The sequence below is a fragment of the Gymnogyps californianus genome, chromosome 3 (genome assembly GCF_018139145.2).
Source record: "Gymnogyps californianus isolate 813 chromosome 3, ASM1813914v2, whole genome shotgun sequence".
In the NCBI taxonomy this organism is placed as follows: domain Eukaryota; kingdom Metazoa; phylum Chordata; class Aves; order Accipitriformes; family Cathartidae; genus Gymnogyps; species Gymnogyps californianus.
In genome coordinates this window covers 82,253,876-82,314,823 of record NC_059473.1, presented here as the reverse complement: position 1 = coordinate 82,314,823, position 60,948 = coordinate 82,253,876, and the positions used below count along the sequence as shown (strand labels likewise).

Here is a 60,948-nt window from a genome sequence, read left to right as displayed (position 1 = left end):
CTCCTAGCATGATTGTGTTACAGAAGTGAAGTTTAGTTGGTATTTGCTGTGACTCTTGCCCAGAACTAATTTTGAGTTTTGATCAGCTATATACAAAGAGGGGGAAGGTATGTGTAGGTGGATGAAGGGTATGGGAAGATAAGGAGGTAAAAGAGAATTAACATATTTTAACCAACTCTAGTCTAAACATGATTTTTTTTTTCTTTCTTAGTGTAGACTCAGGTTAAGATGTGTTTAGTTGGAGTATAGATAGCTAAAGTTGACTGGTTTCTCTGAGTTTTACTACTTTTGGGTAGACTGAGACAATTTTAATCTGTGGAGGGAAAAAATGATTACATTGGCCAAAATGCATAGCCTAATTTTGACCTAAACAGAGGAGTTTTCCTTTGGGGAAAAAAAAAAAAATCCTGTGCAACCAGGAGCTCACTCTGTTATGACAATCAGTTGTATGGCCTAACAATCCTTAGTGCCTGCACCAGTATGTACAAGTAATGTGGCTATAAAATATACCTCAGCAGTTTGAGCAAATGCAACTGTGGCAGGTTTTGGTATTTTCTTATGCAAAAGAGTGAATGCAGGTGGGATGAAGCTCTGAAACAGAACTAGAGAATAGGAAAGTCGTGCAAGTAGGTATGACAACACGTGGTAGAGATGGTAATAGGGACAGCATGTTTTTTCACCAAAAAACATTTCCATAAATGAAAATAGTAAGCAGAAACAAACATAGTCTTTTCTCTACCAAAGAGCAAGTTGGACAGCATGGAACTGTTACAGAAGTAATTTGTATTTAAGTAACTGCTTATTAAATAAATGAATTACCACATAGCTTCAAAGTAGTCATTTGACCTTAAAATGTATCTATTACTCCCTGGGATGGAAATGAGAAATTACCAAAAGAAGTAACAACTCAGAACAGGGCAGTCAAACAGGATACAGAAACAAGTTCTGCCACTAGGACGCCTGCTGTCCTCCACTGATGACAAAGGGAAGTCCAGACATGTATCAGAGGGCAAAAGTCATCATTTACTGTCCAACTCACACACACAGTGCAAAAATAATTTATAGTTTATTACTCCTGTGAGAAAAGTATTCAGGAACAGATAAACAAATTCATGTTTAGGACGAAAAGTGACAGAATTACCCAGTTACACTTAAACCCCATACATATTCATACACAAGCTTATATGCTGTACATTGTCATAATTATGAAGTTGAAAATTTACTAAATACAGGAGTATTTGCAATTCTCTTTCCTAGTAGGTAAAATAACAATATATATTGATGGATTTATGGTGTGCATATATATATACACATGTATATATTTATCAGAGGATATATTTATATTAAAACAGGAGTACATTGCTCTACCAGTGCCAGCTGGAGACAGCTGAAAGGGTACTGGGTATCTGAGGATTCACTATCACTTTGTAGAAGCCATGTTTTCCCAATCTATTCCCAGCTCTGTCAGGAAAGTGCTCTACAGCAATACCCAGAGACAGCTGTTGTTACTCCATTCTGGAAGCACTGCGCTTTCCAATTACTACATGTGGAAGCGGCACGATTTGAGAGGTTCTTGTTTGCAGAAATCTTAACAGCTGACATCCAACCCAGTGATGGGACGGATCTGGACTACATCACAAAAAGTTGAAATACTTTATATTGTTACTGTACACCAGCAAATCCAGGCACTTAACGCTATCAGTATTTTTATTCTCAACTGTTCTAGAACTATGGGTGAAAGCTTATCTTTATTAAAATCAAAAACAAACTTTCCATAGACCTCAGTAGGATAGGACATCATCTTACATTCTAACGGTACTGTATTTTAATGAATCCAGAAATTTTAAATGTTTGGCAAAGTGCGTACTTTAAGAGAACCATTCAGATATTTATAATAGCTTGACTGAACTTCAGAGTCAACATATGATAAATTCTCTACAAGATAAAGGCACAATATTTACAGGTACTCTTACCACTGCAGCTTTAAATAAGATAAACTAAATAACCACTACCATCTTTTAAATTAAACTGTTGAGAATTATAGTAATAATCTTTCATAAAAAAGTAGATATGCTTGTGCATTTAGTACTCTTGATTCTGGAACCATCTGAACATGGGCATCACTAACATATACCCACTGTCCTCCTGATGCTCCCATGGCTTCTTTTAAACCTGAAATGCAAAAGCAAAATAAGTTGTTTCTTGTCTTTCACGTCATCATCAAACAAATACAGTAGATATTTCAAAAAGCAAGAGAAGCTTCTAACCCACAAGAATAACTGATGACTTAGATGCAGTCCAGTATTTGTAGTTTGAAATTTACATGTAAAGAGTACTGTAAGAGAAATTGGTGGAAGACAATGCTTACAAATGTACACTGCCATTGCTTTTTGCATATTTATTCAAAAAGCCTAAGACGTTTCACGTACAGCTTGCTGAGTTCTAACAGTAAGTTATAGTAGCACACAACCACTTCTGACACAGAAAAAAAAAAATCATATTTCAAAAGCTGACCACTGTGAGATTAAGAACAAAAAAGGATCTAATCTGTTCTAATAATCATTGCAAGGGAAGCATAAGACTGAGGGAGACTTCTGTTTCAAAAATCATACAAAAAATTGTCCTTCTGGGAAATGAGCTTCAAGTGCAAAGTGACACTATACAGGATAGACAGGACAGTGCTTGGTTCTGACTGCCCCCCATGAAGGGAAACAGTAAATATATTTACTTTACTCTGACAGCTCAACATTCTTGCCTCCACAAATCATTCACTAACAGATTCTATCCTAGATTCTTATTTCATGCTGTATATCCAAAACATATTAGTAAGAACTAGTGTGCTGTTCTCAAAATACCAACAGAAACCCTACAACAAACCTCGTCTCCTCCATGAAAAAGTTTCTTGCTGTTCACATTAAACCAGAGTATTCCAGATTTTTAAGCATTAAAAAATTTCCAATCCTACCATATGTAAAATGCTCAAATATATGGAAAATTTTAAATTGTCATGGATTCGGCTCTTGTACTAGAACATTTTCAAATACCAAATATGCCAAATAATTACATCTTGCCGGGCACAACTATTCATCTGGACATATTATTTTGACTAGGAAAGAGAGGAGAGTTTTCCATCAATTCTCTGTTTAATAACTGAACCAAAATTCCACTATTCACTCAGCTCTATGTGGGGTTAATACAGGAGTAGGTCATGTACTGGGTGTAACAGGAAAAAAAAATTATTTATGTGGCCCTGAAAATAACAGAATATTCTGAGCTAAAACAATTATTTGCTATAAATCCCCTTAAGGATAAGGAGCTGTAGCCAGTGGTTGCTTTTGGTTTTACTCACAGAGAAAGGAGGCTCTGTTTGTACATACCCAAAACATTTTTAGTGGTAGAAATATGCTCTAGTAATTTCTTGGAGGGTGTCCTGACTTTCACATACGCCGCATAATGACCACCTCTCATTGACCCACTGTGCTCCACTATTCCGTAAAGACTATATAGCACTCTTGCACCATCCGTAACATTCTGCATTCCCAGAAACACAGAAAACAAAGATAAATTATTTCACGATGAATTTAACTAGCTATCAACAGTATTACTTTAAAAGAAGCAAACAGACATCTACAGCATTTCCAATGGTGAAATACATCTATTAATATACTCTATAGTCTATTAATTGAATTTAGTTACCATGGAAGCAGCAATACTTGTCCTTAATGCTATTAGATACATTAACACCATCAGGGCACCAGAGCTTAACTAATACTAGTTAACATCTGTGATATTCTTGATACGAATGGAATTTCAATTAATTACAATTCTGATCTGAGGACACTATTTGAAAACATTCACTCTATAATTTGTCTAGGAAAGGAAGGAATAATAAACATCATCATCATCATCATCAATCCAGTTTAACTTGTGCTCAGGACAACAACTGTTGAAGTACAATAAAAATAAAGATTTGAAATGGGTACCTTGCAAGATGCAGCACAAAATGGTGCTAAGTCTAAAATCAGTGGGAAATCCACATGCCTATTTACTTTTCGTAGACTCAAACCAGCCTTCAAAAGAAAAGGAAAAAAAAGACTGTAAAATAAATATTTTTACTCGGAAGCTTTTTAAAGCTGAGGTGTATTACTATACTATTAAAATAAACCAAAACCAAGAATAAGATTGTAACTGATTTAAACATTCTTTGTTGCATTTTCAATATAGTGCCTGCTACACATAAGCATGATGGACACGTAAGAGGTTTCCCTGGCTACATCTGAATAGCTAAATGCACTCTGAAGGTATTAGACAGTCAAAAAAACATAAGCATGTTTCAAATAGTGGTTCTACCAGTTCTCCATATAAAAAGCAAATATCGGTATGCACGACGACACTTAAAGAATTGCTGTCCACCAGTGAGGCAGAGGAATATACAAGAGGGTTTTGGCCTTTTACCTGGTGGAATCTTTTCAGATGGAGAATAAGAATAGCAGGAACTGAAGAAATCAGCAGCTGTTTCCGAGCATTTGTGTAGACACCTTCCATTTTCTTTTCTGTATTTATGAATATCAAAATAATTTGTAAAGTGAAGGCAGTCACACAGAATTTAAGTATTTTTTAAACATCTGACAGAATAGATCTGTTGCAATGATTTCGTACATGTTATATAAAATGCAAGGGAAATTTTGTGGAGTAACAGAAAAATATTTTCTCATTTTTCTAGTTTTTAATAAACATAATCTGCCAAATCTGAGCATTATTTTAGCCTGTCCTGTGCAAATCAGATCAAAAGTTGGAAGCATGTACACTATCTAGGTCAGCTTGCACACTGAGATACCTACATTGTCTGTTACTATAGAACCCAACTTCCCTGTTAAAACGATTTCACCTGAAATAAATGGATGATCACTGGAACAAGAAATGGAAGGCACAGGTCTCTCTATCTATGCTAATGTCCTAACCACTAAGATACTGATTTTCCATTCTTCAGTTCTTTCTGAATGACTACATACTTTGTGCTTATTTAAGAGAAGGGTCTGAGGAGGGGTGTGTACTTCAGGATGCCTCATAACCTGCTGGCTTGAGCACACAGGATTGGGATATGTGGACTCCAATCCCCCTGTGGTGCAGAGGGAATTGAACCCGGGGCTGTTACCAAAAGTAGCTCAGTGGTTAGCTATATGGTAAAAGGGAACGTGCCACCAGCAATTTTTTTGCTGAAAAAAATAATTAATTTACTGGTTTTACACATGTCCAAAGGAAAGTATTTCATTTGAGGTAGAATGGAGTATTTCATGTAAAAGTAGGTGACTTCTAACATCTTTTGGTTTAGAAGAAAAAAAAATTAGTAACGACTAGTTGTGAACTGATTTTCCTTTTCCATTTTTCACTGTGCCCATGGAACCAAATATTATTTATACAGCACTTACTCTCAGTCCAATAATGATAAATGAATGATTATAAAATACTATTTTTAGATAATTTTTCAGAATTTTCTCATGCTTAATTTGTATCTCTCCAGATATCTATAAATGCAGAGCAAACGGGAAATTTTTTGTTACTGTAAGACCTCCCTTTATATTTTGTTTACAAATAATCAGAAGAGCTTAATTTTTTTATCCTTCTGAATTACTATACATCAAAAAAAATCCTCCAGTTCTTTTTAAAAGTTTATTTTTCATTACATTTAAGTTGCTTTTCTTACTCAATGAACCTAATGGCTGCTTGGGCTATACAAACATGGAGGAAAAAATTGTCACAAGAAGGTAGTTCTCTCTCCATTCTTATAAATCTTCGTAAGTTTTTTTTCCCTCTTCATTACAAGTGTCGTTTTTTGCCCCTCTTACATACTTAATTACATTACTTCCCTGAGTATGTAAGTTGCTAGAGCTCAATATTACAGCATTTATTTCAAAGCTTCTAGGACTGTAAAGAACAGAAACAGCAGCAAAGATTAATATCAAACAATGCGCCTATTCAGTTTATGGTCATCTTTAAATTACTTATCTTGGATAAAATAAAGAAAAGATGCAAAATAAATTCTAAGTTACATCTACGATTATGTTCCAATACAAAATTTAGTCATGTTGCCTTCGCAGGATGAAGTTTTAAGTTGTTACAAGCAAGTTTAGGCTGAGAGAGTTGAGGTTGTTTAGCCTGGAGAAGAGAAGGCTCCGGGGAGACCTTATAGCAGCCTTCCAGTACCTAAAGGGGGCCTACAGGAAAGCTGGGGAGGCACTCTTTATCAGGGAGTGTAGTGACAGGACGAGGGGTAATGGTTTTAAACTGAAAGAGAGTAGATTTAGATTGGATATTAGGAAGAAATTCTTTACTGTGAGGATGGTGAGGCACTGGAACAGGTTGCCCAGAGAAGCTGTGGATGCCCCATCCCTGGAAGTGTTCAAGGCCAGGTTGGATGGGGCTTTGAGCAACCTGATCTAGTGGAAGGTGTCCCTGCCCATGGCAGGGGGGTTGGAACTAGATAATCTTTAAGGTCCCTTCCAACCCTAACCATTCTATGATTACATGATTCCAAGTTCTGCTTGGGGAGACATTTTCTATTTAGCCACAAGGGGGAGGCCCATGCTGGAGCATTGAAACAGCAGCGAGTGCACAGGTTTTGAGAGGTGATTTTGTAAAGTGTCCAGACAGATACAAGCACTTTACCTGTGGAGTTGGTTTTCTTCTGATACTTCTGTTTCCTTTCTGTGCAGCTCTCACATAAAAGCTTGTTGTTCCCCATTAGGAGCTCTACAGAGGTGAACTGGTAAAGGCAGGACTGAACAGAACATTCCTTTGAGCTAGTTATGTAGCTTTGGGAAAGCGTCTGGAAAGCATTTTGAGGGTTTTGGGATAGCGGGGATTTGTCTACTGAGAACATGGAATTATTTGATAAACCTAATGCTGGATCTCCACGGCTCGATTTTTTATCTTCATTTATAGTATCACAGAAGTTGAGTTTGGATATGGCACTGGAAATCATCTCTTCATTACTGTCACTTGGTTTGTTGTGCGGCATTTTAACATTTATGTGGTTGACGTGCAAACCAGACATGTTGCTGGATGGGCTGAACGCTGTTTGCTTAGAAGCACTTTCGCTTTCTGAGGCTTCACTGTCTGCATCAAAGCTGCTTTCAGAGCGGCTGGCTTCTTTCTCACTGCCGTCCGTCTGACTTCCATTTACAGCGGAGTCAGCAGTTGTGTCTTTGGAGTACAGGACGCCAGAGCTACCTTCCAGCTCAAGCTTTTTGGTTTTTTCCTGCATGATAACAGGACTTCTTTCTTCTTCATTCGAGGAAGCTTTTCTGGCAAGCCGTCTCTCCTGGTTCAATTGATTCTGTAAATTATGGCATTATTATTTCAGTAATATAGGGGACAAACAGAAAACAGATCTGTGATCTAACATAGCTTTTGAAACATGACAAATTCAAAGCAAATTAAACCTACTATTTTATATTCTCCATCTCTCACATGTTTAAGCTAGTTGATTTCCTTAAGATCTTTTTAAACCAATTTAGGATTAGAAACCTACACCCCAGGCAGCTAAGAGCATTATACTGACTGTGAGATCAATACTTCCCACAACTAATTACATTCACTTTGTGACAGCTGTGGATGGCACATTTGAAGTGGTATTCACTTAATCTAACTTAAGCTTCTAAAGGGTTCTCAAGTTTAAGCTACTCCCCTAGCCTCCCATCAGAGGCCTTAGCTGATCAGCAGCTCCTGAAGAAAATTCAACTCACCTTGTAGGCACTTGTCTAAGAATTAAATAAAGCATCCCTAGTAGTATGTTTGCTAATTTGTGTATTATCTGAAGTTGTTTTTTTTTATTTTATCAAGATTGCAATATGAAAAAAAAAACTTTGCTGCCACAGAAAACTACTACTATAGATTAAAAAAACCCAAAGCTGCCATAATTTTAGGTGATTTATAAACGTTCATGATTCTTTTCTTTCTTTCTTTTGTTTGGCTGCTTTCCAAAAGAAATGAGCAACTTTCCTTCCCCTTTGCTATTTCCTTTATCTGAGCTGGATCGAAATTCCAGTGATACCAGTGGGAATCCTTCCATTCACCTCAACAGTTTGAGGTTTAGGCCTTTTCTCCTATAACAATCAGTGTCTGCACCTTCTTCTTTTCATCCTTTCTTTTGTTTCTACCACATGTCCTTTTTCTACTTCTGTCTCATTCTCTTCTCCTACCAGGCTTTTATATGGTTATTCTGTTATATTTTGTCTTCACATGTATTTAATGTGTTAGAACCTGATTCAGGAGAGTTTTTATGGTCCCCAACAGGGCACAGACCCTTTCAGTAGGACTCACTCAGATACCAGGTACAACAATCTAAAACTGCTATGACCTTATAACCTGTAGTCTAGGCACGTTCCTAAAATAAGGCTCATAGTTTCCTCTGAGCGTCAGGAGCCCTGCACTTGCATCTTCCACTTCCTGGCATTGATAAAGTACCTTTAAACAAACAAAGTGACACACAGCATGAGTTAAGCTCACATCAGTGCTTTCACAGAACAAACTACAGAAACTTATCTTTCACGGGTTGCTTCCATAACAGAGAACCTAAGTGGAGGGAAATACCCTTCTGCATACCTGATCATGTGCCTAAGCTGCAGCAAGGGTGTAACTTTAGACATGGCTTTCAGTTTAGTATTTCCTACTGACTATCTTTAGATAGCTTCTCATTTGGTAGAGAGTGTTTCTGGACTGTTTTTGTTCTGGATCCCACTCCAGGTCATGGGTACCAAAATGCTAGGCACTACAGGTAACTGCCTAACTTGCAGGCACAGAACTTTGTTCAGTCTATCCCTTAAATATATACCATAGACTCAATTAATGAAGAATCCTCAAGCACATACTGTTTTAAACTTTAAGCTAGAACTTAAGTCCAAATGAAGTCCATGTGAAAGACAAAAAATATTCCTGAATATTTTCTTAAACAGGGTTTAAACTTACACTAAATGTATGACTTCATAATTCAAATCCTTAAACTTATAAGCAAGTGAACAGTTTAGCAAAAAAAGAATAAAATCCCAATAAAAATCATTAGAAACCCCAAACACTATTTTCCATTAGGACCATTTCTTGTCTCAGTTAAGCTTGTTTGCCTTATAAATAGAGAAGAGGGAGAGGAACTTGCCTGAAATTACTGCTAGTGTTCAGGGGTATTATGCAAACAGCAGTCAAAAAATTCTTAAAATTGTGAAGCTCCCCATTTCAGGAGAAAAGCCTAACAAGGGGTGTTCAGGTACTCCATTACCTACAAAAACACCCACGGGACACCCCCCATTTTCCCAAGCAAACTTACAAACTGATGAACTGAAGTCACAGAATATCAACAAACACCAACTGAATTCAACAATTGTTTGTTTTGGATTAGAAGTTTTACTGCAGAACAGATATATTACACTGAAAATAATTTTTAAAAAAAAGACTAAAATAATGATAAATACATGTCTGAAAAGATGGAGGCGGAGCGGAGAATCACAAAGCCTCACCAATTAGACAGACATACTTCATAGGTCACTTTATCCATTCTTACTGAAAGCAGAGTTGTTGCTTCTTTTGTATTAGTCTGTCTGGTCTGGTTTATTGAATCCATACTATATTTTATTTTCTTATTTTTGAAAACATTTCAGTAATTGTGTTTGGATGTATCAGTATTAAGACTATTATTCACACTATTTTGGACTTGTTCCATGTCTCTTCTAGTATAGATTCTAACTGGCCACATAACCCTATATGGACGGTAAGGCTTATTAAAAAAAAGAATGTTAATAATGACAATAAGAGCCTTTGTCACGTTTCATTAACAATAATATATGTGCACAATAGTTATTACATATTTCTTTTAATCTGTAAACACTAATACATACAAATAATCAATTCTGTTAGGCTGGCGTATTTGCAGAACCCTTTTGCTACCATCAGAAAGAACTGTATTAGGAGGCTGCGCTGGAGACAGGCTGAACCGAGCTCCTCAGCCCTCAGGCTGCTGAAGGCCAAGTGGATCACAGAAACCGTGCTCTCAGTCTCCAAGAGTCTCTGCTGGTTGTACTATTTTTGTTGTACCCACTGCCAACTAATCCCTCAGATGGCACTAATGCAGGCTTGCCCGCTCTCTTAGCCAGCATTACAGTTCTCGTGATTGCAACCAGAAACAAACTACGAGGACACCAAAAGAAAAGCAGTCAACAAAACCAAAAGCAACATCAATTGAAACTAACTTGCAGATTATCTTTTTTCCTTACAAACGAAACCCTGTAACTGAAAACTAAATTGTTCCCAATGACTGTCATTTCTCACACTTCTAGTAACGACCTAAATATTTTAAAACAAGTCTATATCAGCTATACGTATACAAAAAAAACCCCATTGATAGGTGTCAAAATTCCCACCCCTGTAGCCCTAGAAAGTTCAGAATAAACTCAAGATGATTGGTTAGTGCGAGTATTTAAGTTCTTACCTTATCTTTTGTTAAAGTGTGTTTCTTGACAATTTTGGGTTGATTATTCAATGTAGTGACAGAAGAACAGTTACACTGACCAAGATCCGCCTCTTGTACACTTTTACCTTTACCTGTTCTTCCCAAAGGCACAGGTTTTGCAACCTAAGAAATTAGACAGGAAATTAGGAAAAGAAATATGCCAATTTTGTATTCCTTTGCAACCAACAGAAAAGATGAATGTAGGTGGGTTTTTTTCCTTTATTTTAGAAAATAGTGACCTACATAAATCCCATTAACTGGTCCCTGAATTGTGGTATAAGACTACTTTCTAATTTTATTTATCATAAACTCACTGTCAACATCTTTGAAGGATCAACTGAGAGCCACAACAAATAGGAACGACACAAAATTCCTGTACAGAATACATACCAAATAATCTATTCTAGTATTGTATAAGCACATGCGTAGCTGTATGAGATGTGAACTTATCAAAGGGGACATAGCTCCCCCATAAGTCAGCCTCTGGTGCAGCCCACCACCTTATGACGTGATGAAGGAGCTGCTGCACATCCCCCATCATGTTAATGGCAGCAGCGTATCTAGACTATAAAGGAAAGAGACGACCATAAAGTAATGCACGTCCTCAAGTAAGTGCAGCGATTGCTAAAAGCCAGCAGATCTCTCTCTCAAGCAGAACCCATGAAGTTCCCATGTTACACATGTGAGCCAGGAAGCACAGGGGCCCAGATACTCAAAATGCTCTTAAAGCTTTAACTCCCACAGACATCTGCACTCTATGCAGCAACAAAGATGAAGAATTTATTATGAACAAAACTGGTGTTTGGAGAAGAGTACATTTTATACAGGATTAAATATTACATTAAATACTCTCCCTTAAATATACATGAATATATGCAGGATGGGGGAAGACCCACTCCCAACCCGCCCCTCCTACTCTCACATGAAAACCCCAAGTCCCGCAAAACCACAGTATATGCCTTCAAAGGAACACAGTTCCTCTGCAGCTAATGGAGGCATTCTCTGAAATGCCGAAAACACCAGAATAAATATATTCAAAGTCTATCCATTTTTACACTGTCTCATCCCATAGATACACTTTAGCCCAAGGGACTCGGGTTCTCTAGATGCAAACCAATAGGCTACAATCTAACTTTCTGGACCTTAAAAAAAAAAAAAAAAAAAAAAAAATCACTCCATTCATATAAGTATATATTAAAAATACTACTAAATTAAGCTAATCTCAGACCTACATATACTGTAAATTACAATGGTAATTTGTTCCAAGTTTGGACTAATTTAAAAATATATGCACTTATGACATTGAATGTCTATATATATATATAAATAAAATCATATAATGAACAGACGTATGACAGTACATGTATTTATGGACAAGCATACATTTTTAGGCTTGAAATCAAAACTGTGTGTATATCCATAAACATCTTCATAACGGTATGTAAAAAACAATCCACTGGAAGCAATAATTTTTTATTACATATTCTGTTTCTTACCCTCTCCTCTATTATAGGAAGTGAAAGATCAATGAAAGGTTCTTTTACTGTTGAAATCTTGAAGAAAAAGAGAAAATGCATATTAAATGCAAAGAACAATATATGGGTGTAGCATATAGCTCCCTTTTTAAAATCAAATTATTATCAGAAACTGTACAAAAAGCTAGTTACAAGATGTAGCAAACTACAATGAAGAACTTCCCACAAACTTTTTTTTTTTTTTTTAATTTTAAGTTAGCTCTGATTTTCTAACACTGCACAAAATTTCAGCATACAGACACAAAGGGCAAGGTCATTCATCTGGGCATGAACTGGACCTAGAAGCAGTGTGGTGCTCAGTTTCTCTGAGCTCCAGACAGATTTTCAAGTCATGTGGGCCTTCTAGATGGTACAATTCTGCAGAAAGCTAACTTTTAGAGTTTCCTGACCCTGGGCACTTCTGCGCAGGCGTCTGACCTTGTACACTGTTAAGCAGCAAGGACTGGTTAATGACAGTTAGATGACAGGTTCTAACCTGACGCTCTCAGAAAAGATTGTCAGGCTTACTGGTTACAGCCAAAAGCTTTATTAGAAATTGTCACACCATAACATACACTAGTAATTGTTAAAATAAATCCAATTACTGGGGAAAAGGGGACTGAAAAAAACCCAACCTTCTTCTCTGTACTGAAGTTTTATTTTGCCATCTATAAGCCATACAAAATCTAAGCTGAAACTGGAAATATCTGGCAAATCATAGCTAAAGACATTCTCTCTCAGCACTTTCCATCTGCCTTTATGGCTAGAACATCCCATCCAAGCCTGTTCCTTAAGCTCTCTCCCTTGCCACTCTCAAATTCCTTCCAAAACTGACTTATCTTACCTCTGGAAAGACTGTGAAAAACAAGGCCTTAAAAAAAATTTAAAAAATCATCTTGTACATGTAAGTTACTGAACATAGTCATGCCCTCAATTACTGTCATTGTTGCCCTTCTCTTGTATTTGTGACCCTATCTTCCACCTGCAACATTTGATATGGACTGTAGGCTTCTTTTTACCTGTTGTGCGAGGGACTCAGCATGGTTTAGGTTCCAGTAAAGCAATAAATGAGACCAAAACTATTGTAACTATGATGACTGACTGACTGATGAGCGACGTTCAAACAGGGGTTCCTCTAAAGAGTGATTTTGCATGAACAAACATTAGTCAAAAATATCTTTGCCAATGCAGGCAAAGCAAAGTGAATGCTAAACTCTTCCTCAGACGGCTACAGCTAGCAAATTCCCAAGTCCTGTGCAGGCAGAATATAAAAATCCAGCAAAAATAAATGAGACACGCAAAATACATACAACCTCTATTTTGTGTATAGTCAAAGTTCTTCATTGATACTAGCAGCACATTGAAGTGTAATCTGCACATCGCACACAGGGAAGTTTACCTGGCACTGCAGGACTGTGCTTAATTATTCAGACCAGTGGATTTACTTAATCTCTATAATATGAAATATAATGTTTGAAACCAAACACAAATGTAACATTCAATTAGAAAAGTCATGCAAATAAGATTTTTCTCTTCCAAAGTTAAAGAAAATTATAAGGGTCATGGAAAGCATTTACGATGAAATGTCAGTAATATTAATTATGAAAGGAATATGCTGTTCATTAGGGTTATTACGTTAATTATCAAAAATACTTCAAAGGAAAAAAAAAGTAATTTTAGCATTTCCCCACTCATACTAATTCAAAGTAAGTAATTCCCAATTTTCAGGTATATCCCAGAAGAGCAGGCAGGAGGATTTATGTTTTAAAATAGGTAGGTGTTTTAAAAATACCAAATAGAATTGGGGTGTAACACGGATGATTATAGAATTTGGAACCTCCAGCCTTAAGTTAGATGTAAAATCAAGCCCAGTACTTGAATCCTTTTTGAATTCAAAGGACCCCTCTTCTTAGGTTTGGGAGGATAATGCTTTAAAGAAGGAATAAATCATTTTAAATGAGAAACTTTCAATAGAGTCTTGTTTTTACAAACAAACAAACAAGTATAAAATTGGCAATACAATTTTATACTTTCAAGACAACGTACTCAAACCAGTATATGATCTATTCCACATCAAACCAAATTCCAGAATACCTACATTTTCACATTCCTCACACATGACAGTGCTAGTCAATTCACCAACAAAGATCCTATCTATGAAGTTCATCTTCACACCCTCTCTTCCATATGCTGAAAAAACATTGCCTTTTTTAAATGTGAAAAGTAACAGATCCAATGCCACACTATAAGTACAACAAAATTCTTTCTAAGATATATTATGAAAGCACAATTTTAAACATACTCAAAACGTTTTGAACACAATACAATAAATAATACATCATATACTGTATTATCTTGACATTTAAAAATATTTTAATGAGATGGTTCCCTTTTATCCTTCCCTTCCCCACCTACTGTAACAGAATAATAATACTGTATCGCTCAAGAAGCCGCCTTTTAAATAAAATCTCAGTTTTCTTTTGAATACATAATATTGTATTGCCTTGATGCAGACACTGGGGTAGCAGACAGGTTATCACCCTTTCTAAATGGTTTTTGAAATGATAAAACTCTAAAAAATGAGACAAAAGCCTGTTCTAATACATCTTTATGCCTTAACTGTTGCAGATTTGGGAAGGGTGACTTTCAGAACAGCTTAATCATTATGAAGACTTTAATGAAAACAAAATCCCCCAAATGAGAATTTTTGCATAAACACACACACAAATAAATTAATTTAAAAACTCTTGTTTTGAAAAAACATGCCTTCTTTTGAAACAGCTTCCTATCTTGGGTTTGTAATCATATTTAAAGTGCTCGCAGTATCAGTCAACTGACAGAAATCAGTTTTATTTATGGAAAGTGGCCTCTCTGAGTGATACGATAATTGTGGCTATATAACAAACCTCAAGATGCAGCAGGCTATTTTAGAAAAGAAAATTAATTTCTATCTATCAGTAAAAGAGGCATTATTAATACAGCGGAAGCCTTTATCCTGGATACAAAGATGCAAGTCAGCACATACTAAGCTCTCTATACTTAAATACGCACTAGGTGGCACTAGAATAATACATAATAAAAGTCTTCTAACTACAATACTTCCGGACTGCTATTTGCAATAGTCAGTTTTGAAGAAAATGGTATTGAAAAACTTGTGCATTTTTAAAAGTTTTCAATAAAGAGTTGCATACCTTTGACTTTTCTTCTAGTTTCTTCGTCTGCCGTCTTAGTAGTTGGATTATTAAATGCTTTTAAGATGCCAGTTTGTATACGCTATAATTTAAAAAAATAATAATTAGCAAGTATTTTGTGTAAAAGTTCTAAAAACTATTAATATATGATTAGATTTTATCTACTCTTATTTCCATAAAATAAGCATAATTTAATATTTTAAAACTACTGTTGTTATTCACTAACAGTGTCAAAACTACATAAGCTTAACTTTAGTAGGTAACCATCCAAAAATTTCCTCCCCTTAAAAAGGGAGCCGTTGATAGAGCACTTGATAGGTTATCAAGAAACTATGAGATTTTCAGTCAACAAATACTATCCATTTCTTCCACTGTTGGGGGGGAAAAATACACTGAAGAATGGACTATTCCTGACTGACTAGGATACAAAATACTTGAAGGCAGCTAAGTATCTTTTAATAGCCAGACTTCAGTGACTGTGTTTGGGCAGTATTTTTGTTACTTCTGTTTATTTTCTAACACTGCACATTTCAGAGTTGTGTTAGAGAAACCTTAGGAGAGATACAAAACTTCTTATGAATCCATATAAATGTCATCAACATTTGCTCAAAAAATCCTAAAAACTACATTTTTGAAAGAAGAATCGGAAAGAAGCAAATTCATACAGGTGAGCTGTAGCCACACCTCAAGACAGCAGGTGCCTCCCCCCCCCCCCATTTCTCAGTTGCCCTGGGGTAAGGAGATGCTGTATTCCTGAGCGGTGCACCCCGGCAGCAGAACTGCACAGGCTGGTACAAAAGGCGGCTCAGCCCAACCTCCAACGTGCTGCGGAGAGGGAAGCAGGAGGATGAAGCAGGTCCCCTGACAGGGAACACTGTAGCGTACGTGACCCATGCTTCCCTTTTTCCTGGCACATGTACTTGTTCTCTAATCCGCAAACTCTAGTAACGTGTACGAGTCTCCCGTCGGTGTGCAAATGACATTTATAATTAAACGTGTCACTGAAGTCACACTTAGAGCAAAGCACCATTCTAGAGACAAATGGCGATACCAAATCTTCTGCAAATAACTCAAACCCTATGTCCTAACGGGAAAAGAATAATAAATAGCCGTTGTTTGCAGGCAGCAAAGTACACTTTCAAGCCATATATTACAAAAGCGTTAGGATGACAGACAGCATCGGAGGTTCAGTTTCCAGTTCAGGCACTCATCAGACCAAGTCATACTCCTACCTTATGAGTATGTGACCTGGCTTGTGAATTAACTCCCACTGCCCCGAGCTCAGCTTTGTTCATCTTAAAGCCAACAATATACTAAAAGGACTAATCAATAGGTAATTCATGAAGTTGAGCACCATAAATGGGTTTAGGGCCATAAGCAACCCTTTTGTTGGGATTAGCGCGTTGAACCATTTATTTAGGTCAAAGAAAGACACAGTCTTTGAATGGGCAGGGTGCTGCGGACAACGGCAGCAGACATTAATCAATTAGCAGCAGGGTTCAGCCACTTCAGGCCCTGGTGTGAAACCATCTCCGGCCCACATTGCTGGAAATGGCAGACGCTATGTCATCTTTATTGTAGTATCGACAACCTTTTATCTTAAAAAATCCACTTGTGTACATACGCACTTTCTAGCTTTTTTTAATAGGGATAGGAAAAAGTTCAATGCTGGTGTCGGATCGAAGATACAAAACCACAGAGAAGAGGCAAAAGTGTAATGTGATTTTTTTGTTAGTTCCTATAACTAGTGCCATGTTATGTATCATATGTATTTCTCATCAAAACTCTTAGGGTTTAAAAACAATTAATCCTGGTAGGGATAGGGAAGCAGGGACGGCTGCGTTCAGCTCTCTCACAGGTGGATGGCAAAGCAGCAGGCTGCCCTTTCAGCAGGGCTGTTCCCTCTTCTGAGAGTAAAGTTTAAAAGCAGCGTGAAAGAGAAAGGTTAGTGGCTGTAACCCCTGCTACAGGATTCTGGTGGCAGACATGTTGCTGCAGGCTGTCCCCAGCCGGAGCTCGCATGGTGGGGAGGCCACGGGGGCAGCTGCCAGGCTCCTGCAGCAGCAGAGCTGCTCCTGCCTGTGTCCGGCCAGCACGGCGGCTGGCGCTCACCACGAGCCTGATGTTTGCTGTTTGTCATGCAATCTACAGACCTGAAACATGGGATAATTTAAAAAAAAAAGAGAGAGAGAGAGAGCGCGCTTTTACTAGTACCGTCCGTGGCGGAGCAGCCCGAGCTGATGAAGACGTGTTTGCAGTAATGCACCATTAGGGCAGCAGAGAGGTGTAATTGCAGGGCAGGGTGGGACCAACCTCTCCCTGCCTAGTGATGGGGCGGCAGACACACTCTACTGCCCGAAAGGTCACTTAAAATTCTCACCGTCTTCCATTACTCTTTTGTGGTAGCTACTGTAGCTGTCACCGCGCTCTAATAATAAACAATTCAAAAGGCAAATACAAACACAGGTTATCATAATGATAGCACATTCACTGGTGAAACAGGAGATGGACTTGAGGGGAAAGCACAATCACCCACTGGAGAAGCTGCTTAGTTGTTGTAATAATCCTGCTTTTGGTGAATCCTTATTTGTGAAGCAAATACAGTTTCCATGTTTTATTAAATGAAAATGAACAAACAAAATAAAGTTTCCCTCTACTGCAAAAACATGACAACTGTTTTTTAACTAAGGTCAGTTGCTTTTGTTGCGTGCTCTATTCAACACCTTATTTTGTAAGCGTGACAAAGTCAAGGTTTAGCTGTTTCTCCCTATAGTTCAGTTCTATTTATGATCAAGTATATTGCTGACAAGACCAATATATATTAATGTTCTGGTAGGATGGGGATTCGTTCAGCACTACCCCAGTGCCAGGAACTGGGCTCAGACACAGCTTTGTATCTCATCTCCAAGATAACTCAGCTCAGGATCGTGACACTCATCGCATTACTGAATGAGAGGGAAGAGGAAGTACCCTGGTCAGTATGAGATTTAAGGCCCGCCATTTGACGAGACTTAGAAAAGGCTGTTTACCAAAATATCATCTGAAAGGAAGGTTCCAAGACTAAGTCAGGCAGATGAAATCAGATATGGTCACAATAGTTCGAGCAAGGAAACACTACTTTCTTCTATTCAACAATGCAGGAGGCAGAAATAACAAAGGAAAAGAAATATGGGAAAAACCACACGGGGACATTTCTAATATAACATAACTGGTTATATACTTAGCATACTTAGATGTAGATTTTAAATAATGAAAAGCAGCACATTATTTATAGAACAAGTAGTTCTTCACACTTTCAAAAGATACAAGAAACTTTGCAAGATTTTATTTTTGTCCTATTTTTTTTCACTGAACTAGATTTCAATGAAAATTATGGGCAGGCCCACAGCTAGGAGCTGCTAATTTCTGTCCCAAAGCTCTAAAATGCACTTTGCCAGCTAGATCAGAGGTTCTACTTCTACTTTCTTGACTCCTCAGAAGTCCTTTTTTTGACCTTTTATTTTTTTTAATAAAGGCAAACAATTCAGATTCCTAAAGTTATCATGATCTACTTACCATACTCTCTCTACTGCTGACTGAAACTTTTATTCCAATCAGCAATTTTAACATATCAACATGAACATAATTAAATCCTCTTTCAAAAAAGTCATTATTTTTCTCAAGATAACAAAAATAGCCACTCCTACTCCATTCAGTACATTTTTAAAACAGTGGAAACGTGAAGAACGTTGAAGCAATGACTAGTAGGTTACCATACAGTCAAATAAGTTCTTTAAAAACACACACAAAGATGTTACCTTTGTTTCTTCAATCCTCATCGCATCTAACAGATAGTGCAGAAGCTCCTGGCTGTCCTGCTGCTGGAACCCCTTAAATCGAGGAGCCCTAAGAAAGAAGCGGTAAGGAATTTAAATTTACATTGGGAGGTTCTTAATGAGACAAAGTCTGCATCAGACTCCTGTTGGATGCCAGGGGTACGAATAGGTGCAATCCCTGCTGGACCTAATGGGGCTTGAGGAAGCTCCTGGTGGGGCTGCAATTACACCAACAAGGCTGCACTTTCATCTGGGTAGCATTTTGACCCTATTGGGGATGGCTTGACTAAAATACAGCTTTGCCAGTGGAGTTTCATCCATGCTAGCAGCACTTCCCTGACAGACTACCATGTCCAAACATTCCCAGTGTCATGGAGGAGAGAGAAAGAATATTTTCAAAGTCCTTAACCTCCCTTGCTATCTCACCCTTCTCTCTATCAAGGAGAAATCTCAAATATGCATAAAACAGTCCATATATAGTAAACCAGAAACAGCACTATGATCTGAACTGGAAAAAGATGATCTTGAAATGGAAGAGAAGCCACAAGGCTATGCATCAAACAAACAAAAACTGTCGGTCAGAATCCAAATGAGAATTTCTTAACTTCTTAAACAAAAGTATGTATAACCATCTCTTCCGAATGGCTCCACAGTCAATCAATCCAGTAATCTGCAGCTTACTCAACTGAGTGAACAGTCAATGAGTAAGATGGTAAACATCACATAGCATATGAATTTCAAACGCTATTAAGAAAAGTTAAGAGAAACTTACAAGAGTATGATATCCTGATATATGTGTCCTGATATATGTAATTTACACGGTATTCAGTTACTCTTTTATTTATGCTAAATTTCTTCAACTAATGTTACATATATTGGCGATAAATGCTCTAAACATAGCATCTCCATTCTAAGATCATTTCTAATCAGAAAAGCCAGGGTTTGGAGTTGGGTTTTTTTGGGTAGGAAGAGTTAATCACTCCTATGTTATCAGATAAGAGTTACTCTTACACTTGCTTCACAGAAGTTTTAAAAGGACCTTTTAGCATCATGAGTTATCAACTCACACAATATCCACATCCAAACTCCTGTTCTACAGTCTAACAAACTGCAACACTTCACACATCTGAAATTCATATTAAAACATGTAGTACTACTAGAAGCAAACAAAACACACCTTCATACCTAAAATGGAAAGAGCCCAAAACAGATGAGACAATCTCTTCACAGTTGTTTTGATTGAGACAATACATTTGAATTCAGATTCCAAAAACTATCAGGTTTGCAAAGGCAGGTAATAAATTGGCTACACATTGTCCGATTCCACCCCCGCCCCTCGCCAAAGCTGCTTACGGGAACTGTATACCCAACTGGTTCTGAAAGCAAAAAAACCTAAGATGACAGAGGTTCAAATTTCCCAAGTCTTCTGCACTAATTCAAAGGAACCTTCCTTACTCACCCATCAAAACAACCAAGTATGTCAAGTATTTTGCTCCCACTGCATATTGAATATAAAAACATTACAAATTTTAGCTTTTTTGCAATTTCTGAGTGCACCAAAACCAAGTTATCTGGACAACCCATGGAAGATCATAAACGATCCACGCTGTTACTGTGATTTAATATCGCTACATTTCCTATCACCATTCATTTACTTTACTAATCTGAATAGCCAGCATTAAAAGGAAAATCCTGATACAATGCTCTTTTCTCACGCTAAACAGGTTTAGAAGATGGGGGATAGCGTGGTCCAGCCCATCCGAACTTTGTAACACTTGGTAAAATCTTTTAAAGTCTCATTCCCATGCTGCATCTGTAAGCATGGGTGGCAGATACGGCAGCCCCAAGCCCACCAGAATGGGTTCCTGCATGGCAGCCCGCCGCGAGGATTTCCCTGGCCCTCCCCAAAACGGCGGCGAGCAGCATCTCAGGCTGAGCACATGAAGTGGCCTGCAGGAGAAATCCATGAAGCTGCAGCTCTCCAGCTGTGATTTTGTTTCTGAGGTAAGTGATAAGCACTTCTTGTATAACCGTGTGCCGCAGCCCTCCTTTTTACAATCAAGTTGAATGAAGGAGGGGTTTTTTGTTTTGTTTTTGAGATCCACATGAGCTAAAAAGCATTAGAGCTGCAACTGAAAAAGATACTGCTTCTGCATAAATAATAACATCGTTACCTTTTGGACGTGCGATACTGAATGACTGTCTGAAATTCCCAGACTACAAGCCCACCTTCTAGAATAATATATACTGGCTACTCAGGTTAAACAGAGATCTAAATCGCAAAAGACTTCAACAGCTTCTTTAAAAAAGAATTCAGTGTACTTCCAAACCTTTCATCTCTAGAAATTAAAAGTCTCAAAGGAAAGGGTCTACACGCCTTAGAAAAATACACATGTGGTGTCGCCCTTGTCCTCTCAGACTACACAGTCCTTCGAGCTGTCCTCCTCCGTGGTGTCTGGCCACAGCACCAGCAGAGCCGAGCCAGCTTGTGAGTCAGCCCAAGGACGCAGAAGGGACACTGGTGCTGGCTGAGTTTGTACCGTTGCGCTTTACTAAGCAGGACAAACAAAAACCAAAGGCTCCACAGGAAAGGCAATTTTTTAGTCCTTTTAAACCACCAGCAACATCCACATGACCCTCATAAGCCAAAAGAGGAAAAACATCTGTTTCAGACTACACTAACATTTACACCAGTGATGTTTTAGCCAACTGCATAGGGGTAACATTGGATCTGTTCGTAAGACAGCCATTCAATAGTATCAATCACTGCTATTCAAAAACTGTAGATTCCTTTTTTTAGTACTCACAGCATCTAAATACACTCTAAATACCATATTTTGCAGGCATAGATTACACATAAATTACAAAATACACTTATGAATACATGGATAGATCCTTAAGGTGTTATCCTTACTAAGATAACCATAGCTAGAAGGCCTCTCATAAACAATTTGGATCTCCAGCTTCTTGCAACCCCAAATGAGACTGTGTCAATATTCACTATTAACGTATCTCTATTCACATTAACTATAACTTACTGGCCAAACCATACCTGTCTTTCCAGGCAAGTTACCCTTTAGGTCTTTAATTACAGTCTTGGACCAATTCATCTAATATGGGATTTGAAAGAGAGTTTTTTTGCATTTCCAGTAATGCCACCAAATGGCAGCTGTGACTCTCGCTGCAGACTGAGAAGAGCACATGCAGGCAGAACCATGTGCACCCCTTCCAAAATCTAGCACAGGAGACAACTGGCTGAAACTGGCTGAGCAGAGCTCAAACAGGTCTTTTATCAAACTGGCAGAGTGGCCAGAAAAACCAACCGCTTACTCGGTTACTCAATTTTATTAAACGCATGTTGAGCCAGTTTTCATTTTCAGCCTCAGATAGCATGCTCTGGCTAACCAGTACATTGAGCTGTAAATACATATCAGTGTTTTCTCCAAGCACAATGATCTTACTTGCCCAGCTGTGCTCTTCAGCTGTTCTAGGCTTCCTGAAGGTGAGGTTTCTTTCCCACCCATACACTAAAGCTGCTCAGGTTTGCCTTGGAAGTTTGTGCTCGTGGATAGGAGAAATTAAAGGCGATCAGAAAACGCATCAGACGTGCAACGCGCGTTTACAATAGTAAAACTTAAAGCTGGACAAGATGTCAAGATGCCAAGTTAGGGCACAGCAGCCCTGGGCTACAGGCAGGACAGTGACACAAGGGTCTCAGTTTTGAACTGCTTGCTGGAGGCACTTTGGGATGTAACTGGAGAAGGATCTAAGGTGACGAGGCATCTAAGGTCAGTGCCTAAAATTAAGTGGAATAAATCTGGACCTGCATATGCAAAACAACATGTTGACATTTACAAATATGATACTTTCACATTTGTACTTCGTATCTACTTTTTGACACAAAGTTGACAATATCCCTAGTTAAAAATGATTTAACAATGCTGCTCTACTATGAGGCTTACTATAAAATCCAGAATCAGCAGAGTGGGTGATTTTTTTAAACATTCTTTTTAAAGCAAAAGTTTTTTGCATGTGCAGGTCAACCTAAAAAATTAATTTCAAATTACAAAAAAAAAAAATCAATTCAAACTTGAAATACTCCTCTTAAAAATTAAATATTTTGGTTTAATATTATTAAAATCCAATTTCTTGCTTCTATTAAAATCAAATGGTTTATTTCCAATTAATTCTAAATATCTGACATTCTGTGGAAAAACATTTGAGATTAGTGCATTTGTTTTGGGGGGAAGCCACAAAAGAAAACCAAAGAACAACAATAAAAAAAGAGGAGGGAGGGAAGGAGGGAATTTCACACCACATAATGCATTTACTGGAAACTTCCTGCACTTATAAACCGGTATTAGGGAAAAAAAAGGAATTAATCCATGCTGATACACAGAAATCTGACAACTAAAAGATGTGTGCTCTCGTCCCCTTGAAAATATGCTTCAAGCAAGATCCTTGGCAAAAGTGGGGGACTTGAAGATGGTTGGTTGAGTTGACCGCTCACAGATGTGCTGACATATGGAAGCCAGTGCCAATGCGATACAACCTGTTGTACAGTGTCAGCAGGATAATGACGGAACAGGTTGAACTCCTGCTAATGGCCATAAGTGGTGAAGGACAACTGTGACATCTACATGCATACTACTTATCTAGCCTCTCGTTACTCATCTGGAGACCAGTTATAATTGCTTGGCTGTCAGTTAAAGAAATACTCTTCATGATGATCTACTTCCTAGAATGTTTTAATAACAAAGACTACATAATAACATAATTTTTAAAAAGAAAAAAAAACAGTCCTCTAAGCATTAATACTTTTAATTCCTATCTTATATTCATTTGAGGGAAATTAAGCTATGCTTCAAAAGCAAAACTGGGATACAGTTACAGTCATTCAATCATACTGCACAGAAGTGCCATACCTTTATTGTCTCTAATAAAAATCCTCTCCAAAATCATCCTTTCAATAATTACTATCTTTGAGCAGAAGATAGCCTAGTATCTTGGAAAACTTTAGAAACAATAATAAGTGCTTGGAAACAGAAAATAGAACATACTACTTGATTTTTTCCAGTAGTGCAAAATGCAGAGGAACCCCTTTAATACTGCAGTACACCATAGAGAAGTGTCCTGGTTCTGGCTGGGATTGAGTTAATTCTCTTCTTAGTAGCTGGTAACAGTGCTGTGTTTTGGATTTAGTGTGAGAATAAGGTTGATAACACACTGATGTTTTAGTTGTTGCTAAGTAGCGCTTATCTTAAGTCAAGGATTTTCAGTTTCCCATGCTCTGCCAGCAAGCAGGTGTGCAAGAAGCTGGGAGGGAGCATAGCCAGGGCAGCTGACCTGAACTAGCCAAAGGGGTATTCCATACCATGGAACGTCATGCTCAGTATATAAACAGGTGGGGTTGGCCGGGAGGGGTGGGTTGCTGCTCAGGCATCGGTCAGTGGGTGGTGAGCAACTGCATTGTGCATCACTTGTCTTTTCTTGGGTGTTATTTCTTTTTTTTTTGTTATATTCCTTTTCATTACAATTATTATTAGTTAGCATTGTATTTTATTTTACTTTAGTTATTAAACTGTTCTTATCTCAACCCACGAGTTTTACCTTTTTTTCCCAATCCTCCTCCCCATCCCACTGGGAGGGGGGAGGGGGAAGCGGCTGCGTGGTGCTGAGTTGCTGGCTGGGGTTAAACCACGACAAGAAGCAAAGTAGAATGTTTACTTAATGTTAGCCTGAGAGAAGAAATTTTGCTTATCTGCAGATTATGATGTTCATCTCTCAAGACTGATGAGTTACCAGTGAAAGTTACAAAAAAAGCATGCAAAGGGCCAGTTTATAAAAGTTACCACAGTTCACAGGTCTTACCTTTCCCAGTGACACTATCAAGTACCTATTCACTGTCATTATAGAATAGCTAGAGTAAAAAGTTTTGTTCTTCCTAAAGCAATCATTCTCATTAGTGATCCCAAGTTATATGCAGCACTATGACAGAAAAGAGAGCAAAATCCTACCGCATGATTAATCCCCATGATTAATCTTATCGCAAACCTGCCCCACAGACATAAGAGTTCTGCTACCACGAGGTGCTTGGTAGGAAAAAATCCAACCAAACATGGGCTTGCCCCAACATGTAACTAACAAATAACACCAGATATGCCTGTCCTATCTTGATGGCATGGATAGACAGCACTTAGCTCTCCTTTGGATGTGCTGGCTGATTTCTTTCATCTTTTTCTGTCTCACTTTCCCTCAAAAGAGAAAATGAGGCACCATCACTTTCTTGCGATGTACCAGATCTCTGGTACCTGAGCAAAAAGCACTTGTTAGAAGTAGCTCTGAATGGACATAATAGCTGACATGCTACAACAGAGCCATTTCCCACTTGACCATCAGAGGGAAAATACGGCTCTTTTTACAGAGTAATGGAAATACCTGTCTGGGGAAATTTCTTCCTACCAGCTGGTAGCCAAGTGAAGGTCTTTATGCATGAGGTCTTGCATCCCTATAAAAAAAGTTTTCTCTTTATATGGATGTCTAATTCTTCTTTCTTCCTTTAAGTCCTGCTAAGATTTTCAACAGTGCTCTGTGACAGCAAGTTCCACAGGTTAGCTCTATAAAATGTTAAAAATTTTTTTTTTTTCCCTCTGGCTCTAAATCTGTTGCCTTTCAGTTTCACAGACAGCTCCCTGAACTCTTATGAGGGCAGTTAAATAAGCACAGCTAATTTATCTTCTATCATTTATTGTCTTCTCTTGCTGTCATGCCTCCTTTTCATGTCCTCTCCTGCCTAAACTCCCAATATTCAAGTCCCTCTTGACGTGAAGGCTTCCTAGTTTGGTTACCTCTCCCTAAACCTCCAAACTGGCTTTACCTTGTAACACTCTATTCTGGTTAACATGAACATTGCTACTGAGGATACACCTCCAATGTACCTAATGAAATTACTGGTTTTCTCCTTTGTTGTATCTACAAGCATTGCTTACGTAGCTCACCAATACCACACACATTGCAAATACTTGTGTTGTCCAAAATGCTGCACAGGTCTTCCTCCTGAGTGGAAGAAATGAACACAAAACTCCGGAACAAGTGCAGATGATTCCTGCCAATGCACTGTACTTACATATGCAATTAATCTACTTTGCACTCATAAACTTCATCCATCCAGCTTTGTTAACTTGTTCCTAAAATTAGGGAAACTCTGACAAAGTTAACTGAAATAAAGATGTGCAATCTCTCAACTGCTGCTGCATGGAGAAGAAGATTCAGCCTCCTCTGTCAGAGAGCTCCTGAACATGACACAGCACCATCAGCAAGGCACGTGGAGGCATGACAGGGACCCAAAATAATTCTTCACACTTGGTCAAGGAAACATCAACTGTGTGTTCTGCTGCTATTATCTTTAAATGACAAAAGTCAAATGGGAAAAATAAGCAAGTTGGAAATCTTTTCTAAAAAGAGATTTTTCTCTACAGCAGTATTATTTTAAAAGAAAAGGCTCAAGAAGACTCCTAATTAATGAGAAAAATCCTGTTTCCTTCACCCCTTAAATCTTGTACAACATTACTTCAGTTTCTCTTAGCATTTCCTCTCAGAAGTGATAAATGCGGAATGCTCCAAGCGCTGCTAGGTTTCCTTCCAGAACTAATCAATAGTCCTAATTGTGCATGACCTCCATTCTGTCAGTCCCACCTCTGTCTTGAGTTCTACTTTCTGCACCTGAGAAGGAAGGATGAATACTCCTTGGGGAGGGAAGACCTGTGTATATTTTGTGACCACTAACAAAATCTTTGTTAGGCAAGTACTTTTACCTGCATGTTAATGTAGCAATATAATACCCCTATAAATAATGATTTGGTGGAGGTTTAAAGCAGCTAAATTCTGTAACTACTTTCTGGGCTTATCACTTATATGCTGCAACATTTACTTGCTACACAAATCTAAGCTTTCTTTGACCAATAAAATTATTCGGTCATACCAAATAAAGGAAATAAAATTTATGTCCTCTTAATACATCAGTGTTGCATTAGTCACTAAGTCTCCAGATAAGTCAGAAGTCTGCAGTCTTGATATTCAGCATAGTGGAAAACCAACAGAAGGGCCCCGTAGCTATGCTCACAATCTGTCCTCGCAAAACATCTGACAGCTGCAACACTAACAAAATTAACAGTGGATGAATTAGTACCAGACGCTAAACAGTTGCTATAGAAAGACTCATCCATTTCTTTTCTTCTTCTCCCCTTCTTCAACCTGGCTATCCCACCACTTGATAAAATTAACACTCAGTATCATTTTTTTCTTTTGTTATTTAACAAAAAAAAGCACCACAAACACCCTTTCATACACAAAACGATGAACTTCATGCCGTGATCTCCCTAGACTCTTAAAGAAGCAGTTCGCAGTTGAAAGGACTGTGTCCCAGTTCTCTTACTGCTTTTGAGCAGCAAACATGCATCCACTTGCAGTTTCTTACTTGCACGTTTTGGGATCCCACGCGGTGCCATGAGAGAGCTGCAGCTGAACATGGCAGCACCTGCTCCCTTTCTTTACAGGTTCTCTGCCCACACCTAACCGCATTCCTACATGCCTTCGCCCGCTCCTTTTTAGCTCTTCCTTCCTTCCCTGCCTTCTTAGGTCTTCTTTCACTGAGCACTTTCCAATTTTTGAGCAAGAATGCCCAGTTCAAATGTGAGCGTTCAAACTCTTGCATACTGCAACACCTGAAGCAGGTGGAGTCCTGAAGTCCTACAAGGATATCAAAAAAAGCAACTCCAGACATCAAATTCAGAAGTGTTATTCCAGCATTGAACTGGAAATGAGGGTAAGTGTCAGGTGTTAAATTATACAGCTACTTTTACTATATCTTGCATCAACTGATCCAACAGGAAAATATGTCACCATTCAGCTAGGAGATTAAAAAACAAACACCCAAACTCATCAATACCAATTTAATGAAAATTTATATATATTTTTATATGTATAATCCAATTGTGTCATCAGGGAAAAGTAACCATTTTTAAAGGATCAGCCTTCTGCTACACATGAGAAAAATGTTATTAGGAAATTGCTGTGTTACTTTTTGGCTAGATAGCATAGTATAACAGTCCTGACAAGTAGATAGATCTAAGTATATAAAGAACAGCAGCATACCATCACCTGCTGACAGCTTCAGCATTTCACGTTTGTAAGAAGCCTAGCAGGATTTGGAAGTGACTATACTAAGTAAAACATCTGTGTTCTGCATGACCACTCAGTGTGCATGTCCCTGTTTTGCAAGCTACAAGCAACTATTCAAAGTAATGTTATGGTAAAGACTGGGACTGGGAAGACAATTCCTGGGTCACTGAGTCCAACTCTTGGTATCACAGACAAGTACATCCTATACTATCTGTACAATCTGCTTCATAAATTCTTTACTGAAGAAAGGTATGGTCATATACTGTAGACTGGGACTGAGACAGCAAGATCTGTGATGGGGAAAGAATAAATTAAAAAAAACAAAAAACAAGGTTGCAACTGGAGTCAGCAAACTTTTACGTTAAATACATAAAACCAAAACATTATTATTAGAAGTCCTTCCCCATGCCCTTCTCCCCAGTAGTTAACTGACTTGTCTTTCTCTGACATATCTCTCTGAAATACGAGCGTTTTTTGTCACTGTAGTTCTTCCTTCTACACATTCATCCTGTCATCTTTTTAGGAAAGATGCTGTTTGAACTTTACTTGTTAAGTAAAAAGAGTTTGTGCTAATGCATGTGAAGACCACAAGTCGTGCATGCCTTTAAGATTACTTTATTAACACGACTTCTTGGCAGGATTCAAAAAGCAGTTTACGGAGAATGCTGCAGCAACACAGACTTCTCCCTAGCTGGGACTCCTGCAATATTGCCATGTTCTCTCTTTCATTTCAGCTTTGCTAAAGAGTAGAAAGCCAACTTGAAAAGATGAAAAAAGGCTTTGTAAAAATGGCATGACAGAACACTGCATTCATACTGTTTGAGTTCATATACGGTAAATGTATTCAGTTTGCAAAGATAAAGATTTCCCGTTCTTACTTCCACCACTGCAGACTGCTGAATTTGCTGAAATTCTCCCTTTCTTCTTTCTTGCTTATGTCACCATCAATGACAAAATAATCAAAAGACCAAAACCTTCTGTCATACCTGTGCAGCCACTTAGTGCCCCTGAACACCTAATTTCTTGCCAACAGGATGTGGCTGACATTTCTGTTATTGATACTAGAGCTAGTAAAGGATTTATATCTAAGTTGTGTTCTGCAAGGCTAACAGAAGAAAGAAGTAGGGATGAAGGCAAGGGATGGCAGAAGCTGACAGATACATGTCTCAACAGCAAAAGTCTGCTGCCCACGTTAAAATATGTTTCAATTTTAGCTGGTAGTTAAACTATATGCCCATCTTAAAGATCAAAAAACAACAACAACAAAAAGAACAACTAGATATCTGAGATTTAATACCGATATATTGTGTAACCATCACTTGATGACTACACAAATACAAACACACACAGAGAGCAGATACAAAATAGCTATCACTTCAAAAATACAATGCCATCTAAAGTGCACTGCATCGTGATTATTTTACAATGAGTTTGCTAAGGTGGGCTTCAAAACATGTTTTACATCATCTTTTCCCTTCTATCCTTAATACTTACAGAGAAAAAACTACTATTCTTATTTAATCATTTCCCTTCCATTTCTCGGCCAAATTTTGTTCTTATAATCACATTTTTGAGTCAGCCCTGAAACAGCAGGAGGAATGAGGAAGCAACATATTTTTCTTCCTATATATTTTTATTCCGGGTAGATAATGCTAAACAGAGAACACTGCTGTTTGACTCAAAATCACTATAAGGACACTTTATACACATTTCCTTTTACAACTCAAAAGAATCAAAAGGAAGTCAAGTACAATAGGAAAAAAATATTAAGTTTCTGAAGTTGAATTTTGAGGATAAAGTAATAACTGATTTCTTTATCAGAATTAAATTGTCCCTGCCCTAGTCTAAAAGCTTTTGTTTCTTTATACCATATTTTCAACCCATGCTTGCACAGTGAGGTTACCCTGGAACGCCATGGTAGGAGGCTGCAACTTTCCTCCTAACTCTCTTGCTGCAAAACGCTTAAAATTCCATACAATAATACTGTAGCAAATAAATGAACATGCATTATTAATCTTTTTAAATGTGAGATTCAGCTATATCATCCTCCAGTTACTCTGCTTCTACAGCTTATTTTACTTGTAAAGTCAATATTTAAGTATTTGTATCAACTTTTAAATAGGTCTTCTACAGGTGTTTTAAAAAGCAAGATTGTTTACATCAAAATTCAAGGCACCTACAAAGCAGCACTGTAAACATTTTCCACGCCAAGAAACAGGAGTTTCTTTAGGGCTTGTAAGCTCTTTGCAATCTGGAGCCATATGCCATTTCAGTACTGCTTCAAGTCCTTACTTGTTAGACCCTTTTTAATTTTGAATTGATGCCAAAGTCAGACATCATAGCAGAGGTTTCCCATTTAAAAGCTTACCCTTTTTTTCAAAATACCTACATACACTTTGCAGTATTAGCACAGCTTTACGCTAATATACAACAAAACCTGAAAGGTAATTCTATTTTCTTCAGTTTTACCATGCCCTCTTCTGCCCCCTCACACTCAGTTCAAAGCCCCTTGGAAGTTAGTGGTTATGGACTGGGCCACACATTTCATGAAGAGCAGGTACAACCCTGGAGCACAACAAGGAGCCCTGCAACTTTAAAACATGAAGACGACATTTTCTAGACTGCCTGGTAAAAATCTAATGGCACCTTAGAAAGGACAACAGACATGGCACACTTAGAACCATATCACTGGAAATCAAAAACAAATAAATAAGTAAAAGATACTGACAATACATACTTTTGACAAAGCTGGCTGAACAGCACTTTGGGAGAAAGAGGACCTTTTCCAGCCTCCCTCATGCTGTGAAGGAACAAGAACATCGCTGAAGTCAAAGGTCCTGGGCTGGAGAGGTTTACCACCAAAGGATCCTTCAAAGCAAAGGTAAATTGCACATCAGATTTCAAAGTTAATGACACACAAGACTTATTTCAAGTTAGTACATTTATGACAAAGAACAATGTAACTTTCAGTCTGAGAGCATTTTGGGGTTTGTTTTTTTTTAAATGTTGATGTCACCTATATGATTGAAATAGTTGAAGAGAAAGCTTATTATTTAAGCAGTAATAGTTGCAAAACCAAACAATTCTTGTCAAGCAAATTGGTTGGTAACCAATAGTTTTGGAAACAGGCATGTCAACGAGCCAGTCTGATTCTCACAAAAACAGACTACCTCCTGTATTAACTGCTTTACTCTTACTCCCACGTACACTGAAATTCAGCTGGAGAGACAACGCGGGTGACCTCCTCCGTGGGCCAGCATAAGACGGAGCTCAGTGGCACTCTGTCTACTCAACCTTAGGAAAGGGGTGGACAGCTCCTCTGACCTGTGAGCCACACACTGAAATTTCCACACATCTGACAGCCACAGAAACATACCCTGTTCCTCCAGGAACCACGTGTCGGGAAGGCACCAGCAGTGGTTCACAGCAGGAGCCGACAGCAGACCCCACAGGTCCGCCGTGGCAGCAGGGGACAGGCACAGGGTGCATCCCGCACAGCCCCTCCTGGTGTGAGATTCGCCCCAGCCAGCAGGTCCTGGGGCTGGTAGGAACCGGCCAGCAGCCATCTGAGCCAGTCTTAGAGCAGGAGACACTCCCGCACTGTGTACATGCCACGTGTGTCTCAATGGCCACAGATCGCCAGCTCTCCCTAAGGCACTCCCAGGTTCATACGTGACCACAGTGTGTCCTACTAGCTGGCCTGATGCTCACAAAAACAGATTACAACTGCCCGACAAACAATTAGAGAGGCTGCCTTGTCCAGAAAGCAGATCCACACAAAACGTAAGCGCTATGGATACACACAAATATAAAGTATTTGCATTACATACACTATCAAAAGGTGGAAAAATGCTCTTCGCCAAGCAGGAAGCTGGGAGTTTCTACATTACTATTAGTTAGACTACTGCAGCCCTCTAATTCTGTGTTGACATACAAAGACCAGAAAACACAGTCTTTGCTCCAAAGATCTTATTTACATTGTAAACATTGTCATTAAACAAAAAATAAATCTTTTGACCTTATGGCTGTGCAAGTTTCGCATCAAGCATAAGCCAACGTACCACTGGCTTTCTAAGCCTCTGGGCACAAACAAGCTCCAGGACTCTGTTGTGGCTCAGGATAACTTAGTGAAACATGTTGCTGCTCAGAACTGCCACATAGACAGCAATGCAGTGAATTTCACACTGTTCTTGCCTGGAGAAGCTATGAACATCACCGACAGCAACGTACAGAAATCTTCCATCATTTCAGAAACAGGATCCCACCCCTCAACCCTCACTGCCACCAGAAAGCTCCCAGCAAACAGCAGAAAAAGAAAAAAAAGAAAAAAAAGAATTAAAAATCCTCTGTAAACTGTTTTCTTTAGCTAGCAGAGGGAAAGGGGTATTATCTTTATTGCCAACAACATATTATGAAAACCCAAGTCTCTAAGACATGACTGAGAACAGCAGCATATTCTTTTGATAATAACCACAGGATTTTCTTTCCCATATGCTGGCAATGAGCTTGAGGACAAGAAATTTGGTCCTCGCTGAAATTTTGCTTCTCTCAGTTTAATCCTCTAGCCTGTGAAGCATGTAATAAATTTTACTAGCCTTATCAATGAAAGGCTGGGACGGACTGGAATAAAATATTTCATAAACACTTTCTAAAGCCAAATATACTATTTCCTGTATCATACATTCATACTGAAGAAATGAAATAGGAAACAAAAATAAGTCAGCCACTCTTCCTTAAGGTCAGGCATTATTTGCTACTTCAGTGTCACAAAATGTGAAAGGAAGTGATTATTCTTCCTCCTCCAGGGCTGAATAATTAGTTTTGTAAAAGGAGTGAGTTCACAGATATCATAAACCAGCTAAACAATTAAAAGGCAAAAGAAATGGGAGAGTAAGAGTGTGTCTTTAACAGTGATGCAATTTCCCATCCTCCAGCTTCTTCCCACATTTCCCCAAATTTTTATTTCTCACTGCATACTTACCAATTGGGAGTCTGAAGTATGACAGATTTTTAACTTTGTCCCTTTCTCCTTCATCTCATACATCAGTTCATTTAGTATGTGAGTCTGTGCCAAGTTCTTAAAGGGAAAAAAAAAACAAAACACCAAGAAACACATGCTGATCTTTCAACTATACATTTTTCTTTAGTTACAAATTCTAGCTTCAGGGATAGACAAAACCAGATGTATTTCATAATGTACAACTGAGGTTTAAATCAGACCACTAGAAAAAGCAGGTATCACTCTTGTAAGAGCAAAGATCATTGATGTCAGACTGTTTCTAAAATTGTGTCTACTTCTGTTTCTGTAATTCCAAAATAGTTTCCTAGTAATAACTTTGTTATTTTTGTTGAACAAGATTTTTTTTTTTTTTTAATGGTAAGGACATTAGTATCAGAAATCATTTGTTTCTTTTAAACTCTGTAGTCCCCCTCATCGTACCCCAAGAAGCACAAAGGCTTTGGCACGCTGAAAAGCATTACCTCTCTGAATTTAAGACAGAAACCAACTCAACATATCTCAGCTTTGTTTGTTTTTGGTTAACTTTGACTGCAGATCACTTAGGTGTCTACAATGCCCTAAGTATGGACAGAGAACAATTTGCAGCAATTCTACTCCTTACAAATTTACTATTTGTTTGCTGAGTTTTGTAATCACCACCATAAACACAAGGTAAAGAGTGCCAGTTAAGAACACCTTTGTAGCGGTTTTCTCTCATTTGTTCACTCCTCTCTGCAGACATACAGATGTCTCTGCTCATCTGACAAGCAATAGGGTGGTCCAGTATAAAACCCGCTAAGGCTGCTGCTTTTTTTGAGGATGTTGGATTAGTTGTACACTCAACATCAATAGAAGTATTAGTATAGCTCATTCCTCTTATTCTGGTCAGAAGAAAATCCATAATCAATAAAAGTACTTTCATAACTGCAGCCATTGTAGGGGCTTAAAATCATCACAATGCACTGTGCAGACATTTACATTTATGCATAAAGTACCACTTTTCGCACCCACCAGTATGGTAAATACTGTGCATTACTCATGACTGCCTAATGCTGAACTATAAATAAAACCATATGCTAGAGTACAACCCACACACATATGCAGCGTGTAAAACACTTGACATTTTCATTTGTCTCATTACTGTGAAAAATGCTACTGATCCAGGAATTCTTTTTTGTTATAACTGGAAATATTGCTTGGATAGCAAGGAGTAAAAAGAATTTGGAAAGGACCTTCAGAAAGCAGAACGAAGACTGGTAACAGTCAGAACCTTTTCTGAAGCCCACAGTTTATACAGATTAAGTATTTCTGAAATCTATTAAGAGAAAGCTCTATAATCTTTCCATCTTACCTGCATGACAGCATTAAAAAAGCATGTATTTCCTAAATTATTTATTCCTTTAACTGGAACTGATGCGCCATTACCAGAACTTTTTCCTTTCAGTATTTCACTCGTTTCACTGTTTTCTTCACGGAGTCGTATGATTTTTGATGAACCTATAATTAAACTATAGATTAATATTACTATATAATTGCATAGTTTAATCAATTCAGTCCTTCCATGGATTACGTTTATTATTTTTAACATATGTGGAAAGATACCTTGATGGTACTCTAAGCTGCTTTACGTAATCTTTAAAAGAAAAAAGAGACAGCAGCAGTTAAAACCCTGGGGAAAAAAAATCCCCCCAACAACTACATATATCCAACAAAACCTTCCACAATAATCATACTGTCCCATAAGACTGTAAATTCTTCAATTACCCAAGCAATAAATAAAGTAAAACGGGCTCTGTTAGTTTATTAACAATAGGCAGTTAAGATGTATGTTCATTAGACACACTAGAAACACCATACAAAGGCTGCTTTTTGCTGCATTTGAAGAGAGATAACCAAAAGTTACCACCTGAATGCTGCAAGTTTTTATCAATTATTGCACTCTGTTTGAATTGCCTTGTAAAACTCGGTCAATGGCCGAATCGGAGTTGTTACCAGTTTCCCCAAACGCTACATTTGCTCCTCGGCCCACCTCCCTTTGTCACAGCCTGAGGAATTGCTAACACAACCCAAATACATACAGTGCTAGTGTTTTAATTTCAAACAACAAAAATTTGATAAAACTGCAGTGGAATATGCTACCAGTATAACGTCCACGTATTTCCCTATTTCCCTTATTATTTAAATAGATGAGGGGCAGCAAAGTTAGACAGTCATTAACTTGTAGCCTAGAGGTAATGGAAAGACTTGAGATAACAATATTTAGCCTCAAATTCTACTAGCAACTTTCATATTGTCATGGTTGCAGGACTAAATATGAACATTACTGACATCTGCAGTGTCTTAAATATTGATTAACAATGCATGTCAATGTAAACGAGTTATGGACTTAATAGATGCCAAGAACTGTGATGCTGCAATCTCTGCCTTGACATATGAATTCATATATTTGTTCTAATGAGTATCACATTGAAGTCTCATTAAAGTGTTCTTGAGAAATAACTAACAGACCTATTTACGTTAATGAAATGCTCATGCCAAAAGGTTCTTTCATGTACACTCGTAGGTAGCTTCTTCCTTAGAAGATGAAAAAATATAATTAAATAAAAAAGAAGTCATAAAAATATCTATTGTATCTGGCAACAAGCTTCTGACAGTCTGTCTGCACCCTATAATGCCATCCAGGCACAATTATTTCTCCAAACTGCATCTGAGTTTGTCAAAACGCAGCGAGAGGTGCTTTGCTGTTTAAAAACATTTTTAAATGTTCTTGGTAATACTGCTTACACAGCTTTAAAATACTCTCCTTTCCACTCGTGTGGAAAATCAAGACGGTACAAGGGCAAAGTAAGAGACCAAGTTCTCCTTGAAAAAGGAAAGTGTTTTTGAATGCAACGAATGACAAACAGCTTGGGAGCTGCTCACACCCTGAAACAGTCGCTGTTTTATGGGCTATGTGCAGCAACACCTTTTAATTGACATGCTTACAAGGGGCACACTACGGTGTCTGAGACTCGTCCACCCACGCAGAGCTCCAAAAGAATTGTAGCAGGAGAATGGGAGCTCCAAGTGTCTGCAACTCGAAGGCACTGCTCTCTCAGAAATTTAATGTTAGTGGAGACTTCTTCCCCTCAGAAAAGTGTGCCATACAGAGTAGTGCTGGGGAGAAGAGATGGTTAAAAAGAAAAAAAAAAAAAAAAAAAGAGGAAAAAAAAAGCCAAAATTGTGTAAATAATTTGTGTATTAGTATACCACAGTTGTTGCATTTATCCATCGGCATTCAAAAACATCTGGGACAGCATCTTAAAGTAAACAATGTTCACAAGGCCATCTGGACAAAACTGCAGGCAAAAATTAAAGCATAAGCATATGGAAAAGCAGATTTTTCTCTTCCCTTTAGCAGTACAGGATGACAAATGTCAAACCTAGATCTGTCCACGCTTCACTGTGCTATGCTTTGCAGCACCACCTGGCTCTCCTTGCACAGCCACCAAATATGGACAGCACTGCCACAGCGGACCATATCTGCAGGGCAAACTCGATAAAAGCATTTCACTTCATGGTTAAATGGCAGCTTCACACAAGTAGCAAGGTTCCATTTGCTGAACCTTACATATAAATTATTTAAGGGAGGGAGAACAAAGCCAAAGCATCCAGCTTTGCGATAAGAGCTGGATGAATACGCAATTATAAAACACAATAAATGAGAACCAGACATCCAATTGCCACAAAGCTGGATAATTAGTATAGGGATAAGAAGAAGTAGTAGTAAATTAAGAAAAGGCCTGTATGTTGTTACTGAAGTCTAGGAACCTCCTTTCATTCAGAAGGTTTTAATTACTGCCTCTTGATTTCTTAATAATTTTACAAACACAATCCACGTGACGTTTTACTAGTTTTTTTGTATCTGTGAAGAAGTCTTGACAGAAAAGTGTTGCTTTGCCATTACAAACATTATCTGCTGCCTCACTTATTCCACACAGATATTTTTAAGAACATATACAGAGCCAAAGGAGGGATAGCAGTTTTTAACTGAACTCTGCTTAGTGTCCCCAGCTCAGTGATAAATGACAGACAGGCCTGAAGCTGAATGTGTAGTTGACATGTGAAGAGTTGGTCAGTCTTAATAGAAGATGCTGGTAATGACTGTGATAGCTGATACTTCTACAGACTGCGGCTGGAGGGTCCTTCTGCAAGATTAACCCAAGGCTACAAGCATGTTATTAATCAAAAGGCTAATACGTAATTTTTTAAAGTGAATTTGCACTGAACTGTTTCATGGACTCTTGCCAACTCAATCTTGCAACCCTGTAATGTTTTAACAGGCGTGCTTTTGGATATGAAAAGTGACTTTTAAGCCAGTATAGACACAACAAGGACCCCAGCAGAAGGATTCCATCGAAATGGCTGTCATCTGCTGCTGCCCACAAGGGCCTTCAGCTCCTGGCCAAACAGGAGAAAAGAAGTGGCCCAAGCCATCCATCCATGTGCAGTAATACCTGTTATAAAGGACCTTGTTAACATTAATGAGAGCAAGGTGGGTGAAAAGCACAAAAGTAATTAAATTCATAGATTGATTTCTGTCTGTAGTTCACTATCACATCTTTTACAGAGTTGACATGGTGACCCTCAACCTCTCTGCCCTTCTCAGGCACTGTGGACATCAGCCCCAGGCAGGCCTGTCCCTCCACAGCGGGGACAGCATATCTGACCATGACTGTTTTGAGGCTCACACATTCAGACTATGCCTCCCTGTCAGACTCCTTCTGCAGTTCTGTTGTAGAGGCGGCCTTTCTAATCCAGTCACACAGGTAAAACTCTCACCCAAGTTGTGCCTTGATCACCACAACCTCCTTTTCCCTTGACAAAGCATATCTGGCTGCAGAGATGCCCTACCACAGCACTCTGCCAAGACCCATTGCCCAGCTCTCCGTCCAACTCATCACACCCTACTGACCATCTCTTCCTAGGCACCAAGGTCAGTGCCTGCCTCTGGTCCCACCATGACATCCACTCCTTCAGCTCTCAGACAGCTGCATTTGTGCATAGGCATAGCCTTCGTGCTCGGCAAAGCTTCCCGACTTCACCCTGCTCTCCTCCGTGCTAGCAAACCCCCTTCCCACCAGACCCACAGGAAAGAGGACAGCAGCCAGAGACTGCTCCTCTGCTACAGCTCTTGCCTGCAATGCACCCTTTTCTTGCCACTCTTTTCTTCAGCTTTTTTTTTTTTACCTACTTCTGCTCACCTGTAGTCTTGTCTCGTAAGCTCTCTGGAGGCAGGGAACATCATTCTGTCCCACAGCTGCACAGCACCGGCCTCATGGGTATGCGACTGAGATTCCTAAGCCCAACGTTAACATAGACAATTCAGTCCATGAATCAGAGCAAGTCACCGGACCAGGTGTACAAACACACACGGTGCTCACACATGCACTTGCAAAAGACGTTCAAGAAAACTTATCGCGGGTTCCCTATCAATTTGTCTTGCCAGTATTTCAAACATTTGCAGTGCACATGGACTTCTGTACCACCCTTGCTGAAACTGAGCTGTGCCTGGGGATGCAGATGGTATGCAAGCAGAAAGATAAATGACATCCAATTTTTCTTTCAGCCAGGGGAGTAAGCATTTTTGCTCACCTTTTCAATGCAACTTTTTTTTTTAATTAAAAATGAGGGTTCCAGGAATACGTGCTTTTATTCCAAGGTCAAGCCTTTTCTATTGAATACAACACTGGTACTTCAGCTGAAGGTCTTCACAGTAAAAGCAAGGTTAATAGATTGCCTTTCTTTTACCAAGTTCTCATCACGCTGTATTATGAAATGCTACTAAATTGTCTGGCACTCCTTTTTTATTTAAAAAATTTAAATTTTTTTTTCAACACTGTACAACAATGAGAATCTAACCCTTAGAAAAACAGCACGGTTCTCTTCTGAAACGGTCACTAGCTTTAAATTTAAAAGCCCAACTTCTCTTGCAGTGTTACAATCCTACCAAATTAAAGATTACAAACTGCAATTTTATTTCTCTGATTCTGCCAGAATGTTATAAACTAAAAAACACGTCTGCACAGTGTGAAAAAGCTCAGATGACTTGTGCTACACCTCACAAGTAAATAAGTACATGGACAGGAAAGGGAAGAATCCGTGGATAAAAATGACAGAATGTCTAAAAAATTTTTTGCCAGTGATTCAGTTTTCTTTTCTTTGCAACGTGTATAATTAACAGCAGCCCCTAACAAGTAAGTAAACTTGAAAGAAAATTTATGATCAACAACAGAAATGTCTTTTTGCTGAAGTGTATCTCAGATTTGGAGAATCAACATATTCTGCTTTATTTTGCTAGTTAATTTTCTTTTTAAGTAGATAGAATGGACTTATATGACTTCATGCTCCAAACTACACGTAGTGAAAATCAGTTATGAAAGAATACAATTATTTTTTTCAGTGCAATCTTTTGTCAACTGCTAATATCCACAGACGAATGCAAATTTGAAAAGTTATTCATCATGCTATTTGTTTTTCCATACAAGTTAACACCTATATACTTGTACTGTAAATTTATACATTTTTAAATCTTTGTTTTACATCCGTTATATGCATTAAAACAGAAATCAAGTTTCTAACTTTCACCTATTGGCAAATCTGGGCAGCTGAGCTTACTAGCAAAATCTCATTCCTCTGCTTGACCTTCCCAACAACAAATTTAACTATAAAATTTGAGAATAAATATTCTTCCTTCCCATTCTATTGCCACACAAACCAATTTAATCAACTGCTCTATAAAAAAATTGAGTATGCAATCTTACGTCTCCACTGACATCTAATTTGGCTTTTGTAAAGGAAAATACACGTAATAGTCACTTTTAAGACTGCAAAACAATTTATTTTCTCCAGCAAATGAGCAGACATGCAGATCGCAATGTCTCAGCATGGTTTCTGTGTACTACATGTGCATTATGTCCATGTGAAGCTCACAAGTGTGCCACACGGACAATACTGCACCTGCCTTTCTGTGAAAATCATCATGGCCTGCTAACCTTTTCCACAAAACAAATTTCTGGGTGGTACACCCTAGAAAGCAATCTTGCTTTATTCTTCCATCTTGTGCCCAACATGACCTCTTAACCAGACTCCTATAAAAAAAAAAGGCAAAAAAAAAAAAAAGCAGGCATTGCTGGGTACAACAAACCATAGGATCAGATGCGAAAATCACACAGCTGCAAGCATTCTTTTGGGAACCCAGCACTGGGATTTATCTCAATCGCTTAATGTAATTACAAAAGTCAGTCATGTAGTAGTAATGTAATTTGCACATTTTTACAGCTGAACTGAAGTTGAATCTTTATGAGAGGCCGAGTGAAAAGCAGGGATCCTGCTGCCACACTATTCCACCACATTAGTACCAAATGACAAGCATTTTGCTTTTGTTTATTTTCCAAGATGCATTAATCAGGAAATCTATATAACCCTCCCTTACATGTTTAAGCTGATCATTTTATCTTTAAATGACTCCTGCACTTTCAAGAACGGAAAAAACCTAGCAGCCCTCATCTGTTACTTATATTCATGTTCACACTGCATTTCTGCAGAAATTTCTACTCAATGCTATTTGAATTTTAATGATGCACCATGCCAACCAGTTGTTACAACAGAAAGATATCCAGACATAAGATGAATTGTTGTTACAGTGCCACATTCTGATATGAAAATTAAGTGTCTTCACTTTGGCTGCTTTTTTAGGAAGAAATGGAAAAGCAATGGGAAAAAAGCACAAGATTGATTTTTAAGCGACAAATACGAATTATTGTCAGTTTTACACTACTTGTTTCTCACAAGTTGTTTTTCATTTATTTAAAATTAGTTTATGTTTTTAATGGCTGAATATACAAAATAAATTTAAAAAATCTAAGCCAACTAATAATTTAAAGGATGACAGTTACACTGAAAATATCACTGTAACATGAATAAAATGCTACACTGAAAAAACCCAAAATATAAGTTATCAATAGTAGAGTTAATTTTCACTGTTATAGTTCACGTCCTTTGCGTTCTGGACAACAGCATGAATTACATTTTGATTTCAGATTTTATTTTTAAAAAATCCTTAAAGGCAGCCTAATTTAAAGAAAAGAAAAGAAAAAAAAAAAAAATCTTACTTAAGTTACATTTTCTTTAGGGGAAGTACCAAGTGTGTCAGCCCACGTATTTGACGTAAAACAGAAAAGGCATTGCTGTCACATTTATGAAAGTGAAACAAGAATGCCAACTCTGCCTGGGAATTCCCTCTCACGCATACTACTTATTTATCAATACACAGCTGTTTCCCAGCCTCTTCCAGCAAGGAGCCTCGCCCAAAGCAACAGATCATGCCAGGCAAACAGCTTTTTCCTCTTTTCCTTGCCACTTAAGAAAACCCAACAAATCATCTTTGGGCCAACGTTCCCAGAGCTCTCAAGAACAAGATCCAAACTGCTCAGCACAGCCGTACTCTGCCACGTGGAGAGGGTCGCAGACTTCCACCTTTAAAACATTACTGGAAGTACACACACATGCTTTTTGCGTGAATACAAGCTTGCACTTGAGCCTCAGCCCTTTCCCGGCACGGAGCAGGAGACACGACTGCCCTGCAGGAGAAACCTCCGCATGCTGAGACCTCTTGCTGCTGAGGCGGCCACCCTGCAAGGCTTGCACATGACTTCCTTAGCTCTGAAGGATGCCAGCGTGACTGTTTGCACGCTCAAAACCAGGCATGTGCATGAATTTGAAGGATGAAGCATAACTGTGCAGACCGGTAACACACGGTCCGAGACGCTGGGAAAGCAGACTCCGCAGTCTGTCACCAATTTATAACTGTCCTGCACCTCCCACCACCTTGCAGGAGGACCCTCACGTTGCCCACAACACCGCTCGCCTGATGTCACTGCTGGCACCTGACTACCTTTTACATCACTGCCATGAACCTCCTTTTCCAAGGCACCAAAGCAAGCAGGGCCAAATCAATGCACTGCTACCGTAAAACGCGCGACCACAAACTGAAGCTGGATGATAGCTAGTTTTTCATTTCAATGCCTGGTTTCAGAAACTGAAGGGAAAACTGGCTTAAATAAAACAGGAAAAAAACAAAAAAAAAAAAAAAAGGAAAGAAATGTTTATGCCCTAAACAAAAACAATACAATTTTGTTTCCAGTTATAGAAAAGAGCTTCCAGTTATATCAGGCAAATACTTAAATAAAATATATTTGTTTTCAAACCGGAGTATCAAAATGAAACACAAATACATATACACCAGAAATACATTCTGCCCTGCTCTGCTATAAACACCTGATTTTTAAGAAATCCTGGGCCTAATTTAAGCTTACTTGTCCTAAGTTAGTTTGTAATTTCAGTTGCTTAATTTAAGACATTTCACAGAAAACTTCTAAAGTACCAACTTTAGGTATTTTGAAGTTTCACAAATTAGGAATCTAAACCATGAAGCACAGAGTCGTATCACTCAAAGTCTTATCCAGCAGTACAAAAACAGAATGAAATTGTTTCCATTAAATTAACTGAAACAAACACTACAGCATTTTAATCTGCAAGAAACCTGCAACACTCATTTATTACATGCAAACTTGAAACTGAAGCTGTGAACAAAAGTGAAATCACATACTGTATTTTCATTGCTCCAAGCAAAAACGTGCAAAAAGTAGCAGTTTATCAATTTATTACAATTGAATAATTTAACATACAACTTGTGACTAGATCAAAATATAAAATATGTATTTCTGAGTGGCCCTTCATTATTTTTCCCCTCAAAAAATATGTAACACCTCTTAAAACCAGTAGGATTTATGCACATGCAGCTGGAGGAATACCTAGTCTAATTCAGTAAGGCAATCCTTCTCCATTCTTACTTATAGCCAGTTGATTATCTGCTAAAAACTGCAACCAATTGTTTTAAAAGTTTACTTAAGCTGGTTTTTGTGAAGAAAATCTGGAATCTGATGCACTCTCTAAGTCGCAAGCCAGAAATGCTGCTGAGTGTGTTACAGTAGGGATGAATAACATCAACATTATCAAGAGTAGACAGTTGAGGGCCACATGTACAAAGTTCTACTATTACATATATTGAGAAGATATAGTAGGCTCCTAACATAAGAAAATAATTTAATACTATTTTCTATTAATAGAAATGAGTGTTCTATCAATTAAAACCCAATAACATAAATGAACAGAAAGCATTACATCCAACAACAGAGTACCAGAAAATCCACTTAAACAAATGTAATTAACTGTGGAAAACAAATTTAAATCAGAAAAATTTTAAGATGTGACGCAACCACACTAAGAAAATTCAATTCACTTATTCTTCTATATAGTTTTTGTGCATTAATTTATATGGCATCTTATTTAAGGTAACATCTTCTCTACAATAAACTTTCTTTATTAAAGACAAAATTTGGAAAAACTGTCCTACAGTGCCCAAAATATTTTTAAAATGTAATCATACTGTAGAAAAAAAAAATGACATTATGTTTTGACAGGAATTACTTGCCCAAGTAATTGCGCAATTACAAATTGCATTATACTTGCATCATACATAATTTTTCAATTGTATGTTTAACATGACTCAAAATCTGAAATGTTCATTTTTAGAGACAGTACATTACAGATGTCTTCAGATAAAACTATTTGTGTAAACTTACTTGGCTCAGCCCTGGAACCATGTTTTTGAAGAAAGTCAACTATCTGAGCCAAAGCCTTTTTGTTGCAATGTGTTGACAGCTCTTCATCACATTCATAACACCTAAACAAAGGAAGAAACGAACTGGAATTCAGGATATCCGGATGCACCTCCCAGCTCTAACAAACCTCTCAAACAACCTTACACAAATTACTTAAGCTCTAGGTTTCAATTTTTCGTACTAAAAAGAGGAATAAAATTTAATTCTCTCATCTCATACATGCTCTTCTATAGATCAGTCCCAATTCACTGCGATACTTACAGATTTAAATAATCTCAGTTTATAGTCCTGCAAATAATCATATAGAAACAAGCAGGAAGGACAAACTCCTATAACCAGCCAACTCTCTACAGAATACAATGGACTCAAACTTCTATCTCAGTATTGATTTGTGACCCCTCTGAGAGTCCTAAGGACAAACTAACTTTCTCTCCAGAAAGCCTGCCCTTCCCCTACATAAAGTATTCATTTTATCTGACAGAATCATTCTTTATCATGAGAAGACACTGCTTGATGTTATGAGTAGTCCTTAAATACAAGCATACACAAACACCTGCATACTCATTCTTACCATATGATCCATGTGCTGAGGTTGATAACAATGCAATGAGGTTCTGTGCGTGCTGTTTGGAAGTGTTTCAGAGAATGTTGGCCTTCCGAGTTCTTACTACATCCCTAAAAATGGAAACATCAGCACAGTAAGGGGAAAAAAAGGAAGTAGGAAAAGACTATATTATTAGTAAATAAACTACAAAAACTTCACTTTTCAAAATTAGACAGAAAGCTATAGTGCCCTAAATACACATTTAGCATTCTCAAGGATTAAGAGGGTTTAACATTCTTTATAATCCAGTATTATAAAGATATCAAGTAACTTTTTTTTTTAAATGAACACATTTTCTTCTTACTAATACAGGAAAATCAATGACAACACAAAACCAAAATCTAATCCTTTTTACTTGGAAAAATCAGTTAAAAGTATAGAAAATTATGAAGTTTGTTTTAACTTAATAGAAATAATTCCTAGCTTTTGAGTAAGTATTGAATAAGTATCAACAGACAGAAAATGATGCCATTCACAAAAGTAAGAATTCTCTAAAAAAAAAAAAAAAAAAAAGAATGAAATTACTGTGTAGCATATTTGGTCCACAGAATATCAAGGAAAGGACAGCATAGGTAACCCTCACTGCTTAAGAGTGCCAAATGCATTCCAGACAGCAAATGCAAAAGGTACATAAATTGTTTTGTACTAAAAAGCTACTCAGAACACACCGTTTACGTACAGCAACTTTGAGAGAAAGCATTTGCAATTTTTCAAGTATCTGCAGAGTAGGACTTAGAAGATTCAGGACCGGTCTCTGAATGAGGCATGAGTTTTGGAGGCTATTAACAGCATAAACGTGAAAAAGCACAGAGTTAACTCCTTTTAAAAGCCCTCCTTAACTACAAATTTTCAGAGACAAGATATATGAGTCCTCCTCAGATCTAGTTAACTATCTTCTGAAGCCTGTGAATAGCATGTTTCTTTGCAAAATTAAATCTGCTCAGATAATACTGGTGGTAGCTGGCTTCTGTCCTTACTATAGTAAGACCTACTGAAAGTCTAAGAAAATTGTGAAATGTTTTGTTCAGGCAACTATTAGCTGAACCAAGTGTGACATTGCCTGTAAACTGAATTTTTCTGTATCAGGCTTTACTTCACTCACAGGGCAGAAACCTGTGCAAGCCCTTGCAGTCAGGACCTGCCACTTTAAACTCCGAGGCCACGATTTGACATTATAACTGATCCAATCTAATGGCTAGCTCCCACAAAAAGCAGCATTCTCACTCCAGCACAGTCCTCTCTCCCTGATTTCAATCAAACCTAGCAACTGAGTGTCCACAGTAGAAGTTGATTCAGCAATATACATATTTGTTTTTTCATTCATTTGTATTTGCAGGATCTTCTGCCAGATGAGCCAGCTGAACGGATGCATTCTGCAACCACACAGTTCCTGGAGCCAATTCTCTGTAAGTAGCAAGAGCATGCAGATGAAGAACAGAGAAAAGGCAGGACCGTCACTTACTACTTGTGATGCCAAACCACACCATAACACATAAAGCTAACCCAAAACACCGCCAAAAATGAGACAAGAAGAACATAAGGCAACATTCCACTCCAATGAAGAAGCTGAAGCATGGACTCTCACAACTAAGCACTTATGTCACACTGTCTACTGAAGGTAACGAGATGCCAAACAGACAAGGAGCCACACCAGTGGTATGCTTTAGAAAATCAGGGCTGATCCACCTCTGTAAATTTACAGCACATGCTTACCTGAGCGCCACATTTGAGACACAGCCATATGTCCGAAGGTGCCACGGGCTCACCATCGCTCATCCGCCTCTCCTTCAGACATTCTGCACATATTGACCAGACGCTCTGAGCTACCGCTCTCTTCACATGATGCACATCCACTGCTTGGCTCACGTGCTGGCAGGTTAAGCCTAGAGAAAACAATACATACTCACTTTCATCCATTAAAAGTAATAGCTATGAAAGGGAGCATGTGTACGCTAAAAGAGCAGAGTCTTCAATGAATTCAGCATTAGGAAAAAAAATAGCAAAGAACTAAAATAGGAAAAATGAGCCAGCTGCTCCCCATATACTGAATTTTATGAAGGATCTATTTCAGTCTTTCTATAATGAAAATCCTTTTCAAGTCAATAAACGCCACCTCTTAAAAACAGATAAACTACCTTGTACAAAAGTACAAGGATTACTTTCGTACAAAATTCATTTCCCTGGTTTTTTGCTTGTTTTTTTGTCAACAGTAAAATACTACATAAATCTATTTTTGCATATAACAACACAGGCAGTTGACCTCCTTTTCAATCCATAAAGAAAGATTTTCAAATACCCATGCAACCCTACTACAGCTGCCCATTCTGAACATGAATATCAACCACCATTCTTCTCTGTCATATTTTTTGCACAAATTCCACTATAATATCACAGAATAAACTAGATTTGAAGGAACCTCTGAAGGCCATTTTGTGCAAGCTCTCTTTCAAAGCAGGGCCAAATACAAATTTAGATCTGGTTGCTGATGGATTTGTTCAGCTGAGTGTTGAGTATCTTCAAGGACAGAGGTTTCACCAGCTCACTAGAAAATCAGTTTTCTGTCTGACCATCCTCAAGGTGAAAATAAAATAAATTTCCTCATACCTAGCCAAATTTTCCTTGCCCTAACTTTTGTCTGTTGCCTTTAGCCCTTTCATTGTGGACCTCCTAGAAGAGTCTGGCTCTGCCTTCTCTATAACCACCTATCAGGCAGTCAAAGAAAAAAACCTATACTTTCACTCCTTTGGCTAAACAAAGCCGTTCCCTTCAGCCTCTTTTCACGCATCATATTCTCAATGTCCTTAACAACGTGGAAGCGGTGACCCACTGCTGGACTCACTCCAACAAGTCAATGTCTTTCTTGTAACAGGCTGGACACAGTACTCCAGATGAAGTCTCACAAGTGCTGAAAAGATGGAAAGAATCACGTACCTCGCCCTGCACTCTAGTTAATACAGTCCAGCATACAGTAGGCACAAGCCACACTGCTTGCTTTTATTCAGCATGTGCACTAGGACCCCCAGGACCTTTTCTGCAAAGCTGCTTTCAAGCCATCAATTCCCGCCCTGTAATTGCATGTGGTTATTTTGGCCCAGGTGCCAAACTCTCCACTTGCCTTTGTTGAACTCCCGAGAAGTTTCTGCCAGCCCGTTTCTCCAGCCAGTCCAGGAGGCTCTGAATGGCAGACTTCCCTCCAGCGTATCAACTGCTCTCCTCAATTTGTTGTCATGAAGATGACAGAGCGTAGCCTCACAATGACATCATCCAGCTCTCTCAGCACCTTCAGATGCATCCCATCTGATCCCATGGACTTGCGCATGCCCAGTTTGCTTAACAGCTCTCAATCTTCTTCTACTCTGGGCAATGCTTAAATCCCAGAGTCTGTCACTAGGCTTAGGGACCAGGGAGGCCCGAGTGCAGAGCTTACATGTGAAGACAGAGCCAAAGGAAGGATTGAGTTCCTCAGCCTTTTCCCACGTCCTGTGTCCCTAGGTCCCCTGCCCCCTCAAGCACCAGGTCTGCACTTGTCTTAGCCTTCATTTTACTGTCACAGTATCCATACAAACCCATATTACTCTTCACACCCCTTATCAGATTCAACTCTAACTGAGGCTGGCTTACCTAATCCCATCCCTGCACACTCAGGGCCCCTGCAAGGGCAGCCCAAACCTGCCTCCACCCTCTCTGCCCTTCTTTTTTGCCTCTAAGCTCAGCTGGAAGCTCCCTGTTCAGCCGAGTAGCCTCCTGCCACACATGCTTGACCTTCCATGCACGGAAAAGGACTGTTCTCCTGCTTTGAAGAGGTTGTCATCAAAGATCAACCAAGTCTCCAGCCCTTCAGGGCAGTCACATAGTGTGACAACCGATCATGTCATGAACACTTGACTGGGGATATTTCTGTTATAAATTCACACAAGAGAAGTATTTCACGGTACCGCTGATTTGTAGTTTTCATCAGTCAATACAGAAGTTATTAGCCCTCAACCTCAGGGCCAAACATCACCTAATGTATTTACCTGAAATATCATCTGAAGAGTCCTCATCCTGCGGCCTGTTAGGCCTTTTGCTTCTCTTTGGCTTCTCGGGGTTGGCTCTTGATGGATCTTTCACCCGCATCTGTTACTTACTAGGAAAGAAAAACAGAGGTTGCTTTATTGTCTAAACACTTCACCAAATGTAGTGAGTTTGAACTCTAAAAGCACGAGATCAAATCACACATTCAAACCTCATGAACATGGTTTTAGGCTTTGACTAATGTCAGCTATTGTGTAACAAGGAGTATGAACGTGTCAGGAATGAACTCTTAGGAATGCCGCAAGATCAGTTGGTTACACTACATGACATTATGAATCGCATCTGCAGCTATAGGGGACACATACTTCCAGGCAGTGGTGTTAAATATCTGAGATACTGAGATTTTCTTTATTTTTGTTATTGTAAAGTAAACTACTACAGAGCTCCAGCCATACCTTACCCAAAACACTTCATCAAAACAAAAGCTTCTCTTCCTTAACATATCTCCCTTAGGAAAGGTTTTGGTCACCATTTACCCTTGCACATTCCCTAAAAGCTTTTGAGCAATTTCAAACACTTTAATAAAATACAAAAGTCTTCCAAATCTTATGAAAGTGTCCTCTCCTATGAGTGAGGACAGACTGGAGTGCAAGCTGACCCCTCTATTAAACATCAGAGAATCCATACGGATGAAGTCTCTCATAGCGAATTTGGGTCATTAATCAAGGAGTCCTGTGAGGAACAGAACTAAAGGATAAATATTTGCCACTAAACTTTAAAAAAAATCCTCAGAGATTTCAGCACACCAGTCATATAATCAAAATCCAAATGTGAATTAACTGAAGGAGTGTAGCTGTGAATCACCCAAACAGCTTCTGAGGCTTAGTTTACAGGTTGTCTTTTAACAATGTGCTTCATAAAAACAAATTTATGTTTTCATATACAAAGCATATGAATGTAAGATAGTCAAATATTCATACATTCCAAACGTGTGAGCCATTCTGTTCAGCAGAAAAATGTCTTGTTGCCTATCACAAACAGGTTAGTAATGTCACCTGAGCCACCAGTACCAAACATTTTCAACTGTGCTACCTCATTCACGTATAGGAAACCTCTAAAATGCCCTACATTTGGGAATAGCAAAAGACATATTCTTGCTACAGACCAAGTAGATAAGTTTGCCAAAGTTTAAAATGTTTGTCCACCTAAGTTTTTAAATCCTCTCTGTATATGCATTTAGACCTTTGTACTACTGAAGCTCTGAGAGACACAGGAATTGACCTGTATATTGAACTCAATATTCCCTCTCCTTTCTTATCCATTAAGCCAATCAGCAGAACAGTCATCAATATCGATAACAGAGCACCACCATCACTGGTACTTCAGCAGCCTTCACTGAAGTGAAGCAGGCAATCCATACCTCAGCGCTCCTGTTCCAGGTTCCTACAGATCTGGACAGATGTCCCCGCATCTGCCACACATACTGTGGAGGTTTTCTGCATGAATGTATCAATTAGAGATTTACTTTGGACGAGTCAAATTTCTGTAGAGTATGAAAGAAACCTTTACTCTCTGCTTCCTTGCATCAATGGCTTCATGTCTCCTCAGTCTTTCAAAATGCACTTAATTTTTCGCAGAATGCTACATTTACATAGCAATCAGTTTATACTACATTAAATACCACGATGTTCTTAAATTATAGATTTCAAAATTTCCTGTACTTAAGGGTATAAAGCTTCAAATGCTTAGACGTGCAAGTGAACAATGCCACTGAATTCAGCTTTGCTGATTTTGTAGGTTCGCAATCCATGTACATATAGTAAGAAAGATCTGAATATTCCAGCACTTGACTATTTATATTCAACAAATGTCAGCACGCCTAATGTACATCAACAGCCAAGCATCATGGCATCCCTAGAACATGAAAAGGTGCTTCAGACCCAAACAACTTCAACTGTGTATTTCTGCCTTGGCACCTTATCATATATATCCAAGTGTGCTGGTTTTGGCTGGGACAGTTAATTTTCTTCATAGTAGCTAGTATGGGTCTATGTTTTGGATTTGTGCTGGAAACAGCGTTGATAACACAGGGATGTTTTCATTATTGCTGAGCAGTGCTTACACAGAGTCAAGGCCTTTTCTGCTCCTCATGCTGCCCCGCCAGCGAGTAGGCTGGGGGTGCACAAGAAGCTGGGAGGGGACACAGCTGGGACAGCTGACCCCAACTGACCAAAGGGATATTCCATACCATACGACATCATGTTCAGCATATAAAGCTGGGGGAAGAAGAAGGAAGGGGGGGATGTTCAGAGCGATGGCATTTGTCTTCCCAAGTAACTGTTATGCATGATGGAGCCCTGCTTTCCTGGAGATGGCTGAACACCTGCCTGCCCATGGGAAGCGGTGAATGAATTCCTTGTTTCGCTTTGCTTGTGCGCACGGCTTTTACTTTACCTATTAAACTGTCTTTATCTCAACCCACCAGTTTTCTCACTTCTACCCTTCTGATTCTCTCCCCCATCCCACCAGGGGGGAGTGAGCGAGTGGCTGTGTAGTGCTTAGTTGCCAGCTGGGGTTAAACCATGACACCAAGCTTCACGTGAAACTACCCATCACCACTTGTTGCACTGCCGCTTAACTGAGCACAAGATTCATCGAGACATTCATCAAACAGTAAGGCTGATACAGCTGCTGTTAGAAAACCCATGATTTTACACTAAATTATGTAAAGAGTCAATAGCAAAGACAGCAAAAATGTCCTCCCTAAAGGAACATACTTGTGTTTACGTTATTCAACATTGACATAAACCACCTACGAGTTCATTTCAGCACAACAATTTTTATCTCTTTGGACAGATTATGTAAGACTGTCCAAACCACAGATTTCACCCAAATGAAAGTCATGTTCATATCAATACATTTTGAGAGCTTGGATAACTTGATGAAAGAACAATTATGGGCCTGACCAGCTGAAATACAAGGAATTCTTTACCACCTGTGAAATCCTGTGGCCCATAGGCCAGGTGATACAATCCGGATCGGGGCACACGCAGCCCACCGCTGAACTCACTCTCTAGGGTCCTTCAGGACATGCGGAAAAGACAGAGTGTCAGCTGGTACCCACAACGACTGAAAACGTGGCATTTGTAGCCCAACATAATCAACATGGCATTAGAAATGAACACTGGCGTAAGAAGCCAGTGTTCACACTGCAGGTTTGGGAACTGACCGAGCAACCCAGAGACTTTTCAGTCTTCCTTCAGCAAGACCAGCCAGAACAAAAGATAACACGGACCATTAGATTAATCAGTTTTCATGAACACACATATAGACAGGCATCCATCAGACAATGTTTACTGACCTGTGAGCTCTTGGAAAAGCCACAGCATATCAAGGACCTAGCCAGCCAGGGTTTGTGCCTGATTTTGAAAAGCATGTAAGTGGGATGAAAGGGTAAGAGCAACGAGCTACTCAGCATGCATCTACGATGCAAGTAGCACAGTATATACGCTGTACTATCTGCCCTTTTCCAGTATATTTGGGGACAGAAAACATTACAAGTAAAAGATCTCATTGAACAATTAAAAACATGATCAACATTTCAAAATCAAAATGTTTATGACAGGAATTTAATTATTGTATTTAATTGAGATAAACGAGGAAGAAACCTAAGGTGCTTCAGAAATTACTTCTCAGAAATATTTCCGTTTATAGGAAACGAAAGATTGAGATATTATTGGAATGAAAATCCTGAACAAATGTAGACCCAAGAAAGCATAAAATACAGCTAAGAAAAAAGCAAGAGAAAAATTCTGTAGATTTCTGTTGACCATAGGCACAAGCCATTCAGGACAAGCAGGCAGAGCAGAAATGAACAAGTTACACAAAATGGACTTGATACACTGAAAATTAAAAACTGTGGCAATATTCCCATGTTTTGCCTCTTTCCAACACATTCTCCTATTTTTTGAATATGTTCAATGAGTAATTTGCAGCAAACACTGTGGAGTGTCCTAAAGGAGACAGACTCTCCCTCTTTCCCTATGCAGAAAGAAGTCTCCATTAATCCTTGCTTGGAAGTTTCTTTTTGTGATGGAAAAACAAACACGCTAAGTTTTTCATTTTGTATACACAAAATCAAGTCACAGTGCAAATGATACTTGACTAATGAATCTGACAAATAAAAAAAACCCTGATTTTTGTGGTAGAAAAAGCTGAGTTCAGAGGGTATGTTAGCTCCACCCTGATCTCTATTTGGCACACAGTAAAAATCTTAAGTAGAAATTACGCAGTTTCATGGGGAAAAAACTAAAACTAGAAAGAGCTAAATCTCTTCCTTTTAAACAATCATTGCATACTAAACTAAGAACTACTCCTTGCCAAACGTGTTCAGATTCTTTGAGCTCAGCATACAAGAGTATGAAGTCTAATCATCATCACTTGCTATTCTCAGTTTACTTTTTACTTCTTAAAAGACTCCTAATGCCAGTCTGCCTACAAAAAGCTGATTAAGATCAAAAGCTCCTCACTACAACTGCTCGTTTCCGCCTTTCTAGAAAGAACAAACCACTTCAAAAGCAGCAGAATGATCTGCCTACCTAATTTTAAAAGCTTCAAATTTGGCAAAGTGCCAAAAATCAACGTGCTGAATTTGTTAATGGTCTAGGTATGCCTAGACTATTTTAAATGTAAGGTATGCCTGAAATAGTCTATATTTAACAGCATTAATATTACTATATTTAGAAATGCACCTTCTTCATAAAGTATATCTTTAGAAACTAAAAAGAGCTGGATGTAGTTCCTAAAATAAATAATTGTTATTTTTTAAAATTCTATATTTTACTGGAACTCAGTAGAGCTAGGACCAATAAAAGATACAAGGCTAGTGTGAACTAGAATTCACTTTTCTTGGGGGGGGGGAGGGGGGGGCGGGCAGAAACCAAAATAAACCAACACAAAACCAAACAGGTCATTCCTCTTCACAGCATCTTTATGCAAGAGAGGTGGAGACGCAAACTACGTCTTCACTGTCTAGACTCCCCCAAACCTATTCCTGTCTTATTACCTTGCATTCCTTACTCAGAGGTTGAGTTCCTCCTTCTACAATGTCTACAGCTCACTTGCTAAATTTTGAAATGTGCCACCTTAGTGAGTTTTCCCATGCTGTACTTCACTATGATGCTTATAAGAAATCCAAACCAGATCATCAGTATGTTAGAGAAATAACCTGCCGTGCTGACTACTACCATATCACTGCTTCCATCTGCCAAGATCCATTTTTTCCCTCCTCTTATAATTAGGGTGCCAGCTGTTTCAGGCAAGTGCCAGTTTTTTGTTCTTAGCTGTGTAATACCTATCACAACATTTTTCCTGATTCTTGATTAACTAGGAGGATTACACTTGCATTACTGGAATGCAAGCAACAAGATAAAAATGGTGTAATAACTATCCAGCTCATCTAAGCATACTTACCCTATGAAATATAGCCAAGTGAGTCTACAGATAGTCTCCAGGTACTATTTTGGATACAGGTAAGACTCTCCCAGTAGGACTGCCCATTAACTGTGAAACCAGTGTTGTTAATTATTTCATCAGTGAGTACCTGAATTCAAAGAAGCTAGGGCAAATACATTTACCTCAATCCCTCAATTCATCTGAGGTATCCTAAATTCCAGCTGTCTTACCACTTGTAGTCAAACTTTCAAGTTAAAAGATACACCATTTTATGTTGCTAATGCAAAAAAACCCTGCATCACACTGAAAAGGCATAGTACGCACTAAATACAGTGAAAAATTAGCACTTTCGTGTAACTTAATAGAACTGTCCAGCTGTCAACAGCAGCCTAGCACCAAAGCAAGGGGCTGAGGAACAGCACAGATGTGCAGATTAAGTCCAAAGGCCAAGATACTCCGTAGCACATCTGTGAAGGGTCTTTATGAGCTTCCACGTAACTGTCAGAGTACAGAAAGAAGAGCCTTGTACTGGTCAGTAATGCCAGATCCTCTGCAGAACTGCTACATGTTTTGATGTAAGCTGCAAGTTGATATATTTTGGACGTCTGTTCTGAGCGTTACCTGTGGCATTTTGGCTTGCTCGCCACTAGATCAAATGTCACCCAATCAGAGCAAGAACCGCATCCATCACGGTTAGCAACCGGGCAGTGTCACCCATCAGCAGGCCAGGAGGCTCAGCACTCTGACAGCCACCAAAACCTTTGCAGCAAACAAGCCCCCGCTGCCTGCTAGAGCAGTAAAAGGACCAGAACTGCTGACTGGTAGTGGCAGCAACACTTCTTCCCCTGGAAAATGTCATCTGAAATTCTGAAAGTGTCATCTCCAAGATTTCCTAGCCCAAAGGCACATCACACATCCTACACCATCACTGGAGCTCAAACGCCAATCCTGACATTATATTACAGTCCTAAAAGGCTGAGACACTGATGCACTTTTTGCGCAAGGAATGAGAGGAGCCTTTGGACCACTGGATACAACTTTCCAAGCGACAGTAAAAATCTCATAGCATTTCTCACTTTTATTAATCCTTTTTATCCAGCCGCCTATGCCAAACATGGTCTGTCAATGTTCATGTTTGCATCCTGCACAATCCCCCTCAGATTTCCTACTGAAACTCACTTGCCACAGAAAAATTACTTCTAAGGATGAACAGAAACCAGACGTGTCCAGAAACAAGAATGAAAAGACCTTGTAACTGGGTTTATGACTAAAGTAAATTAAAGGATCGAGTGGGTAAAAGGAGTAGTATTTTGATGACATATTTTTGCTACTATCTTATAGCAATGGTCTTATGGAAAATTTCAGGGATACCCATCAATATCCAACCTCATAAAGCAAATTGCAACTTTTGCTTATGTTCTCTATCCCATCTTAAATGTATTTAAAAAAAATATGAACACACCAAGAGGGAAAAACATCTGGGTAGATGCATTCATAGTCTAACATGGATTTTCCTACAAATTCATGCTTTAAAAAGCAAAACACATATAAGTTCCATACAAAGAGCCATGGCTTATAACTAATGATGTTGGCCCACAAGTGAAAACTTTGTATATGAAAAGGCAGTCAGATGACAGAGGTGACAGACTATGCACTCATGTGATATGAACACCAATGTAACAGTGCCATCACCACAGAAAATCTGAGGGCATAACAACTGAAACAGCTGGAGAATAACCAGTGAACTCACAGTATCTTGGCAGGATAACCATGTGGACAAAAACTGGGAAAAAAGTGGTCCAAGATGTCATAAGAGAACATGAAGGGCAGTATAAGCAAAGGATGAACTTCAGAGAAATGCTAATTCTGTGAAGTCTTAAAAAAAAAAAAAAAAGGAACTGTGGTTGCAGCACAGGGTGTGAGATAGCAGGCTGAAGCCCACACAAGATAATACGTTAAGCTGAGACTCACGCTGTACCCCTGCCTAAAGGGCTGAGACGGAGCAGATGAAGGAAGACAACGGCTGCACATGACTTCCCACCTACTCTGGAAGGGTGTTGTGGGAGTTAGCTAATTAACAGGGGTAAAACAGATAAAACTGTAAAAGACCACAGAAAACTAGTCTGAGCTCTTTGAAAGTCAAAGTCTTGCCACCGAGAGCAAAAAATTTCATTCCATATTCTTCCTCCACACAAACTGTCCCAGTTTGTTTTGATGACATGTCTAAAGTGGAACAACTTGTCCTTGATCTATGACTGATGCTCACAGCAGAACCCGTGAGATGTTAGCTGCATTTCTGTGAATCTTGCAGAAACAAAACTACAGAGCACCAGTTCTTCAATATTTCATGAAGAACTGACAAAATATTTACAACCGTAGTAAACTGCAGAGCATATTCTGCTATCAATCTGGCACATGCTTGTGCCACTACTCTGCTTCCATTTAAAAACCTAGAAAATGAGAGCAGAAAGAATCCTTTAAACACAACTCTGCTTTATATGCTTGTATGAGAGGATTATTTAATGGAATTGGGAAATACTTGCACCTAAAGATGACACGCAACAATACAGTGCTACACCTGGAGTTATTGCCATCTGCTTCTATGTTCTTGATGTCTTATTTTATTCTTCTGCATTTGTGTTTAATATGCCATCGTGTGTATCCTGTTTAACTGTGCGAGTAGCAACACATCTATAGCAAGAGCAGGATGACGTCCTAATGTAAAGGACATCAACAGCAAAAGACCAAATGAAGTTCTAAAACAAATCCAGGAATTAGAGAATCAAAACATTTAACTCAAATACCACATGCAGAGTTGCAGTTACGGGTGTAAAATACCACATCTCCGATTAATCGAGAGGACCGTCACCAGGCCATTATCTAATCACCAGGCACGTACTGGTCTGCATTCGCTGGAAACGAAACTTCAGGCAGCGGAGCGCCAGCGCTGCTGCCACACGTGCTGCCTGCTAAAACACTTGGTGTGGGGAGCCCGCAGCCTGCGTTCACGCAGCAGCAGCGGCAGCAGGCCGGCGGTGGCATCACCAGGCCGGCATATGCCACGCTGTCAGAGCGGGGCAGAAATAATCACGCCAGCCTCACGACACAGAGCCACAAGACCATTTTATAACTGCATTCGCTTGCTAACTTGCCTAATGCAAAGTGAACAGAGCTTATGTTTAAACCCGACCAAAGGCGATGCTACCGACTCTCTCTAACAGACCGAGAAACTTACTGCAGGTCACGGAGACGGCCCGGTGCTGCTGTTTTCATGTCCCGGTAGGGTTAACCTACCTTAGACCGACAGCGACAGCGGACGGTCGGCACCAGCAGCTCGTCGCCGGCTACCCAAAACGAGCCCACGCGAGCCGTACTTGGCCACCAGTTCGGAACACCGCGGGAGAAGCGCCGGGCAGGGCTGCCCCCGGCAGCGGGGAGGGCGGTCCGCCCGGCCCGGGGCCTCGGCGGGGCAGTGCCCCCCTTCCGCCCTCCCGCAGCCCGGCACAAGCGTCGCGCCCGCTCCCCGCGCCCCGCCCGGCTGCACCTGCGCGGCGCCCCCCGGGACGCGGCTCCGCAGGCCAGGGGCCCAGCCGCCGCCATGGCGGATCGGCCCGCCCCGGCCCTCCAACAGTCGCGCGTCCGCGCCGGGGCTCCCCGGCCCCCCGGCTCCACGGACACGGCGCTCCCCGAGCTAAGCCGGCGGCCTCCCCCCTCCCCGCCCCGAGCGCCCCGCACTCACGGAGCGGCGGCGGGCGGCAGGCAGGCAAGCGCGGCGGCAGGAAGCGGCGGAGGAAGCTGGGCCGCAGCCAGGGCCGCGCCGCTCCGCTCCGCTCCGCCCGGCGCGGCCCGCCCCCGGCCTCGCCGCGCCGCTCCCCGCCCCAGGCTCAGCCCGGACGGCTCCCCGCGGGCCCCGGGGCGGCGGGCGGGCTGCCCCGGGCACCGTACGAGCTGGCGGGGAGGGGGGCCGGGGGCAGGTAGCGTGGAGGGCGGGTGGGATCAGGGGGGCGGGGGGTGCCGATTCGAGGGCAGAATGCGTCTCCCGAGTAGGAAGGGCGGTGGGGAAGCGGGGCTGCCCGGGGCTGCCGGCTGGGCGGGAGGGTACCTGGGCCCGCTGAGAGGCGACAGGTAGCGGCAGGTCTGGCTGTGGGGCACCATAGAAACTCAAGGCAAAGAAGGGAAGGGGGTGCAAAGGAAGGGAGACATGATGGGGTTGCCTTCGCATCTGAATTTGGCAGGGTCTTGCTGAAAGGCCTGGAGATACTGCACTGGATTTGTGCATGTGGAGAGCAAGCTGACAGCAAGCTAACCTGTGCACAAGGGTGTGGATAGTGGTACCCAGAGGTTATGCGGAAGGGTCTGGGCCTTGCATAGATTTTCAAGGTAGCCACCGTGGGGGGACTGGAGGGAGATCAGAATCAAAGGTGCATAACCCAGCTGAGGGACAGGCAGAGTAAAGGGGGCCCAGCACACTAAGGAGGAGCTAGGAGAAACTGGGATTGAGATTAAACACAGCGTGTGGCTAGACAGCAAGGGGGGCTTTATTTGGACAGAAGGCAAATCTGAATTAAGGACTGAGACATAGTAGTTCTATTGGAATAAGATTATCCAGTTATAAGGCATAGAGAAAAAAGGGGGAAAGGGTGAAGTTGCTGTGGCACCCCTCAAAAACCAAGGATGGAGAACCTATAGTGGATCTGCTGACAAACAGGCTGAAAGAATGGTTAGAGAAGCATGTAGAAGTCATTCGACCAAACAAAGACAAGATGTCAAGAAGAGTATTGTTGAAAGAGGTTGACAGATTAAGCAGGATTTGATTTAGGTAGGAGGAATTCTTTAGGCACTTCAATGACAGTGGTGACAACTGAGCACAAAGATCTGCAGGCAGACTGCAGACCATGTAACAGAGGAGCCCCAGACATGAGTTGTGAACACCGTGTTCATGGAGTCTGTATGTGAAATGGAGAAAGAATATGGGGCAATAATCTGAAACAAATTGGATCGAGAAGTGGGTCCTTCCTCCTCCGCACAGGAGAGATTAGAGAAGTATTGCACTGCAAGAGCAATAACTAGATTAAAAGGTTAAAGAGAAGGAAGGAAAAGTGAACATGTGTGAAAGGGGGATAGTGTGATGTGAAGGGAAATACATTCATTTAGCACAGGAGAGGAGAACAGAAATATCTGGAAGAGGTAGAATGTCAGGGCACTGGCAGAAGGGGAAGGCAAGCAAAGGAGGTGGAAAAGATGAGGTGAGAAAATGTTTCCCAAAGGAAGTGGTGCCAATTTCCCAAATTCTGTGCAGAGTGAGGACAGCAGGCTTTATGCACAGGTTCCTGTTATGTTGGGAAAAATGGGATATAAATTAGAGTTGCATGTTAGGAAAACGGATTTGTCACATAAATCAGCCAGGTCCCCAGCTTTCCTCCAGAAGCACTCAACAACGCAAAAGCAGAGCCAAAGAAAGCCAGTGTTGAGATTGAATCATGTCTGGGGCTTGGTAATGAGAGAAAATGAAGGGTCAAGGGCAAAGAAGAAAGAAACACGAAGAGCATCACCAATCAGAGGCATGAAAGAAAAGAGAAAGCAGAGAGGGAAGGCCAAAAGCAAATAGTAAAGCATGGTGAAGAATACTACAGGAATGCTGAAAAGTTTGTTGGTGAAAAAAAACAGATGACAGTCAGAAAAAGAAGATGCAGTAACAAATCAGAAAGGCAGTAAGACCTGATGAAAGCCTAGGTCTGTGAACCATTCCTTTGATCAACGAAGGCTTCAGTCAAATGAGAAGATGAGGATAAAGAATGTGCAAGGGTAAATGCAGCTGGGTAATCAGCTGGGAAATTACGCCACTGGGGATGAGTGTGGGAGGCTGTGCAGAAATTGAGAGAGAGTGAAATGAAGAAGAGGTGAAATGAAGAAAGCTGCTGAGGAGGGGTTGAGTGAGTGCTGGATGACAGTGCCATGAAGGTGAGAGGAGAATTGAATGCGTTGCTTCCCACCCTCTCGCCGTCTGGGGGAGTTCGCCTAGCTTGATCTCTTCTGACTTCAAACTCTCAGTCTTTCACAAGATGGCTAGTGGATCATTCCTATTTCTGCAAGCAAGCTAGCGTGTTCTCTCTTTGTATATATGTATGATCCATGGTCAAATTAAAACTATAAATTAATTTATAAAAGTGCAACTTCACGTGAATATGCATTTCGTACGACAAGTATCCTGACGCTCCACATCGCACGCTTTATGGTCCTTATAGTGATATATGCAATAAATGGAGAGTAACTGTGGTCGTTATTTTACTACAGATAAAATATACAGTAAATTATACTTCAAAAGAGAATTTCTAGAAATAGTGTTTTCTATCCATACCTTGTTGAAAACGCATAAAACTTTGACTCACATATAGATCTACTGCTTCAAAGAGACAATTTGCAAATGCCTGTCAAGGAGGCCATATGGAGAGGCTGGCAGAAGGGCAGCTAGTGAACCAGTTATACGTGCCACGTTCGATTTGTCACACTTTACAGTACCGAGAAATATTTTGTTCTTGTTTTGAGAAGGAAAACTCATTAGTAAGGATTCAACAACATACTCCTCAAAATGCGTCTTTTACTAAAAGATCCGGCACACCTGCCTTTAAAGACTGGAACCACTGGTATGTCATAGATCTACAAAGGTATGTGGTAAATATAGAGTACTGATTTAAAACGCGTTGAACAGAGGGACCCTCATTTCTCCACTTAAAACGTGTCTTGGCCGTCAGTCCTTGGGGCTGAAAGACTGACAGCTTTCAAAACCAAAGCATGTTGAAACTAGGGATGCTGTTATTACCCTTGGACCCTAGCTCCTGTGGCTGTGAGGGGATAGTGGCAACGGTGAAAGCGGTGCAGACCAGTGCTAAAATCACCTTTTCTCCTCAGGTGTAACACTGAGGGGTTATTCTGGAATTACTTTGAGTGGACTCGG

At 39.6% G+C, this 60,948-nt stretch overlaps 1 protein-coding gene across 1 annotated transcript; it reads right to left on the bottom strand.

Moving 5' to 3' along the window:
- Positions 1-1,029: 1,029 nt before the first annotated feature.
- USP45 (ubiquitin specific peptidase 45) lies at positions 1,030-57,797 on the bottom strand. Its single transcript, XM_050893081.1, has 18 exons — positions 57,733-57,797; positions 48,542-48,651; positions 46,239-46,408; positions 44,493-44,596; positions 43,883-43,983; positions 34,549-34,694; positions 33,180-33,275; positions 30,936-31,066; positions 19,001-19,088; positions 15,204-15,285; positions 14,111-14,202; positions 11,995-12,051; positions 10,478-10,621; positions 6,667-7,336; positions 4,456-4,553; positions 3,984-4,070; positions 3,378-3,531; positions 1,030-2,172 (listed from the first exon to the last, which is right to left on the bottom strand). Exons 2-18 carry the CDS (start codon positions 48,639-48,641, stop codon positions 2,039-2,041), a joined length of 2,454 nt encoding a protein of 817 aa, XP_050749038.1. The 5' UTR covers positions 48,642-48,651; positions 57,733-57,797; the 3' UTR covers positions 1,030-2,038.
- Between the last annotated feature and the right edge of the window lie 3,151 nt (positions 57,798-60,948).

Coding starts and splice junctions, on each gene's coding strand:
- USP45 (XM_050893081.1), bottom strand. CDS start 48,641: ATGCGGGTGAAAGATCCATCAAGAGCCAACCCCGAGAAGCCAAAGAGA. Junction 31,067..33,179: donor ATACTTCAGACTCCCAATTG/GTAAGTATGCAG, acceptor TTTGCTTTGAAG/GATCCTTTGGTGGTAAACCT. Junction 14,203..15,203: donor AACTAGAAGAAAAGTCAAAG/GTATGCAACTCT, acceptor ATGTTTTTTCAG/CATATGGAAGAGAGGGTGTG.